Here is a 72,089-nt window from a genome sequence, read left to right as displayed (position 1 = left end):
TCACATAAAAGAATGAATGAAAGATATGCAAAAAAGTTACGATGATAAAGGGAACACCATTGTTAGCTGTTTGTTGGGTGAAAACGAGAAGCTCGTGCGACTTGGATGGAGGACGGATGGAGAGAGAGGGAATGACGGGGTTTTCGGTGGTGGGTGTTACTTAAAAATTTTAATAATTGTACTTTTTTGAAACTTTGAAGTTTTTGATTACTTTGATCTAAATTGGAATAGAATTAAGGAGTGGAATCAAGAGATGGCTGTGAGTATATCAGGATTGCCATCTACGTATATTAGAATTGCCACCTGTAACTGGACAAAATGGACAAAATCTATTTAGCAGATAAATACGAAAAGGCAAGATCTGTCCCCGTTACCTTATGAAAAGGATAGTTTGAAAACTTAAGAAAAAATGCAAGTCTCTTTTCGCCTGAATTTTACCATTAAAGTGTAATGTGCTGTGAAATATAATTTAGGTATTAGAAGTAAATCAATTTAATATGTGCGACCGCTTCCTTGTAGAGTTGTCATTTTAATATAATTTTATGCATTAATAGATTATCAAAATTGAAATAATATTGAACAAAGTCTGATCGAATGTAGTTAATCGGGCTTCATGATACTTTGAAAATGTAACCTTGGGGCTGTGGAAAATAATGAATTTACCTCCAAAGCAATGTGCCATGGTTGTTAATATCTGTCTTTTTTTGGCAGAAAAAGGCATTCAGACAGAACTATTTATTTTGTTCAGGGTCCCTTAGGTTTTAAATACTCAGGCAGCTGCTCCAACTGGTTCAAGAAAAAGGTTTTATTTTGGCAGCATTTTCTCATTAAGATTTCATTGTTTCAGTATCAATGCTAATTAAACTTTTAAATGTCCTAAATTAGTTCTGGGTGATACAGGGACCTGTTAAGTCGGTGACTGCATTTAATCAAAACAGTTAATCGTTCCACGAGGTGCAAGAGGATGAACAACAAAAAAAGTTATGTGATCACTTCAAAAGCGTTTGCCATTTTGAGATTTCTATATGCATTTCCTAGCGTAACTTTAAGATGAAATGGGCAAAATTTGAAGGTGTGCGGGGCAAGTGTTTTTTGCACAGAGAATGGTGGGTGCCTGTAATGCTTAGCGAAGAAACTTTGAGAAACAATAATGAGAGAAAGATAAATAGGCATTTTAAGAAAGTAGAGCCATGATGGACTCGTTAAAAGAAAATTGTGGATAGACACATAAAGCTGGAGTAACTCAGCAGGACAGGCAGCATCTCTGGAGAGAAGGAATGGGTGGCGTTTCGGGTCGAGACCTTTCTTCAGACTGAAGAAGGTTCTCGACCTGAAACAATACAATACAATACAATTCAATTTATTGTCATTTGGACCCCTTGAGGTCCAAACGAAATGTCGTTTCTGCAGCCATACATTACAAACAAATAGACCCAAGACACAACATAATTTACATAAACATCCATCACATTGCTGTGATGGAAGGCCAAAAAAACTTATCTCTCCACTGCACTCCCCCCCCCATGTCAGAGTCAAAGTCAAAGCCCCCGGCGGTCGATGGCGAATTGTCCCGCGGCCATTAAAGCCACGCCGGGTGATGCAAGGTCGCACACCGGGTTCTAGATGTTAGAGCCCCTGGCGTGCGCTCGCAGTCCCGCGGCCATTCCAAGCCGCGCGGGGCGGTGCTGTAAGGCCCCGCTCCAGGAGCTCTTCAACCCCGCAACTCGGGCGGGAGAAGTCGCAGCTGCAGAAGTCCCGAAAAGCGGTCTCCCTCCAGGGACCCGCGGGCTCCCGGTGCCGCCGTTCACCAGACCCGCAGTTGCAGCCACCTAATCGCTGGGGGTCGGGCCGCAGCAGCGTCCACCACAGCTCCACCCGCTCTGGACTCGGCCAGCTCCGCGACGGTGAGGTGAGTAGTCGGCACCACACCCCCCGGTCTTCCTGTTGGAGGCCGCTCCTCGTTGCAGCCCCAACGACAACGGAGACCCGACAAAGAAAAGGTCGGGTCTCCCGTGCAGGGAGAGATTTAAAAGTTACCCCCTCCCCCCCCACACCACCCCCACCCCCCCCCCCCCCCCACACACATACCCCAACAAAAAATAACAAAAACTACATAAAAACATAGACATAAAATAATAAAAACGCAGACGGACTGCAGAGGCCGCTGCTGACGAAAGTCGCGCCGCCCACCGAAAACGCCACCCATTCCTTCTCTCCAGAGATGCTGCCTGTCCCGCTGAGTTACTCCAGCTTTTTGTGTCTACAGTTTAAGCCAGCACCTGCAGTTCCTTCTGACACAAAAGCAAATTGTGCTTGTTTTCATTAATTTAGATTTTCAGAAGACATTCGATGGTCTCAGGAAAGATTAGTTAACAATATTGAGGCAGTAATAGCCTGAATTTAAAAAAAACTTTAAAAAAGCAGAGAGCTACAGAGCTTGTGATTGTTTCTTGGGTAATATTGTGTGTGTAATATTAGATATATGAATAGGAAAAGGTTAGAGAGCTATGGACAAAATGCAGGCAAATAGGACTAGTCCAATATGCCAACACGGAAACGCTGGTAGACCTGTTTCCATGCTGTACACCTCCAGGACTGTCTATTCTAATAGACAGTTGTGTTCCCCAGAAATTAATGCTCAGACCATTATATTCTTTGCACATCAATGATTTGATTGAAGGTACACAAAATTGCTGGGGAAACTCAGCGGGTGCAGCAGCATCTATGGAGCGAAGGAAATAGGCGACGTTTCGGGCCGAAACCCTTCTTCAGACTGATGGGGGGTGGGGAAAGAAAGAAGGAAAAGGGGAGGAGGAGGAGGAGCCCGAGGGCGGGGGGATGGGAGGGTGGGAGGAGACAGCTAGAGGGTTAAGGAAGGGGAGGAGACAGCACGGGCTAGCCAAATTGGGAGAATTCAATGTTAATGCCATAAGGACGCAAGGTCCCCAGACGGAATATGAGGTGCTGTTCCTCCAATTTCCGCTGTTGCTCACTCTGGCAATGGAGGAGACCCAGGACAGAGAGGTCAGATTGGGAATGGGAGGGGGAGTTGAAGTGCTGAGCCACCGGGAGGTCAGGTAGGTTATTGCGGACTGAGCGGAGGTGTTCGGCGAAACGATCGCCCAACCTACGCTTGGTCTCACCGATGTAAATCAGCTGACATCTAGAGCAGCGGATGCAGTAGATGAGGTTGGAGGAGATACAGGTGAACCTTTGTCGCACCTGGAACGACTGCTTGGGACCTTGAATGGAGTCGAGGGGGGAGGTGAAGGGACAGGTGTTGCATTTCTTGCGGTTGCAACGGAAAGTGCCCGGGGAGGGGGTGGTGCGGGAGGGAAGGGAAGAATTGACGAGGGAGTTGCGGAGGGAGCGGTCTTTGCGGAAGGCAGACATGGGGGGAGATGGGAAGATGTGGCGAGTGGCGGGGTCACGTTGGAGGTGGCGGAAATGGCGGAGGATTATGTGTTGTATTTGCCGGCTGGTGGGGTGAAAGGTGAGGACCAGAGGGACTCTGCCCTTGTTGCGTGTGTGGGGATGGGGAGAGAGAGCAGTGTTACGGGGTATGGATGAGACCCTGGTGTGAGCCTCATCTATGGTGGCGGAGGGGAATCCCCGTTCCCTGAAGAACGAGGACATTTCCGATGCCCTGGTATGGAATGTCTCATCCTGGGAACAGATGCGGCGTAGGCGGAGGAATTGGGAGTAGGGGATGGAGTCTTTACAGGGGGCAGGGTGGGAAGACGTGTAGTCCAGATAGCCATGTGAGTCAGTGTGTTTGTAATGTATGTCGGTCAGGAGTCTGTCCCCTGCGATGGAGATGGTGAGGTCAAGGAATGGTAGGGAAGTGTCGGAAATCGTCCAGGTGTATTGGAGTGCCGGATGGAAGTTGGTGGTGAAGTGGATGAAGTCAGTCAGTTGTGTGTGGGTGCAGGAGGTGGCACCAAAGCAGTCGTCAATGTAACGGAGGTAGAGGTCGGGGATGGGGCCCTGGTACGTCTCGAACAAGGATTGTTCAACTTGCCCGACAAAGAGGCAGGCGTAGCTGGGGCCCATGCGTGTGCCCATAGCTACGTCTTGTGTTTGGAGGAAATGGGAGGAGTCAAATGTAAAGTTATTGAGGGTGAGGACCAACTCCGCTAAGCGGAGGAGAGTGTCAGTGGCTGGGTATAGGTTGCTCCTCTGGTCGAGGAAGAACCGGAGGGCTCTGAGGCCATCCTGGTGGGGGATGGAGGTGTAGAGTGACCGGACATCCATGGTGAAGATGAGGGGGTGAGGGCCCAGAGAGTGGAATGCGTGGAGGCGGCGGAGAGTGTCTGAGGTGTCTAGAACATAGGTGGGGAGGGATTTGACCAAGGGGGATAGGATGGAGTCAAGGTATGTGGAGATGAGTTCGGTGGGGCACGAACACGCAGAGACAATGGGTCTGCCGGGAGAGCCGGGTTTGTGGATTTTGGGGAGAAGGTAAAAACGGGCCGTGCGGGGCTGGGGAACGATGAGTTTGGAGGCTTGGTCAGGTAGGGCGTGGGAATTGATAAAGTCGGTGATGGTGCTAGAAATGGTGGCCTGGTGCTCGTCAGTGGGGTCATGGTCCAAGGGTAAGTAGGACCATGATTTGATTGAGGCATGCAGGTAAAATTTTAAAATTTGCTGATGACACGAAAACTAGAAGCATTGTTACTAGTGTGGAGGTGACTAATAGATGTGAAGTGGACAGAATGACTGACAGGATCAGACAGATATATGGCAAAATTAGCCATTAATTGGGGATTTGACACTGGTCAAGCAACCGTACCAACTTAAAGATGTTCTCCTCCTCTCTCCGACGGATGTGCTGCAAGGCCCTCTCTCACTGCTCCCTCTCTGTGATCCCTGCTGCTCTTCTGCCCAGACTGAAGAATGGTCACATCCCACAAGGTCTTCTGTCCATTCCCTCCACAGATGCTATGTGGCCCATTGAGTTCCTCCAGCACTTTGTGTTTTGGGCACTAGCCAGGTTGGTTCACCTTTATTAACATAAATTACTCCAAGAACATATATATTTTTAATGTCCAGATTATTATTTCTAAAAGATTTCCTGCCACCAAAATTAAACTATAAGGCTTACAGTTGCCAAAATAGTTATTTACACTCCTTCTGAATAAGGTCATCACATCAGTTATTTTCCAATCCTTTGACATGTCTGCTGTATCCTGCGTGGATTAAAAGGTTATGACAAACGCCGCTACTATCTCTGGGCTGTTGATCCAGAAGCAAGAATCTCAATCCCACTATGGCAGTTGGACAACTTAATTACAATCACAATCACATATAGTGCAAGTGAAATTAATTTGCCAACAGCGGTACAATGAAAAAGAACACACAAAAACACAATAAAATGTTAACATAAACATCCACCACAGCATTCATCACTGTGGTAGAAGGCATAAAATTTGGCCAGTCCTCCTCCATTTCCCCCTGGTCGGGACCTCAACCCTCCGCAGCCGCCGCTGCGGGCGTCCAGATGAGTAGACAAGGTAAAAGTCCAGGTAAGTCCTGAATCAGTGCCTCCCCACCGGAGACCACGGCTTCAGGTTGGTGTAGGCCGCAGGCCGGCGGTCGGAGATTTAAAGTTCCCACCGTGCCGCAGCTGGAAGCACTGCAGACCACAGGGCCGGCGGACAGAGCTCCTCTCCAGGGGTCCCCGGCGAGTGATCCCGCTCCTGATGGTAAGTTCACACCGCGCCCGTGGTAGAAGTTGGCCGCGGGCCGGCGGTCGGAGCTCTTCTCCTCCCGGGTCCCCAACGAGGGATCCCAGGGACAGGACGCCGCGCCGGCTGGAGCTCTGCAGACCGCGGCTTCAGGCTGCCGCGGGCCAGTGAACGGAGTGCTCCCCTCCGGCTTGCCCCGGCGAGGGCTCGCCCGCTCCGCGACGAGACTCCACGCTGCGCCGCGACGAGAGTCCACGCTCCTCGATGTTAGGGCACGGGGGAGGCGACATGGAAAAAGTCGCCTCTCCGTGGAGGAGGCAACCAAAGCGGTTTCCCCCTTACCCCCCCCCCCACACCACCCCCCACACCACCCCCCACACCACCCCCCACACAAGACACGCAGAGACACACAGAGAAACCGCTTTGGTCACCTCCTCCACGGAGGAATTCAAGTAATTTCAAGTAACTAAATAAACCTGGAATTATAAAAATTGCTTTTAACAACAGGAACCATGAAACAACCAGCCTGCTATATAAACAATGTGTATGAAGGAACTGTAGATGCTGCTTTAAACCAAAGATAGACACAAGATGCTCGAATAACTCAGCGGGCCAGGCAGCATCTCTGGAGAGAAGGAATGGGTGACGTTTCAGGTCGAGACCCTTCTTCAGACTGACGTTAGGGGGGAGTTATATAAACTATATAAACACTTATATAAACAGTGTTATATAAGCTCTGTCCTTCCCAGCCATCCTTAGCTTGGTGCCCCGTAACGGACCCCTCCTTTAAAGACAATTAGAGATAGTCAATAAAAGCCAAAATTAGAGTCAGAGAGAATGGAAAAAAGGGCATGTGGCCAAACACATCCATGACCACCAGGTGGTCTAATTGAGCCAATCCCACTTTCCTGCACCCAACCCATGTTCCTCAAACCTTTCATATTCGTGTACCTGTCCAAGTGTCTCTCAAACGTCATAGTTGTACCAGCTTCTACCACTTCCTCTGGCAGGATGCACGATCCTCTGTCTGGAAAAAGTTGCCCCTCAATTCCCTTTTAAATCTTTTCCCTCTCACCTCACAGCTCTGCCTTCTAGTTTTAGACCACCCCCTACCATGGGGGAAAAGGCTGTGAGCATTCACCTCATCCATGCCCCTCTTAATCTTGTGCACCTCAATAAGGTCACTCCTCAGCCTCATGGTAACTCATTTGATGTATGCCGCTTACAATTTTGTAAACCTCTACAACGTCACCAGATTATCTGAGATATCCACATCCCATGAATAAATAAAACAAATATGACATTTAATACAAAGAATTAGAAGATGATTTTGCCAGAAGAGACATGGAGGAATAAAAGAGATTAAGTGAGATGCTTCTAAAGGGTGTGCAGGAACGGAGAAGATAGACACAAAGTGCTGGAGTAACTCAGCGGGACAGTATCTCTGGAGAGAAGGAATGGGTGACGTTTCGGGTCTAGACCCTTTTCCAGACCGAAGAAGAGTCTCAACCCAAAACTTCACCCAATCCTTCTCTCCAGAGATGCGGCCTGTCCCGCCGAGTCACTCCAGCATTTTTGTGTCTCTCTTCGGTGTAAATCAGAATCTGCAGTTCCTTCCTACACATTTCGTCTGCAGGAACAGAGAGCTCTGGATATATTTGCACATAAATCACTGAAAGTGGCAGGACCTGTTCAGAGTAGTTAATACAAAAGCAGGGAGTTTATATGACCCTTTTTAAAACAGTTCAGAAACAATTTTAGGGTTACATTCTTCTGTAATTTAGTGTTGCATCTTGCTATAATAGTACGCGTAGTCGAAGGTGGTCCTCTCACCAAACTCAGAACAACACTGACGCGGACACTCTGTGGACATGCATTTACTAAATAATAATTGACGGTATTGCATTAACATGGGGATATTGCATGCATTTCAAAAGTAAACAAAAACAAGATTTTTTTTCCCAGTAATTCGTCTTTTTATTACTGTATTTTTTTCCATTGTCACAATTTTGCTGCCATGCATTCATATATTCAAGTGTCATATATTCATATATTCATAGTCTACTTAAACGCTGTTCCAGTGATCGAAGATTGAACAAAGCACGAATCCCCAATGATATCATAACAACACGACTATTTTGCAGATAGTCATAGAGAAGTTCAAGTTCAAGGAGACGGCAGTTTCTAATGACACATTTGGTTTGCCAACCAGATTACGAGAGGAATTGTGTTGTCACTTCGTTCAAGGCTTGGATATTTATGAAAACTTTTATGATCAGTTCTAGAAACATTCCAATCATCTCCCATCCCCAAGACCCATATTTCCCATTAACATCTCTTCCCCCCCCCCACCCTCCCCCCTCCCCCCACCCTCCCCCCTCTCCCCCCCCCCCCCCCCCCCCCCCCCCCGCAACTCATATATTTCTTCTCTTTCTTCAGCTTTACATTTAACTCCTACTTTCCTTATCTGACACCATTTTGTTTCCATTTCACATCTAGCCTTTGTCACTTACTCCACCCATCTGCCAATCCCTCATCTGTATCCACCTATCACTTGCCATGCTTTCTCACCCTACTTCATCAGTCCGAAGAAGGGTCCCGACCAAAAACATCACCTATCCATTCCCTCCGTAGATGTTTCCTGACTTGTTGAGTTCCTCCAACAGTTTGTTATCTACAAGGAAGGGTGGGGACACAATATATATTTATATATATTTTTGAATTAAGTGTGTTTCATTGAGCTAATTTAAGTGCATTCAATTGTTTTTAATAATCTCTTATCAAATCGTTTTTTTTCATTTTACATTACTTTTAAATGCAAACATCCCTTGTTTGATATTTAACGGCCTTCAAATGTTAGAGAAAAGATGATTCCATGGTGAGGTTTTTCACTTCTGACTGGAAAGGCTCTATAGTTCCCTGGGTTTTGCCTATTATTGGGTTTGCATCTGTAGACTGACTAACAAAATAAAACAAGATTAGAAAGCAACCGAACAGCAATTTTCGGAGGATTTCTATTTAATAGAAGCTTTTTTAAAAATGTATTCCATTTCCAAGATGTGGGGATTGTGGACAAGGCCAGTATTTATTGCGCATCTCTAAAAGCTCTGGAGAAGTGGGGGTGAACTACCACCTCGATACATTGTGGTCCCTCTGGTAAAGGTGCTCCCATATTGGGTGTTGGGTATGGAGTTTGTGCCACAGTTTAAATCAAATGAGCACGTCACTCAACATAACCATAAATGAAATATTGCGGAAAAGACATAAGTAAATTCAACGGAATGAATCGATGTAACTTTTCTTTTGTGAAATGCAGCTTTAATCCTTTTAGTTTCCAGCAAGAACTAATTGTCTCTTCAATGGCAAACTAATAGATATTGTGAGCTTACAGCTTCATTCCATTTCTTTTTGTGTTATTTAAATATGTCACAGGCATCTTTTTCTGATGAGATTGTTCAAACTTCACCTCTTTGAAAAGAAGGTAATTTGGTTTTCCTCTCCAAACTTCAATAAGAAGTGTTTCAATAACTGAACTTGGTTACTGGCGTTCTGTCAAATTTCCTTGGTTGTTTTCGAATGCAAGCCATAGCAACACAACTTCCCTGGAGTGTGCCCTGCCATTCAAAAAGGTCATGGTTGATCACCTCAAGAACACTATCCCTTCAGATCTTCACACACAATGATTCTCAATGTTCAAAACCTTATCCATCTCAGCCTTGAAGCCACTCAGTGACCAAACACTACTGCACTCAGGAGGTGAGAAATGCAATGATACACAACCTTTTTCAAAAATATTTATTTTCCTCATCTTTATCCTAAAAAGCCAATCTATTATCCAATTTTAGTTTAGTTTAGAGATACAGCATGGCATGAGACCCTTTGGCCCACTGAGTCCACACCCATTACACTTATTCTATGTTTAGTTTAGTTTAAGGTCACATGTACCGAGGTACAGTGAAAGGCTTTTGTTGCGTGTTAACCAACATCTTTTGCGGAAAGACAATAAATGACTACAATCGAGCCATCCAAAGCGTACAGATACACGATAAAGGAAATATTGTGAATAACGTGAATATTTATCCCACTTTCGCATCCACTCCCTACACTCGAGGGACAATTTACAGATACAAATTATCTTACAAACACCCATGTTTTGGGGATGTGGAAGGAAACTGGAGCACCGTGACGAAACTCACTGGACCAGATTGATTATCCATCCAGAGGAAATGATCTCCACACCAACCTAGACTTTTGATAAAAGTCCTGCTGACAACTTAAAATGAGGCAAAAAAAATAAATTCTCAGAGGGTCTGGTGTTTGCTTCTTCAAAGGGTGTAAGAAACAAAGTCTCTGAACATTTGAAAGGAAGGGGATGATAGATGGGCAGTTATAGAGTCATGCAGATGGAAAAAGGTCCTTTGGCCAATTCGTCCATGCAAAACCAAGATGACCATCCAAGCTAATCTAATTTAGCCGCGTTTGACCTTCCCTGTCTATGTATCTGTCCAAATGTCTTTTAAATGTTGTCATTTTACATCCCTCAATTACTCATCTGGCAGCTTTTCCATATATCCAAAATCCTCTGTGAGGCAAATTTGCATAGAAATCTTCATCTTCCCCTCTCATCTTAAACCTTTTCCCTCAGTTCTTGATTCCCCTATCCTGGGAAATGACTGTGCATTCACCCCATCTATTCCACTCATAATTGTATGCATCTCTATACTGTGATGTATTTATGCATCACAGCCTCCTGTGCTCCAAGAAGTAAAGTCTTAGTCTGCCCATCCTCTCCCAATAGCTAAAGCCCTCGGGTCCTGGATGATTGGAGGAACTCAGCGGGTCAGGCAGCATTTGTGAAGTGAACGGACAGATGATGTTTCGGATCGGGACCCTCTTCAGTCTGTCCAATCCCTCCACAGATAGACACAAAAAGCTGGAGTAACTCAGCGGGACAGGCAGCATCTCCGGAGAGAAGGAATGGGTGACGTTTCAGGTTGAGACCCTTCTTCAGACTAGTTTTCTGGCACTCTCCCATTTGTATACAGTTCTTTGCCTATGTACCAGTTTCATCCACAACCCACACATTGTTAACCAGTATTTTTATTTTTATTTGTATTTTTATTTTGTATTTTTTATTTTTACTTCTACTATCTTGCACTATGACCAGACACTAAACTGCATTTCATTGTACCTATGCTCGTATTTGTGCAATGACAATAAAGTTGAATTGAATTGAATTGAATTTTCTTCGGCCAGTCTGAAGAAGGGTCTCGACGCGAAACATCACCCATTCCTTCTCTCCAGAAATGCTGCCTGTCCTGCTGAGTTACTCCAGCTTTTTGTGTCTATCTTCGTTTTAAACCAGGATCTGCAGTTCCTTCCTACACAATCCCTCCACAGATGCTGCCTGACCTGCTGAGTTCCTCTAGCACTTTGTTTTTTGCTCAAGATTCCAGCATCAGCAGATCATCCTGTCTTGATTCAAATTACACTGTATGACTGCAGGATTTAAAAACAATTTCAGCTAAAATCTTTTAAAATATATTTAGCCTCGAATATTCTCGCCTATGGTGCTCGGTCACAGATCACTGCAGCTGACTGAGAGTTGTTAACTTGTCTATCCTGAACACAATGCAGACCTGTTACTTGATCTTGCTGCAGCAGAGCTAACACTTATCTGGTCACTTGTCACCCTTGTGCCATGCGACTCATTCATTGCATTGCAACCTCATCAACCTCATTGCAACCAAATTAGTTAAAGTTTTCAAGAGAGCATTAGATTTAGCTCTTGGGGCTAAAGGAATCAATAATATGGAGAAAAAACAGGAATGGGGTACTGATATTAGATGATTAGCCCTGATCATATTGAACGGCGGTGCTGGCTCAAAGGGTCGAATGGCCTACTCCTGCACCTATTTTCTATGTTTCTATGTTTCTATGTTTCATCACCTCCATCCCAACCCCAAATTCCTGCTGTTGCTTCAAATCCCTTTTTTAAACTATTATTAAATCTGTCTCTACAGCTTTTTCTACAATCGTATTCCAGGTGGTAAGAATGCAATGCCTTTAAAATCAAGTGGCCCTTCTGGTTCATTGCTAATTACTATGAAGTTGCATCCTTTATTTATCAAGCATTACATGAGTGGCAGGTTTCTTCTTGTTTAGTCCAGTACCAACCTTCATGAAAGCTTCAAGGCATTGAAAACTTCAAATTGTTCCAAACTCTTTTAGTTTCCTCTAAATCTTGAAATCTTTCTTTTATTCTTGACACCATTGTAATAAATCTGCTCAGCACTCCCTCTGAGAACTTGGCATTCTTGTTAAAGAGTAGTAGATCGGGTAGACGCACAGAATCTCGTGCTCATAGTGGGGGAATTGAGTACTAGAGGACATTGGTATGAGGCGAGGTGGGAAAGAATGAATAGGAATCTGAAGGGTAACTTTTTCGCACAAAGGATGGTGGATGTATGGAACGTGCTGCCGGAGGAGGTAGTTGAGACAGGTACTATCGCAGCGTTGAAGAAACATTTAGACAGGTACATGGATAGGCCAGGTTTAGAGAGATATGGGCCAAACGCAGGTAAGTGTCCTAATCTTTCTAACACGAACATGATGACTGAACAAGTGCCAGTGTTTCCGTTACTTTCAGTATGAAATTCAAATGTTTGCTTACCTATTTATTTTGATAAAGCTTCATTTCCTTGACCGACTAAGAAAAAGTATAGCTTTGGGTCGGACACAATGTGGAGATGGTTTGACATGGTACAATTGCTGCAGTAATGTGTCGGTTTTAAAAATCTTTGCATTTTACCTCAGTTCACTAATGCCGTTAAACCTAGTCAATAGTAAGAACACTACATTAAAAACGAGAGACTTCAATTGGAAGTGAAGATCAGGTTGATTTTTTCTTCTTTAGCCAGAGGATGTTAAAATCAGCTTTAAGCTTCCACTTTCACGCAATTGAGATAGGTTAACTTGGCATAGGTTAGATATCAATCTTAGGGAACTGCTCACCAGTGTGACTCAGACTGAGGATAGTTGATTAAAGGTTATCAATCTATCCTCAAGAAGAGCTCCACAAATTAGTTTTACTCAAGACTTTAACCCAAAGTAAACTTGGCTCAATATAGCTCAATTTGGCTGCTCTAGAAAAACAACACCTCTTTCATATGTATCCTTACTTTAGGCTAACTTAGTATTCTGACTATGAAGCGTATACAACACATAATTTCATATTGTCCTTCCATTTAAAACATTGTAGTCACGTGATTTTGCAAGCCAACATTAATTAAGTGTATTTAAATCCTCAATCCTTTTCAATGTGAGTCTTAAATCTCTGAGGTTTTACAGATCACCTCCAAGAAAGATTGTGCCTTTTTCCATTGTCTGCTTCTAAAGTAGACGATGAGAATTCATTTTTCTCAGCTTGGCAGGTAAATTGCCATCCATTCGTGACCCTACAGGTTGTAGGGCATGTGGCAAATCTCCCGTCGATTGAGTGATGGATTCGGAAATGGCATTGAAGGCCTTCAGAGGGAGTCTTTCCTCAACACCAGCAATGTCGGCAATTGAACTTATCCTCTGCACTCTCAGAGGGAGATCGCCAGTGCTGCACGTTTTCTCTCCTATATCTGCAGTCATTCTCAGGACCTTCATCTGAATCTCTTCCTTGCAGGAACTCATTTTCTGCAGCTTGGCTGGCAGTCTGCTGCTCCTTTCCTCCAGGGTATTGATGCTATCCAGGGAGAAGATTCGCTCCTTCCTGTTCTTGCTGTTGCCGATGAAAGGGGTGGCGCTGTGCGATGTCAGGGAAAGATTCTCCTCTTGTTCCTTTATGCTGTACGGAGAAGTGGGGACCTCGAACGTGGAATGGAACTGGGAATAGTCCACACGGAAAAAGCCTTCTTCCAAGGACATGACCGGAAGGAACCTATGGCCCCAAAGAACTTCGTCTTCCGTGTATGATGTCCTTGCTTGACACGTCATTCCTGCAAAGCAGAATGACAGAGGTTTTAAAATGTTCCAAGCAGATTGGAATTTAACAAATGACCCTTTATTTATAAATACGAAAACATGTTAATGCTAGACACATTTGGACATCATGGCGGCACAAACAAGGAGGCAGATTATTATCTCAATGGTGTCAGATTAGGAAAAAGGGAAGTGCAACGAGACCTGGGTGTCCTTGTACACCAGTCACTGAAAGTAAACATGCAGGTACTGCAGGCAGTGAAGAAAGCTAACTTCATAATGAGAGGACCCGTGTATAGGAGTAAAGAGGTCCTTCTGCAGTTGTACAGGGCCCTGGTGAGACCACATCTGGAGTATTGTGTGCAGTTTTGGTCTCCTAATTTCAGGAAGGACATCCTTGCTATTGAGGCAGTGCAGCGTAGGTTCACGAGGTTAATCCCCGGGATGGCAGGACTGTCATATGAGGAAAGATTGGAACGACTGGGCTTGTATTCACTGGAATTTAGAAGGATGAGAGGGTATCTTATAGAAATGTATACGATAATACATTTATTTATACAATTTATTTACTTAATGTATTTATTAAATACAATTATAAACTGGACCAGCTAGATGCAGGAAAAATGTTCCCAATGTTGGGGGAGTCCAGAACCAGGGGCCACAGACTAAGAATCAAGGGGAGGACATTTAAAACTGAGATGAGAAAAAACATTTTTGCCCAGAGAGTTGTGAATTTGTAGAATTCAGTAGGCAGAAGGCAGTAGAGGCCAATTCACTGGATGAATTTTAAAGAGAGTTAGATAGAGGTCTAGGGGCTAGCGGAATCAAGGGATATGGGGAAAAGGCAGGCATGGATTACTGATTGTGGATGATCAGCCATGATCACAATGAATGGCGGTGCAGGCTCGAAGGGCCAAATGGCCTCCTTATGCACCTATTTTCTATGTTTCTATGTTTCTATAAATGCACAGTAAATTGGTACAGTTGACCCTAATGACTGAAACTGTCTCCTTATTGATCCCATTATAAAAATCAGACATGTTCATTACGTGACGGCACATAAATGGGTGACACAATGGTGCAACCGGTAGAGCTGCTACCTCACAGCCGTAGAGACCCAGGTTCGATCTTGACCTCAGGTGCTATCTGTGTGGAGTTTGCATGTTCTCCCAGTGACCGAATGCATTTCCTCCAGGTGCTCTAGTTTCCTCCTACATCCCAAAGACATGCGGGTTTGAAGGCTAATTGGCCTCTGTGAAATAGCGTGCAGGGAGTGCATGAGAATGTGGGATAACAGAACTAGTGTGAATAGGTGATCAATGGCCAGCATGAAGAGCTTGTTTCAATGCTGTATCTTTAAATCGATCAATCAATTACTGAGTACTGTTAATTCTGCCCCAATCACAGCCCCAATCAACTAATAAATGTATTATGTGTAAGAAAGAACTGCAGATGCTGGTTTAAATCGAAGGTAGACACAAAATCGAAGGAATGGGCCACGTTTCGGGTCGCGACCCTTCAGTTTGACACAAGATTTTAATTCGACACAAGACACCCAGGAGTTATCGAAAGATAAGATACTTTGGAAAAAACTTGGATTGTATTAACTCAAAATTCATTCAAAATTCTGAGCAGCTGTGTGAGAATAAACAGTGCACAGATGATTACCAGTGACTGATGAATCATATATTTAACTTCAGGATTAGTATAAGACGAATAAAGAAGAGATTAGAAGAAATCCATTCATACATAATTCTTAGAATATAGAATGCATTACTAAAGTTCATTGTAAATCAATTCAGTCACAACACTTAATAGGGAATTAGCTAAATACATGAAGCAGAAAGATATTAAAAGAGAGCAGAAAATAGCAGAAAATTGAGATTGTTTTTTCTGTCTATTCAAGTCCACTGTTTGATTCAAACAACCAGAGTGATGCTTATGCAACACTGCCAATTCTTGAGCAGAAAACATAGTGCTGGAAGAACTCAGCCGGTCAGGCAGCATCTGTGGAAGGAAATGGACAAATGGCAATTTTGTTCAGGACCCTTTAGACTGAAGAAGGGTCCAGACACAAAATGTTTGTTAATCAGACTGACGAAAGTCCCGAGCTGAAACATCGTCTGTCCATTTTCTTCCTTAGATCATTAGATCATAAGTCATAGGAGAAGAATTAGGCCATTTGCCCCATCGAGTCTGCTCCCCATTCAATCATGGATGAACAGTTTTGCCCTCTCAACCCCATTCTCCTGCCTTCTCCCAGTAACCTTTGACACCCCTACTAATCAACTAGATTCAGGGACAGTTTGTTCCCAGCCGTTACTAGGCAACTGAACCATCCTATCACCAACTACAGAGCGGCCCTGACCAACCATTATCTAAATGGAGACCCTTGGACAATCTTTAATCGGACTCTACTGGACTTTATCTTCACTAAACGTTATTTACTTTATCCTGGATAGCATATAACAAAAAAACCTGTTCACTCTACCTCAGTACACGTGAAAACAATAAACTAAACTAAACTAACCCATTGTCCTCCACTTTAAAAATATCCATTGACTTGGCCTCCACTGCCGTCTATGACAAGGAATTCTGTAGATTCGCCACCCCTGGCTAAATAAATCTGCACTGCCTGACATGCCCAGTTCCTCCAGCTGTTTGTCTTTTGCACAAGATACCGGCATCTGCAGTCTCTTGTGTTGCCATTTTACTGCCAATTCTTGATGCTTTATCACAATCGTACATTGTGAGATCGCAACCTTGGTGAGGTGTGCTGAAGGGCCAGATCTCATGGTGACAGAGAATGGTACAGAAGACCAATTTATCCCAATCATTCCTTTGTTCATTACATAATTACTTCTGTTCAAGCAAAGGATGAAAGGTACACCACTTAATGTTAAATGTTCCCTCTTAGAAAGCCATATCCATCATAGAAACTGCTGAAGATTAAATGGTAAATCTTTCTTGCCTGTGCTTGAGAAGGTTATGGTTTTGCGATGCACACCTGACATCTGGGCCCACGGTATACAACAGACATTCCACTGAGGTGATTAAGGAACATGGTTTTGATATAAACATTATGAATAAGGTGATGATTTGCTTGTATGAGAAGTAGACAACATAACCCAAAATCCAGTGGGACGTAATGATACAAGCCGGTTTCAAGGATTCAGATCAATGATGGAGAGAGAACACTTGGAGACAGAGAATATGAAATTTAAAATGAAACATTTATTAAAACAGTGTAATAGCAACAAAACAACCAAACAGTGAGCCTCGCGCCTATCTGTGGCATACTGGGGACTCCTTAACAATGGCCTGGCCTGGAGAGTTCGATGGTCTTGGTATCAATCCCCATCCCAGTTGGAGCCCTGTGAGCAGCATGCACTTATATACTCAATAAACCCTTCGCTTCTACCCAAATCTACAAACAACAGTCAACCACATTTTCTGAAACTGGCCATGGGAACAGGGGTTTTATAGTCAAGCTAACTCTCGGCTGTCACAAGGATTGAAGGTCTGCCTTGTTGTCTTACCACTTTTTGTCCTTGAGGCTGCATGATCTGAGACCTCATGATTTACCAGTTCCTTCATGTTGGTGAAACTGTTTCACCGAGCACCTATTTGTTTTTTTCTTAACCAGCCTGCTTGCTTGATGTGTGCTAAAAACAGGTAACTCCATTTCCGCTGAGAAGCCTGTTTTAACACTAGCATTACACATGTGCGATTGTACCCAAGATCACAGACCAGCTTCACATCACATACTTCACATCAAAGGTGTATGGAATCTGTGAAGTTAATATGGAGGTACAATTTGGCCTTACAGTGCCAAAGTCCTGGGTTCGATCCTGACTACACGTGCTGTCTGTACGGAGTTTGTACATTCTCCCTGTGACCACGTGGGTTTTCTCCGTGGGCTCTGGCTTCCTCCCACGCTCCAAAGACATACAGGCTTGTGTATTAATTGGCTTCTATAAATTGTCCCTAGCTTCAAGGATAGAACTAGTGTATGGGTGATCGTTGGTCGACGCAGACTCGGTGGGCCGAAGGACCTGTTTCCAGGGTATATTTCTAAAACTAAAACTAAATGATGTCATGAAACATAATTCCTTCTTTTTCCTAAAGAAGATGGTCATGGCAGTGTGCTAATAGTGAATCAAAACTTCTTTGGAATTGTACAATCAAGTAGATATCTGCAGATTATTTTTCCAACAGTGTTTGACACAGGGATCAGTGTACCTGGCAGGACATGCAAACACAACAGACGGTGTAGCAATGAATAAGCTCAGAAGGAAATCCTGGTAATATGGATTAAAGATGGAAACTTGAAAAATTCCACAGCAGATACTGTAGGTGTATGTGTATTTGATAAAAGGAAAAGATGAGTTGTGAACTAGACAAGAATCATTTGAGCCCTGAATACGACATAGGTTGCTGCCAGAGTTAAAGCAAGCAAGTGCAAGCAAAGTGTTGTATGTAATCTTAACAAATTTCTTATTCCTGTAAAACTCCATTGCTATATGTCCACAACTCCAGCATTGCACTGACCCAACATTTAAGCGTGCCAGATTTTGTGTAAGGGGTTGCTATAAAAATTGCTGAAATGCTAATACTACAGTTAAAATGAAAGACAGAAGGATCATCCAAAATTAATTCAAAATCCTGGTAATTAAGGCAGCCCCAACCTGCTCTGAAATTGTCATCCAAGCTAAATGTCTACAGGTTGATGTGACATTGCAGCAATATTCACATATCCGGCCACCACCTTTCCTTGCAATACTAATGTTCTTTTTAATTATATTCCTGCACACGACCCCTCTCTGAGACTTACTTTATTTAACAGTGCATCTTCTTTAAACCATGTCCCACTGCTCACTTCCTTCTGCTGAAGCAGAGGGGTGCTCTGCGGTACTTTATATCCCGCATCAGTGCAATTTGCTGTCACCAGCTGCCTCTCTGACAGATCGTGACAGGATTTATACCCCATGCGAGATGAAACACTCCACTAACACCAGTAAAATGGCAAACAACTAATGAAACCAGTCAGGTAAGAATTGGGACTTGGGGGGGGGGGGGGGGGGGGAGGAGATATACATAATAAAACTGTCAACAACAATCTCCTCATGTCATTTCCAACAAGAGGCATATTTGATTTTCATGGAGATACCAACAGAAGTCTAATTGCCAACACCATTATATAGGAAAGACTAGAAATTCTTATGTTCTTTTACCTTATAAGTGAATGATAGATGGCCACATAAAGGTATTAAATGAAGCAACAAAAATGCAAAGAAACGGCTTAATGTTAAGTCAAAAAGTAAATGTAGAACAAGGGACAGTGTTGCAGAATAATGTTTCAATATCATTGATGTCAGTAAATTTACCTAAATGTGCTTGTCACGCAGCCTTTAAAGAGGGATTGCAACATCGAATGTGAATTCTCTTGTGACTTATTCTAGAGATAAGCAGATACTGTCAAGAGGAGACCATTGGCTTATGTGGATTGATGACTTCGAAGGGCCATTTTAGAACCAGGTGAACAAATGTGAGAAATTTTACACAGTATAGAATTTCTCTGAGTTACATTGTTCAAGGTTTGCATATCATGAATCATGTAATCTTTCTGGTATAAATTAGCCTAAGGCTTTGATGAAATCCTGCGTGAAAAATGTTACAAAAAGAAAAGGGACATGGCTGATATCTTTTCTTTGTAAAAGCAGATTTATATACATTTGCTTCAACTCGTTACTTTGGCTACACACCATGATCAATACTACTTAAAATACAGGATATGAAACAATGGGAATATTACATAAAAAACAGGAAAATAACCTGGAAGTTTGGAGATCTTCAGTTTCACTACTGAGTGCTGGATTTACGGAAACATCCATATCCCAGCTTCACATTTCACCCCTCTTCTCTCCTTATCCAACATTCTTTTGTCTTCTTTTTATCTCTTACACTTATTCATCCATCTGCAAACCAACCCCGCTTTACCTGTATCCACCCTTTCATTTACCAGGCGTTGTCCTACCCCTACCTCTTTGCCAGCTCCCCCGCCCCCAACCCCCCTCACTACAATCAGTCTGAAGAAGAGTCCAGACCCAAAACATTGTCTATCCATACCCTCCACAGATGCTGCCTGAACTGTTGAGTTAATCCAGCACTTTGTCCTTTGTTCACTGTGAAATTAGTTTGGCCACCCTCATACTAGTTGCACGCCAAATCAGCTTAAAGGGCCCGTCCCACTTGGGTGTCATTTGCGCGTCATTTACGCGACATCCTAAAAATTGGGTGGCGCGTCGTGATGCGCGCATGGCGCGTGGTGAGGCGTGGTGGCCAAATCTTTTGGCTATTGAGTAAGTCCAGGCACGTAATTTCCTCTCACTCAGAGAAACTACTGATATCTGGTAAGGGAAATGAAATAAAGACCACACTAATACAGTATGCCATCGGCTTCTGATATTATCTTTAAATTACTTTGCTGCAGGAGAGCAGATGGAATTTCTCCTTATCTCTCGTGTTTCACTCTGCTTGATGCGATGAAACTAGAGTTCAAACAAGCAGAAAAACTCAACAATACACGAGCAGCAATAGAGTTATAGTGCCATGCAGTACAGAAGCAGGCTGTTTGGCCCAACTCATCCATGCTGACCAAAAGGCCCCAATCAAGCATGTCCCATTTGCCCGCATTTGGCCCACATCCCTCTAAATATTTCCCATTCATGTACCTGTATAATGCCGTTATTGTCCTTGCCTCAACTACTTCTGGCAACTCTTTCCATATGCCCACCACCCTCTGTGGGAAAAAGTTGCCCCACAGGTTCCTATTAAATCTTTCCCCTTTCACCTTATGCCTCGACCCCCTAGCTCCTGAATCCCCCAACCCTGTATTCTCCGTATCTATCTATATTACTAAAAGTCTGATCTTGACCGCTTTTGGCCCACTGTGCTGCGATTTCCGAGAGAACACCGCCACTTACGGCCGTCATTTTTGGCCACCTCGCTCAGAGCCCACGTCTGCCTTCCTGGACCAGAGGATTTTTCCCATTGATGAAAAATCAGAGAGATATTAATGTTTTTAAAACATTCACCATTCTCTCTGCTGCCCCTGCTGGAGGGAGGGGGAGCGACTATAAAACCAGGAAGTGGTGTGCCTCACTCAGTCTCTGCAAGATGGAGGTCACGTCTCTCTGAGCTCTGAATAACACTGAACACATGTCTGCTCAACTGTGATTGCCCTTAATGTGGTTTGAAAATGAAAATATGGTTGGTTTGAAGTAAAAAGGCACTGCCTGCAAATGGTTGTTTGGGGAGTTTGGGTTGAAGTAAAAAGGCACTCTCTCCTCCCCCCCCCCCCCTCTCCTCCCCCCCCCTCTCTCTCACCCTCACTCAGCACCCCCTCCCTCTCCCCCCTATCCCCCCCTCTCTCTCTCTCTCCCTCCTCCCCTCCATCCCCTCCCCCACCCTCACTCCCCTAAACCCCCTTCCCCTCCCCTAAACCCCCTTCCCCTCCACACCCCCTAACCTCTTCCCTCCACCCTTCCCCTCCCTCCCCTCCCCGCTCCCCCCCTCTCCTCCCTCCCCTCACCCCCTCTCAGCACCCCCTCTCTCTCCCCCTCACTCTCACCCTCTCTCTCCTCCCCTCCTCCCCCACATTCCCCCCCCCCCCCTCCCATCCACCCCCTCTCCCTCTTGCCCCTCTCTCTCTGTCTCTGTCTCTCTCTCTCTGTCTCTTCCCCTTCTCTCTCTGCCCTCACTCTCTACCCCCCCCCCCCTCCACCTCTCCAGATGTGACTGCAAGTTGGGGGCTATGCGTCAGTAGATAGGGTGGTTATGGGGTAAAAGGAGCAAATTAATAACATTAATATAATATCAAGGGGGGTAATTAGCGTGAGTGTGGAGGGGGGGATAGTTAGTGTGTGTGACGCTGCATGCCGCCTCCCCCCCCCCCCCACCCCCCCACAACCGCACGTTGGGGGAACAGACCCAACGGGTCTGCACTTGGTCTAGTTGTATTATAATTTTATACATCACTATGAGATCACCCCTCAGTGTTTTACACTCCAAAGAATTAATCCTAGCCTTTGCAACCTCTCCCTGCTGCTCAACCTTTCAAGTCTTGGTAATATTCCCATAAACCTTTCCAGTTTAAACACTTTCCAATTCATCCAAAATAAATTATTTGACTGCTTTCCATTTGCAACCAACATTTCATGTAACTAATTTTATCAGTTATGCTTCATATAGATGTACAGCGCATATTTTTTGATAGGAACATATGTTAGAGAAGAGGTCATATCGCCCACCAAATCACATCCTGGAGGGACGCTAATCTCCTTAACACATGATATAATTATGTTCTGAATAACCCAGTGGTTTTGTCTTTATTACATTACATGGTAGATTAATCCAACATACATCTCCCAGTAAGTGCAGAAGCTGTTTTTCCGGCTATCTGTTATGTATAAATATACTTGTCATAAATTTTATTTTTTGGTGTTTTGGAGATTAGAGTTACAGTGCGGAAAAAGGCCCAAAGGCCTACCAAGTCCGCACCGACCAGCGATCTCCACACATTAACACTGTCCCACACACACTAGGGACAATTTACAATTGTACCAAGCCGATTAGCCTACAAACCTGTATGTCTCTGGACTGTGGGAGGAAACCGGATCACCCAGAAAAAACCCACGCAGGTCATGGGAAGAGCATACAAACTCCATACAGACAGCACCCGTGCTCGGGATCGAAAACCGGGACTCTGGCGCTGTAAGGCAGTAACTCTAACACTGCGCCACTGTGCCTTCTATATTCTTTGATCCTAACCGCTTGAAGAACTTTGTTATACTGGATTATTTTATATCTGCTTGTTCATCTTCCGTATATTTAAACATCCTAAGACAATAAAGTTCATAAACATCTTTATATACAGTTTCTTTCTAACAGTCTTCTAACAGATATCAGATTTGTATTATTTTATATGACTTTAGTATATGACAACTTAATTCACCCCTCCTAAGTATTCATTTCTACTATTTAAATAGACCATAAATGTTGGACTTGTTGCTTTGTTTTTCTGATGAAAAGTACGAGTTAAGTGCAGTGCCTGTAAATCAACGACAATGCAAATTATGCACCAGTTAGGTGTTGGGAGATTTATTGAAACATTTGATTTGAAAGCTTCATGGCCATCTCCACTGCAGGTAAAATTTGTTAAAAGCCTAGCATCATTCCAGTCACATATCAGAATAAAAGCTCTCGTAACTACCTTATGGAGCTTTTCCGGATATCTCCCAATGTATGAGAAGTGAATCATATCTTTCTGGTGGAAATCAGCAAGGGGTAAAGCCCTGTTTGTGGACCAAATTGATAATTCTGTAACAATGGGTGCAGTCTATCCACAGTCTACAAATTCCACACTCGTGTACTTTTAAGTCTTTACAAGGTTTTTTGTCAAATGATAGTATTGTTTCGGTTCCTTCAGTCAATTGCACAGTATTAAAGCTGGCCAGTATCTGGGATCAGAGATTAATGGTCATATTAATTATAGACAAAAGACAATAGACATTAGGTGCAGGAGTTGGCCATTCAGCCCTTCATGCCAGTACTACCATTCACTGTGATCATGGCTGATCATCCACTATCAGTACCCCGTTCCTGCCTTCTCCCCATATCCCTTGACTCCGCATCCAGAGAATTGGCCTCCACTGCCTTCTGAGGCAGAGAATTCCACAGATTCACAACTCTCTATGTGAAAACATTTTTCCTCGTCTCCGTTCTAAATAGCTTACCTCCTTATTCTTAAACTGTGGTCCCTGGTTCTGGACTCCCCCAACATCGGGACATGTTTCCCGCTTCTAGCGTGTCCAAACCCTTAATAATCTTATATGTTTCAATAAGATCCTCTCTCATCTTTCTAAGTATACAAGCCCAGCCACTCCATTCTATCAACATATGATAGTCCCACCATCCCAGGAAATAACCTTGAGAACCTTCGCTGTACTCAATAGCACGAATGTCCTTCCTCAAATTTGTAGACCAAAACTGCACACAATACTCCAGGTGTGGTCTCTTTAGGGCCCTGTACATCTGCAGAAGGACCCCTTTGCTCCTATACTCAACTCCTCTTGTTATGAAGGCCAACATGCCATTCGCTTTCTTCACTGCCTGCTGTACCTGCAGTGACTGATGAACAAGGACCCCCCAGATCTCGTTGTACTTCCCCTTTTCCCAACTTGAAACCATTCTGATAATAATCTGCCTTCCTGTTTTTGCCACCATAATAGATAACCTCACATTTATCCACATTAAACTGCATCTGCCATGCATCTGCCCACTCAACCAACCTGTCCAGGTCACCCTGCATCCTCATAGCATCCTCCTCACAGTTCACATTGCTCTGCGTCATCTGCAAATTTGCTAATGTTACTTTTAATCCCTTCATCTAAATCATTAATATATATTGTAAATAGCTGCAGTCCCAGCACTGAGCCTTGCGGTACCCCACTAGTCACTGCCTGCCATTCTGAAACGTACCCATCAATCCCTACTCTTTGTTTCCTGTCTGCCAATCAATGCATGTCAGTACCCTACCCCCAATACCACATGCTCTAATTTTGCCTACTAATCTCCTATGTGGGACCTTATCAAATACTTTCTGAAAGTCCAGGTACACTACGTCCACTGGCTCTCCCTTGTCCATTTTCCTAGTTACATCCTCAAAAAATTCCAGAAGATTAGTCAAGCACGATTTCCCCTTTGGATATCCATGCTGACTCGGACCGATCCTGCTACAGCTATCCAAATGTGTCGCTATTTCATCTTTTATAATTGAAAGATACAGCATGGAAACAAGCCCTTCGGTCCACGCGGACCGACCGGACTTTGGACTTTGAATAATGGTGCCGCTCGCATGCGAAATATATGCAATGAGAATTTCACTATGCAACTAAAGCACTATTGACCATTATTGATAAAGTCCATGTCGACCATCAATCACCTATACACATTCATTCTCTGTTATCGCACTCTCGCCTCCTCCTTTACAAAGACCAATTAACCCGCAAACCTATATATGGTTCTGCACAGAGAAGTTACTAGATATTTAGCCTATCCCCCATGCTTGCTGATATACACGTCCCTAGTCAGGCAATTTTAAATTACTCACTCTCACTTTTAAATCCCTCTCTGGTCTTTCTTTATCTCCTCAATGTCTTTCAAGCCTACATCCTTCATTGATTCCTTCATTCCTTTAATTCCGGCTTAAGCAAAGATGTATTCCTTTGGGAAATAATAAACCATCTGAGAAGAATGAGCCCTCGGTGGCTTACTAAAGAAGTTAAAGACTGTTTAAACTTGAAAGCAAAGACATACCACATTGTAAAGATTAATGGTAGGCCAGAAGATTGGAATATTTTAGAAAAAGCAAAGGATTACTAAAATAGAAAAGAGGGAGAAAACACATTATGAGAATAAACTAAACTCAAAGAGGCAGCTGATATCATCAAAGACCAACACCTCCCTGCCCACGTTCTAATTTCTCCGCTTCTATTGGGATGAAGGGAGAGGTACCTGAAAATCGTGACCTTTAGGTTCAAGAACAGCTTCTTCCCAGTAACCCTCAGGCTCTTGAATCACCCTGCACAACACTAACCTATAACCCACTAAAGGGCCTGTCGCACTTGGGCGTCATTTGCGTGTAATTTACGCGTCATTATTTACATGTCACGACGCACGACGCATGGTGCGTGGTGACGTAGGCAGTAATGAGCAGTTGCCAGTGGCGCCCCAGGATTTTGGTATGTACAAAATCTTCGCACGCCATCTGCGTGACGTGCAAATGACGCCCAAGTGGGACAGTCCCTTAATACACCACAAAACTACGATGAAATGTGTCTTTGGCTGCACTACAGACTTCGGTTTTGCACTCTTATCACTATTGTTACAGCTATTAGTTTATTGTATTATTAATTATTATATATTTATCTCTCTGTTATTGCATTTATGGGCCTGATAAGCCACAGCCAATAAAGATTTAATTGTTCTGTGTTCTGAACATATGACAATTAAACACTCTTGACTTTTGACTCCTGAAGTATAAAAAACGTACATGAGTATGTAAAAAGGAAGAGCGTGGCTAAATGAAATGGTCTTGCTTTACAGAATGAGGGCGGGATTAAGAATGGGAAATGGATGCCACAGATTTCGAACATTTTCTTTATCTGTCTTCTGAAGATTCTAAAAGCAATCCAACAATCACAGAAAATTAGTGAGCAAAAGGGGAGCTCGAAAAAAGATGGAAGGATCTTACAATAATCTCGATCATTTGGGGATAAGTGCTCGGCAAACTAAGGAGACTGGGGGCGAACAAGTCCCCAAGCTGGCGTTCTGAGATGTTAAATGAAGAGGCTGCTGGGATGGCTGGTGTGTTTCCTAAATCGAGCTGTTGTTGGTCTCCTGCACATTGCACAAGTTTATCAACATGAGAAGATGGCCACGTGCACCAAGCTGAAGAGCTTGGACAATGTGCAGAAATGTGTCGAATTGCAAATGCCAGTTTAAACCTAAGATAGACACAAAAAGCTGGAGTAACTCTGCGGGACAGGCAGCATCTCTGGAGAGAAGGAATGGGTGACGTTTTGGGTTGAGACCCTTCTTCAGAAGCCTGAAGTTCCACACCAGCATGTTCAGGGATAGCTACTTTCCTGCAAGTAGCAAATTCTTGAAACCAACCTACACAACTCAAACCTCATCAATGGAAAGCCACAGCCCACTTCTTAACAGATTCCACACTAAAGCTGACAAAAAGCAGTGGGAGCCTATTCATTTTAAGGCACCACATTTCTAGACTAATGTCAAATCAGCATGAGTGATTATGGTCACTTGAGTAAATGACATAGAAAGTCAAAACAAGGAACGGCAGATGCTGGTTTACAAAAAAAGACACAAAGTGCTGGGGTAACTCAACGGGTGAGGCAAGATCCCTGAAGAACATCAGTAGGCGATGTTTTGTGTTAAGACCCTCCTTCAGACCTCCTGTAAGTGATCTGAGTTGTTTCAGATTAGGGGAGAAGGTAGGAGAATAGGGTTGAGCGAGAAAGATAGATCAGCTATGATTGAATGGTGGAGTAGACTTGATGGGTCAAATGGCCGAATTCAGCTCCTAGAAGTTATGAACCTCTCCAATTTCTGTGAAAACCTTGATTAACAAGATCCATGCTGTTACTATCAATTCTGATAGTAAACCAATTCTGATTTTTGCTCTGATTATTAAAAAAATCCAAATCAATAACCAAATCAATATTCCAACCTAAAACGTCACTTCTCTTATTTCCTCCCTAGATGCTGCCTGACCTGCTGAGTTCCTCCAGCGCTTTGATCATTGGCATTTCTGTCTATCAACAATCAGGGTATTTGTTCACTCATGAGAGCCAGCCATCACAACATGATGGGTGTCTCGGTTCTCTGTCCTCAGAAGCTTTTAGATTATCCAGATTAATTATTTTGTCCCAGTAAAGATGTTTAGATAGTCAGGGACTGTCTTGTCAGCTACAGTCTGTAGTTCAATGCAACATCTTGTCAGACTTAAATATCAAAGTGAGCAAAATATCATTGCAGCTATTGAGCTGGTAATGAATGACCTGCTGTTATCTTTGATCTTGAGCACAAAAACCTGATGTTCTCTGAGTTTGGGAGATTCTACTGATAGGGTTTCAAGAGAATGTTTGCTTCTCCTGATGAATAAAGACTTTTATATCAACCAGCTTCAGGTTCCAGGCAGACTGGTTTACAAGTCACAATGCTCCCAGAGACATGCAGGTTGATAGGTTAATATAAATTGCCCCTCGTATGCAAGTAAGTGGTGGAATCTGGGGCACTTGGAAAGGAAAATCAGAAAAATAGAAATGGGATTAGTCAAGAGTCGAGTGCTTTATTGTCATATGTCCAAGGTAGAACAATGAAATTCTTACTTGCAGCAACATAACAGAATATGTAAATATAGTACACTGTAAATAATATAATAAACGAGAGAGAGAGAACAAAAGTTCAGTGTGTGTATATATACACATACTCACAAATACACATATATATATATATATAGATCATTTATATACACACACACATGCATGTACGCACACAAAAAAACAATAATGGTGCAATAATAACAATAATAGTCTATGCAGTTCAGAGCTCATTTGAGGTTGTTGTGTTTAATAGACGAATGGCTGCAGGGAAGAAACTGTTCCTGAACCTGGACGTTATAGTTTTCAGGTTCCTGTATCTTCTTCCCGATGGCAGGAGTGAAACGAGTGTGTGGCCAGGGTGTTTCTGCCTTTCCGACAATCAGGAAAGCTATTTCATTTCCAGTGATGAATCCAACATTGATCTCTTCAAAGAGACCGTCCCATCTAAAGCCATTGACACCGCGTGTATGCAGAGACATGCAACAAACAATCACATCAGTACAGAATTAAAGCAAGCTTTGTCAAAATTTCCATCTGAATAAAATGATTAGCATCAGTCCAGCCCTTAACCCATGCAGTTGAAGTGTTGTGCTTCTTCAAAATGCTAAAATGGAACCACATTGTTAACTGAAGTGCTCGAAATTTGATTATTGAGAGTTCACTTATGAAAACTGACACGCGGATATTTTTGGAGGAAGCTGTCTGTCTAAATATGATGTCAACTACATACAGTGCTACTCATGCACAAAATATGCCCCTCTGATGCATGGCATGATTTTGCACAATCAAAGCAGCACAAGGCCAGAAACCTAATGCATGTGTAGGGTTAGAAAGGTAACGTTTGACTCTCTTATGAAAGTCAATATTAGACTTTGAAGATTGGAATGAGGAATGATGAGATTTGTCGGAAACCTCTCGTGTCATAATGGTGAATATTTGCCATTGAAAAGGAAGTGATAAAAGAGGAAGGGTACTTTCTCAGAGTCATAGAGCTCTTTATCACAGAACCAGGCCCTTTGGCCCTCCCAGTCCATGCTGACCAAGTTGCCATATTGGGCTACTCCCTTCCTATTCATACATCTGTCCAAATGTCTTTTAAAAGTTGTAATTGTATTCACTTCAATAGCTTCCTCTGGCAGGTCATTCCAGATATGAACTACCTCTGAGTTAAAAAGTCAACCCTAAGATCCCTCTTAAATCTCCTTTCTCACTTAAACCTATTCCTTCTAGTTTTGGAATCCTCTATCCTGGGAAAAAGACTGTAAATGTTCACTTTATCCATGCCCCTCGGGATTTTGTAGATCTCAAAAAGATTAACCCTCAGCCTCCAATGCTCCAAAGGGAAAAGGCCCAGTCTTTCAACCTCTCCAAGCCCAGATCTTCTTCTTGCGTATGGCATGCACAGCCTAAAGTTGTAGGACAACTTGGTCTATTTGATCTTATTTGATTGTGCACACCAGGTTGATTGCATTCGTTGAAACAGGGCGTACCACGTGAAGGTTGCAATCTCCCACCCCACAAGCCCAGATAAAGAAACATAAAAACATAGAAACATAGAAAAATAGTACCCCGTTCCTGCTTTTTCCCCCCATATTCTTTGATTCTATAGCCCTAAGAGCTAAATCTAACTCCCTCTTGAAAACATCCTGGTGAATCTCTTCTGCAGCCTTTCCAATTTAATGACATCCATCCTCTAGCTGGGCAACCAGAGCAGCACACAGTACTCCAAGTGTGGTCTCACCAACGACTTGTACAGTTTCTTCTTTTGATTTAGGGAAACAGTTTGATCTTATATTTGATGAGTGGAGATTCCTCACCCATAAACTGACGGAAATGCCTGGAAATGTTGCATGGTTTGAGCAAGAAGGAGGCAAAAAAGCAAGGGGTCCCTCCAAAACCTCCAGTGAAGGCACACTGCAAATGTACTGACCGATTGCATCGTGGCCTGGTTTGACAACTCAAACGCCTGTGGATGAAGGTGGCTACAGGATGTGGTGGGCATTGCCCGGTCCATCACAGATACTGACCTCCCCAGCATCGAAGGGATCTACAGGAGGCGGTGTCTCAGAAAGGCAGCCAATATCGACAAAGACCACACCATTCAGACTGTTTACTACTCCGATTTGTTGAAAACATAAAAACATTTCCTTTCTCTCGCACTGTCAAACCTCATTAAAAAGACGACCAAACAGATCATAAAGAAATGCTATTTTCTCTATTGCTTCGACACAAGAATTGAAAAATGGTCAGCCAACACTAAGCAGGAAATAGCTCATAAAAACCCCCCACTATCTACGTAGATTTTAATAAATGGATTTCAGTCCATTTTCTTGGAAATATAAGGGAGAAGATTATACTCTGATATAATCAGGCATTGATAAGAGATAATACTGCTGAGCAGAGTGCTTACCTCCTGCCTGTTAAAGGCAAACATTGGAATTATGTGGTTTCATACTAAGATTTCAGACTCCAATGTTCCCTCTGCCAGACACTTCAGTTTAGTTTAGTACAACGATACAGCATGGACACAGGTCCTTCTGCCCACCAAGTCCACGACAACCATCAATCACCCATTCACACTAGACCTATGTTTTCCCATTTTCTCATCCACAGCTGACACAATAGGGGCTCATTTACAGAGGCCAATTATCCACCTAATCTGAACATCTTTGGGATGTGGGAGGAAACATCAGGAAGGGAAAGCTGTGGATCCACAAAGCTGTCTTTGTGGACGAGAAGGTGTCAGAGAGAATGAATAACTTCAAGTTCTTGGGTGTGCTTTTGCTGAAGATTTGTCCTGGGCACAGCACATTGATGCAATCAAAAAGAAAGCTCATCGATGCCTCTACTTTTTTAGAAGGTTGAGGAGATTCGGTATATTACCCAATACCTATCGAAGTTCTACGGGTATACAGCAACGAGCATATTGACTGGTTGCAACGTGGCTTGGTTCGGCAATTCGAACACCGAGGAATGAAAGAGTCTACAGAAAGAGTGAGGCGTTGCCCAGTCCATCATGGGCACTGACCTCCCCACCATTGAAGGGATCTATAGGAGGCGTTGCATCAGAAAGGCTGCCAGTATCATCAAAGCCCACACCATCCTGGCCTCTCAATTTGCTCTGACCATCGGAAAGATGTTGCTAGAGCCTCCATTTTCAAGAACAGCTTCTTAATTGCAGTGTTCAATTATCAGGCTCTTGAACACTGCACAACATTAACCACAGCCTTACCTCAGCAACTATGATCTAATGTGGACTTTGTTTTGGTTGCACTACGGAATTAAGTTTTGCACTATTATGGTCTGGTTCTTAATGTATTAATTGTTATTTTATTATATTTAAATATTTGGTTGTTTGAACCTCAATTCTTATTGCATTGATGACTTTATCAAAAACAGTTGAGTTATATGGAAATCAGACTTTACTCATAATTTCAGACTACTGACTGTTTGCAATTTATACAGTTCTAAGCCTAAATTTTAAATTACTTGTACATAACTTGGAAGACTTTCTCTCTCAGTAAATTCTATAATCATGTTAGTTTCACCGCTGACAAATATCTCAACTAGGTTGGTATGTTGCGTTCCAACCGCTGACTGCAACCGATGCCACATAAACAACAAACCAAGTAGAGAATATAGACATGAGGAATTGCAGATGCTGTTTTGCATAAAAGGACACAAAGTGCTGGAGTAACTCAACGAGTCAGGCAGCATCTCTGGAGAACATGTATGGGTGACGTTTCTGGTCGGGACCCTCCTGAATGGTTCATGTTAGGCCTGGCAGCAATTTTTCCCTCAGTACTTTTGTGCGATTGAAATGTAATAAAAACATACATTGTGCTGATGAAATAAAGGATAGCAAGCAACCAGATTCTTCTGATTGACTTTTAAAGCAAAATGATGGATTGCTTTACTTGAAGGTTTTGCTGGGTTACTCATGTCTTTTCTCAAGAACAAGAGGATTATAACACTTTCTCATCCCCTTTTTACCTACGTATATCCATCCCTCTGGCTTTACATTTCACTTCCCCTTCATTCCTCAACTAACACTCTTTTGTCTTTGTTGGTCGCCCTTTGTCTGATTTTCAGCTCCAGCCTTTATCCACTCATTTGCTAATCAACCCCCTTACCTATATGCACCTAGCATTTGCCAGGCTTTGTCCTGTCTCTACCTCTCTTTCCCAGCTTTCTGTCCCCTACCACAATCACTCTGAAGAACGGTCCCTCCACAGATACTGCCTGACCGATTGAATTACTCCAGCACTTCAGGTCAGTTTAGTTTATTGTCACGTGTACCGAGGTACAGTGAAAAGCTTTTGTTGCATTCAGCAGAAAGACAATACATGATTACAATCGAGCCATTTACAGTGTATAGACGCATGATAAAGGAATAACATTTAGTGCAAGGTAAAAGCAACAAAGGCTGATCAAGGATAATCCGAGGGTCACCAATGAGGTAGGTAATAGTTCAGCACTGCTCTCTGGTTGTGGTAGGATGATTCAGTTGCCTGACAAGAGCTGGGAAGAAACTGTCCCTGAATCTGGAGGTGTGCGTTTTCACACTTCTATACCTTTTGCCTGATGGAAGAGGGGAGAAGAGGGAGTGGCCTGGGTGCGACTCATCCTTGACTATGCTGCTGGCCTTGCCGAGGCAGCGTGGGGTATAAATGGAGTGATTAGAAAGGAAGTCAGTTCGTGTGATGGTCTGGGCTGTATCCACAATTCGCTGTAATTTATTGCGGTCTTGGATGGAGCTGTTCCCAAACTAAGCAATGATTTGCTCAAGATTCCAGCTTGTTGCTTGTTTCACGTCCCCAGCACCTTTGTTTCACAGTCCCCAGTTCCTAATAAATCTTTTTATACACCTCTATAAGATCATCCCTCAGCCTCCTGTGCTCTAAGGAATAAAGCTGTAAATCTGTCCACTGTAGCTCAGGCCTGTGAGTCCTGGCAGCATCCTTGTAAACATTCTCTGCCCTCATTCAAGCTCATTTAAAAAGTAGGTCCAGTGACATTCCACAATGAAAAATCTTAATGAGTAAAAGGACACAGGAGGCAGTTGGAAGTATTATTGATTTTATACAAAGAGGAAATAAAATATGTTAACGACCTGCAGAAATAAACGGACTTACCAGTAGTCTCGACAATTCCTTCCAGTATCACCACAATCTCAAACTGATCACTTCGGAGAGATCGTTGGGATAGATCAAAGAAGGGGCTGGCAGGGGTTATTTCATGGCAAATAGTCAGAGGTGAAACAAGGAACAGCTGGTCGGCACCAGTGCCAAAGCCGACATCCAACTCACACTGATCCAGGGGTAAGAACTCTCCTTCTGGGGTCTGCCTGGACTGAACACATGAGAGATAAAACAATATTATTATTGGAACCAGTTCAATGTAACTTTCCTGCTTGATTATTAAATAGACCATCCCCTCTTTATACAATCATCATCATCATCGTTGAAAACATCAACGGGCACGGTGCCTTACAATGCTATGTACGACATTGATCGCAACTTCTACTAAAGTGTGAATGGCCGTTGGCTCGCTATGAGCTCATCCGCCCTTTCACAGGTCTTGGTTTTGGTCCTGCTGGGGGTTTACAGCCCCCTCCTCATCTGTCAAACCAGGTGGGGGAGACGGTTTAGTCGCCGACTCTCTGACCGCGTCAATCTACGGTTTCCACTTCTTCCTTTCTTTTTCCGGCCCCCCCCCCGACATTGGTCTGAAGAAGGGTCTTATCTCCATTATCTCCATTGATGCTGCCTGTCCCGCTGAGTTTTTCCAGCTTTTTCGTCTACCTTTGATTTTTCCAGCATCTGCAGTTCTTTCTTAAACATGTCAATCTGCATCTCATTTATTCACCTCCATGACTGTTTGTAGTTTTCAGAAAAGAAAATTGGTCAGTTGACTTTCATTTTAACATAGAAACATAGAAAATAGGCGCAGGAGTAGGCCATTCAGCGCCGCCATTCAATATGATCATGGCTGATCATCCAACCTCATTCCTGCTTTCTCCCCATATCCCTTGATTCCATTAACCCTAAGAGCTATATCGAACTATCTTGAAAACACCCTGCAAATTGCCCTCCACTGCCTTCTGTGGCAGAGAATTCTACAGATTCACAACCCTCTGGGTTTAAACTTGATAATTTGTTTGAGTTTTACAACTCCGTAATTTTTTTAATCTCCTCTTTCTTCAGAGATGCTGCCTGACCTGCCAAATTACTCCAATAGTTTGAAGTGAGAAGTAAGCATGGTTTAGTTCACAGATACAGTAGGTCCAATATTTAACTCACTTCTAGGCAGGAGAAGAGAGCATTCCTTGCAGGCTCCGGAAACAAGGCCCAAGAAACAAGGAACTGCAGTTGCTGGTTTACAAAAGAAGACACAGAGTGCTGGAGTAGCTCAGCGGGTCAGGCAGACTGAAGAAGGGTCCTGACATGAAACCTCATCTATCCATGTTCTTCAGAGATGCAGCCCGACCTGCTGAGCTACTTCAGCACTTTGTGTCTTCTTGGCATGTACCCAAGAACCAAGAAAGTGAGATTTAATGTTTCCTGGTATAATCTGATTAGGATTTTAGGAAACTAATTAGGATATACAAATGAAAATTATGCTTCCACTCTCATTTGGAACTTTTGATTCTAGAAGTGTAGTTAGTTAGTAAAACTAGGTTAGTAAAACTAATAAGGTCGAAATTAATGTCCTAGTTGTGTTATTGAATATATACAGGTGTTAACCAGCTAGATTAGTTAATACAGAAGAGTGATAATGGGGTAGAATAACCCAATGGTTATGAAGCTGGAGTGGTAAAACAGAGATGTATAAGTCAGTGTAGCAAGTATCTTTTTTTAACTGGGAATCCATCAATCTACTCTTAGAATGGCAGTTTTAGAATTTGAATTCAGTTTTAAAATATTGGTGTCAGTACACTTGGCACCAACCAGTCAATAAAACTATTGGTTTACTGTCAAAACCTATCTTTTTGAGGCCTGGCTTTAATATTAATATTAACTGCTGCTTGAAACAGAGCGGGGAGCATTTCAGTTGCATCAAACTCCTACCAGCTGGTTGATCAGGCAACCCACCTTCATTTTTAACCAGGGCCAGCCTAATGAAAGTGGCACCCTAAAGCTGATAGTGAAAGAAACTAGGCTTCCTGAGTTTAAATTTAGTTTTTTGATTTAGTTTTAGAGATACAGCATGGAAACAGGCCCTTCGGCCCAACGAGTCCGCACCGACCAGCGACCCCCTCACATTAACACTACCCTACACACACTAGGGAAATTTACATTTATACCAAGCCAATTAGCCTACAAACCTGCACGTCTTTGGAGTGTGGGAGGAAACTGAAGATCTCAGAGAAAATCCATGCAGGTCATGGGGAGGACATACAAACTCCGTACCGACAGCACCTGTAGTCAGGATCAAACCCGGGTCTCTGGCGTTGTACTGTAACTCTACCGCTGCACTACTGTGCAAAGCAAGATTTGGAAATAGCAGCATCGTAAATAATGAAAGTGTGAAACTAATCTCTGCGGATTTGAGGCAGAGGAGGAACCCTTCCTTGCCCGCTGTTCCATCAGTTGTCACCACCCTCTGCCCTCACTGATGGCCTGACGTTGCTCTTTACAGCCCAAACACTGGCTTATTACTCATGACATTAATTTGTCACTTTCCATTGTAGAAAATACCTTGAATAACAAACACGAAAAAAAGACCAATAAACCCAATCATCATTACATATCTTACTCATGGAAATGTGTTTCTTTTTGGGAACAGGATGTTCAAAGTGCCATCCTTAGGGTTTTAAAGAATCTGTAATTTAACTTGAGTAAAACACAAAGTGCTGGAGTAATTCAGCCGGTCAGGCAGCAGGGACGTATTGATTCCATACGATGTATTGAGTCCGGAACCTTTTTCAGACTCTGTTATCCATTTTCTCCACAGATGCTACCTGACCTGCTGAGTTGCACCACCACCTAGTATTTTGCTCAAGATTCCGGCATCTGCAGGTCCTTGTATCTCCAGCCATTTCACTTACTGACTTCAACACAAACTAAATATTTCCATTTTATATCCAGGAAGGAATGAGTTAAACCTTCAACCACCTACACCTTCCCCCCACCCCAGTATTTTCCAATGTCAAGTTAATTCATGGCCAACTTGCATCATGACACTAATTGCTTACATCCCTCAACTCCCCACATAACAAAATATGGCAAAAAGCAATATAATGCAATTGCTGGGAATCTGAAATAAAAGCAGAAAGTTTTGGAAATATGTTGCAGGTCAAGCAACATCTGCAGAGAGAGAAACAACGTGAATGTTTCATTGTAATGATCTTTCATTATGATGATCAAACTCTAGAGTTGTTAGCGATAAAGTACGTTTTAGAACATTGAGAAAGATGGGTGAGACAGGATACCAAGAACGTTGAATGAGTTAATGACAAATGGCAAAGGGGTGACAGCACAAGATGACAGAGATTCTCATGGAAACTTTATTTTGCCCTCTCTTGACAGATGCCACCTAACTTGCTGGGCAACATTTTCCATTTCCATATATACTAAACCAGGCTGAGGCTACAAGATCATTAGGGGCATGCAGAAAGTGAACACTCACAGTCTCTACAGAGTAGAGGATTCTCAAATGAGAGGGCATAGGCTAATGATGAGAGGAAGAAGATTTAAGAGGGACATCAGTGAGAACATTTTCCACTCAGAGGGTAATCCCTATCCGGAATGAGCTGCCAGAGGAAGCTATCGAAGCAGATACAATTGCGACTTTTAAAAGATCTGGACAGGTATATGGATAGGAAGGGTTTAGAGGGCTATGGTCCGAATGCAGGCAATTGGATATGCCCAATGTGCCAGTTTTGTTGCATGGACAAGGTGGGGTGAAGGGCCCATTTCTATACTGCACAGCTCTCTGACTAAACGACTCTCTCTGATATGAGCTAAGTCACTATGACTATGACTTTATAATTGAATGAAGCCTTGTAGAGGGTGCTCCAGATAGGATCTAATCAGAGCATTGCATAGATGTAGCAACCGAAGATAAATTACTGTAAATACATTTTCCACATTCATACCCTTTAATCAGTTCATTTTACTTCGGAGTCACGTGAGTAACTACGTGAAGAACCCCGCCACGACGCATGCGTGTCATATCGCTTCACGCTTGCGAAACGACAGGCGGGGGGGAGCGTTCCCCCGCAGCGGTAAGTTTGAAACCGCGACCTGCAGGTAAGAAATTTACTCTGCGGTAGTTTTGTTCCCCGCGCTGTTTTTTCACAGGGGGGGAAGCTGGACAAAATAGTGTCCACAAGTGCTGCGAGTGAAGCTGGCTGGGAAGGACCGCGAAGTTGCGGGAGCCAGCAGCAGCTGAAGGCACAAGCCCCGTAAGGGATCAGCTGTGCCGACATTTGGTCCCGCGCCGGCCAGAACACCACGGCCGGGCGGGAGACTATTCAAATGGGGCTGTCGACTTTTTGGACAAGTCAAAAACGGCAGGAGACGGGGTGGAACGACGTTCCCCCGTAGTGACAATTTTAACCTGGACCTGCAGGTAAGAGCTGCGGTCTTTTTGTGTTTTTACCATGCTGATTACAGGTGGAGAAACCAACGGGCTGCAACAAAGCTGGTGGGCTAGATGGGATCAACTGTGCCCGATGTCGCCTCCGCACCGGCCAGATCCACTCCACGGAAGGGCAGTAAGGACAAAGCTGGTGAGGGAGGACCGCGGAGCAGCGGGCAGCCAGCAGCAGCCAGCGGCACTTGGATCACCCATAGTGGGATCAGCTGTGCCCGATGTCGCCTCCGCACCGGCCAGATCCACGCGGCCGGGCGGTAAGGCTAGACACAAAAACAAACAAGGTCGTGGACTCAGAGGAGTCCAACTTTGAACAACCGCGGGCGGCCAGCGCCCGAGAGCGCTGGAGCCGGATGGAGCGGTGTGTTGGAGCATTTGCTCCAACGTGACAGACACCGGGAGTTGGAGTCGGGTCACTGTGGGCCCTATGATAAACCCACAGCAGTACCTCTTGAAGGGCTGCACAGTGCTTCTACCTCATCAGAGGGGAGCACTGCGGGTCAGTTCTGGGCTGACCTGGAAGAGGCGTCCATAGAAGGAAAGACAAGTGTGCAAGGGGTGCAGGAACAAGAGAACCTACTGGAACCCACTACAGCCAAAGACAGCACCCTACGCACCCACCAGCAGAACTGGTGAAAGCTCGAAGGCCCGGTACTCAAAACATGAGTCTTTTTTAGGCCATGTCCCAGGCCGGCCTTTTTGGAAAATGCGGGGACCTCCAACGCCAACCAAACCGAAAATCCAGACACCAGCGCAACAACAGCAGTGAAGAACCTACAAAAAGAAGTAAACCTGCCACTGGTAACTATGGAGGTAGGTGGGTCTGGTTCCCTACAAAATACAGGGAGCATGGAGGTTGGGTGGAGATTACACTCTTTTCTGAAGGCATGGAGCATGTTAACAACCGATACTTACATCTTAAGCAGTATCCAGGGATATACAATAGAGTTTATACACAAGTACAGCCCTCCAGTTCAACATATACTGAACCGAATGTTCGTGCCTTCTGATAAAGAAAAATCAAAAGCGCAAGCTGAACTGGAACGGCTTTACATAAAAGGTGTAATTGAGAAAACTCAACACGTTAGAATTCGTGTCCAATATATTTATCAAAAACAAAAAAGATGGTGGTTGTCGCATCATCATAGATCTGACAAAATGGATACCTTTGTTACTGCTAAACAATTAATTTCCAAAGGTTACTTCATGGCCAGCATCGATTTAAAAGATGCTTACTATTCAGTGCCTATACGAGGTGACCACAGATGTTACTTAAAATTCAACTGGATGGGACAACACTGGCAGTATAAAGCACTGCCAAATGGTTTATCATCATCCCCAGGCTGTTCACAAAAATTTTGAAACCAGCCCTAGCGTCTCTACGGAAACGTAAACACATGGTCATGGCATATTTAGATGACATACTCATTGTGGGCAAAACTTTGGAATTGGCCAAACAAACTGTAACAGCCACAAAACAGTTATTTGAAAAACTGGGATTTATTATCCATCCAGTTAAATCTAAACTAACGCCTTCCACTACTATGGACTATTTGGGGTTTCACCATTGACTCAGTTCACATGTCGGTGACTCTGCCTAAGGGAAAGGCTAGAGATTTAATAGAGGCTTGCAATGATCTCATTGACATCAGCAAACCATCTATCAGATTGGTAGCAAAAGTAATTGGCAAAATGGTGGCTGCCTTTCCAGCCACACAATTTGGACCTCTACATTACCTAAACTTACAGAGAGCAAAAATACAAGCACTCCAAATTAATGCAGGTCACTTTGACAGACCTATGAAACTACCAATCAAGCTAAAATGGAACTAAAATGGTGGATAGATAACATCTGGCTTTGTTCCAATCCAATCATTGTCAGTAATCCTTCCATGGTACTACAAACTGATGCCAGTGCACTTCGGTGGGGAGCCACCAATACCATCACCAGCTGTGGAGGTAGATGGACTGCTCAGGAGGCATCATTATTACTCACACTGGGCATAAACTACCTGGAAATGTTGGGTGCATTACATGGCCTAAAGTCATATTGTACGGGGTCATATCACCAGCATGTTAGATTACAGATAGACAATACCACCGTGGTAGCATACATTAACCACATGGGTGGAAACAAATCGACATCATGTGACAATCTGGCTAATACAATTTGGCAATGGTGTATCCAGAGAGATATTTGGATATCAGCCACTTACCTACCAGGAAGACTAAATTTAGTGGCAGACACCAGGTCACGCAAATTTAATAAAAACACCGAATGGATGTTGAATAAAAAAGTATTTGCTGATATTACAGCAAAATATGGAACACCAGATATCGATCTATTCGCATCCAGACTTAACCACCAGTTATCAAATTATGTTTCATGGGAACCAGACCATGGGGCAGTGGTGACAGATGCATTTTCGCTGCATTGGGGGGGGGGGGGGGGGGGGGGGGGGGGGGATTGTTTATTTACGCATTCCCTCCTTTCTGCCTCATCAATCGGGTATTAAGGAAAATACAACAAGACTCTGCGTCTGGTATTGGTAGTACCCGATTGGCCTACTCAACCATGGTTCCCAGTCGTATTAAACATGGTATTAGAACCATGTATCACCATCCCACATAGACCAGATTTATTGCTACATCCCGTAACAAGAGATAGCCACCCATGCCATAAACATTTGAACTTATTAATTTGTAGAGTTATAAAAACACCTCTTCTACAACTGGGACTGACGGACCGAACAGTGAACATGATCTCGGCGGCCCAAAGACAGTCAACCAAAAAACAGTATCTGGTCTATATCAGGAAGTGGGCGATGCACTGCCATAAAAACAACATCACCTACAGAGACATGAACATCCCGTCTGTTCTGGAATATCTGGCAGGCCTCCACTATGATGAGGGGCTCAGTTACAGTGCCATCAACTGCGCCAGAAGTGCCCTATCGACTTACATATGGCAGGGGACAGAGCGTTACTCTGTTGGGACTCACCCACTGGTAACAAAATTTATGAGGGGAATTTTTAATACTAATCCCCCAAGAACCAGGTACTCCCAAATATGGGTTGTAATTATTATCCTGAAGATGCTCAGGAATTGGTCTCCAGCAACAGCTCTGTCCCTACACAGACTGACATTAAAAACAGTCATGCTAATGGCATTGGTCACGGCACAGAGGGTACAGTCACTGCATAAACTAAGACTGGACAACATGACTTCCTCAACAGAAAATATTACGTTTCATATCTATGAGTTAGTAAGCAGAACAGACAGGGATCAGCAGGCCTCAATATACAATTTAGGTCATACCCAACAGATGACCGTCTGTGTATAGTAAGACATCTTACATTATACATGGAGAAAACGAAAATCCTAAGAGGCAATGAGAAGGCACTTTTTGGTCAGCCACTAGCAACCATACAAAAGAATGACGGTCCAGACCATCTCAAGATGGCTGAAACAGGTGCTAACACAGGCTGGGGTGGATACTAATATTTTAAATCTCATTCCACCAGGGCTGCAGCTACATCGGCAGCAATACAGTTGGATGTCCCAATGGACCAAATCCTCAAGGCAGCAGGATGGTCTGGGGGGAAAAAACATTCCAATTATTTTACAATAAACCAGTAATGAAACCTGGAACGTTTGCAGAAACAATTTTAAGTTCTGTAAATTAATTTAAACCCACAAAAAGGGGTTATAAATTCGTGTTAATAAATTTTATGATTTCAATGTCGAATTCATGTCCAAATTATGTTAACACAATTCCTCCTACAGTCATCAAGGCAGACGTGATGCATGGACTCGTTTCCACGGCATTAAATCACAGAGCTTTAAAATCTTCACGTAGTCACTCACGTGACTCCGAAGTAAAATAGTAAGATTAAACGAGAACTTATCAGTTTGAAGTTTGATTTGTATTTTATGAGGAGTTACGATGAGGGATTACGTGCCCTCCGCTCCCACCCTTGATCATATACTTAACTGGTATCTCTTCTCTAATCTTACTATGTTTAGTCATTATAGTTATCTGTGATTTCACACCGCTGCTTTGAAGAATGACACGCATGCGTCCTGGCGGGCTTCTTCTTCACGTAATCCCTCATCGTAACTCCTCATAAAATACAGATCAAACTTCAAACTGATAAGTTCTCGTTTAATCTTACTATTAAAGCTCACTTGCTTAATTTTGAAAGATCATTATTAAGATTGAATGGTGATTAGAATTGCAGTTAACATCCTTTCTGCCATCTTGGATAATGAACTGAAATTTATTTCCCACAAGAAAATCATGCAATAAAGGCTTTAAGATAAAATGTATAAAATTAAACAGCATCATAATTAATTATTTCTCAGCAAAATAGGTTTTGTTCTAAACTATAGTATTTTAAATTGGAATTTTAATGGATGAGCAGCTTCTGCAGTCAAATTAAATGTTCTAAATACCTAACGCAAACATAGTTACTGAATAAGTCAAATTGTCTCAAACATTAGACTTATTGGCATCTGTTATTGACGTCAACAAATTAGACTCTGTTGACTAGTTTCATGTAGTCCAGGTAAAGGGTAGAAACCTTCTGAGGAAGGGTCCTGACCCGAAACATCACCTGTCCAGGTTCTCCAAGGATGCTGCCTGACCATCCAGCACTTTGTGTCTATTTTTCCAAATTAATGGTGTCATTGTCAGGTTTACCCAGTCTTCTTTATGCCTCAAACAGGGATAAGTGACAAAACCAAGCTACAATATAATCATTTTGATATTGAGGTGAAGCCCATCCTCGAGCGGCAGCATTTTGAAACAGTAATCCATGCCTTTATTACATCTAGGCTGGATTACTGTAACGCACTCTACTCTGGAGTCGCACGAGCTTCATTGGCTCGTCTCCAGCTGGTTCAAAATGCTGCCGCTCGCCTGTTGACCGGAACTCGAAAGAGGGAGCACATTACACCAATTTTGGCCTCCCTTCACTGGCTCCCAGTGCACTTTCGAGTTCATTTTAAAATTCTTTTATTTGTTTTCAAATCGTTGAATGGGCTCGCCCCGCCTTACCTCTCTGAGCTGCTCCACCTATATGCTCCTGCCCGGTGCCTCAGGTCAGCTGATCAGCTGCTCCTTGAGGTGCCAAGGTCTAAGCGGAAGCTCAGTGGGGATAGAGCCTTATCTGTTGCTGCTCCGGCACTCTGGAACACCTTGCCGTTGCACATCAGACAGGCCCCCTCACTGTCCATCTTCAAATCCTCCCTAAAAACTCATTTTTATTCTCTGGCTTTCGACACTGGCTGAGGCATTGCTCCTGTTCTTAGTGCTTTTAATGTCTTTTAATTTTTACTGTTTTTAGTCCTTCGTTTTACGGTTTTTAATGGTTTGTAATAACTTTTTGTCCATGAGTTCTCATGTACAGCACTTTGTGGCAACTGTGGTTGTTTAAAGTGCTTTATAAATAAAGTTTATTATTATTATCATTATTATTATTGAGAGGCTGTTCATGTTGAAAAAGCCTTTCTGTGTTCAAAAGGATTCAACTACACCGTCTCAATTCATGTGACAGATAAAGATGCGCTGGGTTCCTGTTCTGCTGCTATTTACTGCCATTGTGATGAATTTACTTCGAACATCAATCGCTGAGTTGGAAACAGGCATGATGGGTGTCTGCACCACAGTAAAAAGATCATACTGTTACCAAAGTAAAGTCAATCACAAATGTGAAGAAAGAAGGTGAGAATATAAAAGAACCTGCAGCAATTTCACCCATTACAATGAAGTAAGCTCCTTCATAAAAATGTGGTGAGCTGCTGCATATAAAGTAGGTGCATTAAATCAAACTCAGTAATTTATAGCATTGACATGACTGACAGGCTAATTAATCATCTTTACACCCGTTGGGCATATCGTTCACTTGAAAGGTGAATGTTCAAAAGTTGCATACACTGAGGGTGCAACTCCTCAATAGTATATCGTCTACACGGTTACAGGTCCTTCAGCCCAACTTATTCATGCCAACCACTGTGCCCCATCTACACTCGTCCTGCCTGCCTGCGTTTGGCCCATAAACCTATACTATCCATGTACTTATCTTAATGCTTCTTAACCATTGCGATAGTACCTGCCTCAACTACCTCGTCCAGCAGCTCATTCCATACACACACCACCCTTTGTCCTTCTAAACCTTTCCTATCTATGTACCAATCCAAAATAGTTGAGTTGGATAGGCAATGCAGCATAAGTTTAGTTAAAGATCCTCTGTGGCAAGTGTCACTTGTATTGAGAGGGGCAGGGTGAGAACTATCAGTGTCACGTTTTCTAATATTTTTGCAGTTTCCCCGCTTGAAAGGGATTTGATTTATCTACCCCGAAATGATGAACTGGATTCACTCAGACCAAACACTTCTTTTCCACCTTTTATTTTCTCCTTCTTTTATTTTGGCAGATTAGTTTTTATCAGTTTAGGTCTTTATCAGTTTTGGTCTTTAACAGGTGAAAAACCGGCTGCCAATCGGGTCTGTAGAAAAATCAGTCCTGCTTGCCTTTTCTGGCTCTCGCGGCAGTCTTTTCGGACAGTCTTTTTGATTTACTGCTGGATTCACTGCTCGCAAGTTTCTTGTCTCTCCTTCACTGGCTTCTGGTGCTCTGTGCCCTTTTGACCCCCAGGCAGAACTCGGCAGGCTGGGGTTCCGCCCACTCTAATCACTGTCTCGTGATTTCAATTGTAGCATTTCTCTGCTCGCAAGTTTCTTGCATTTCAGTTTGACTTGACACCTCCCACTCGATCTTCCAATGGAACCACTTGGGAGATCGACGCTTTAAAGTCAAACTTTGAAGTCTAGGTTTGAACTTGGTCTTTATAGGCTACCAGTCGAACTGTTGTGGTGCTTGGGAAAGTTGTGCCCAATTGCGCAGCTCAAAAAAAATTGTATTTTAGAGCATTTTCTTGTTCTCTTATTGTAATGACTTCTGTCAAAGAGATGGCCTCCCACTTTGGATTGTTTAGGGCTTTCCACAAGATGATACCACTTCTCCACTTGAATTTGACTGTGTAGCTCAAAATACTTCTTTAAGCGTGAGGTGAACACTGCTCCGCACATATCTGCTTTAACAGCGTCTCCTCTGTGGTCCAAGGGAGTTAACTTGGCCTTGGATTCCACAAGTCTGACAATTGGGCCATGGTCTGAATCCCATCTCACGTACATCACTGCCCCGTAGGTGTGCTCACTTCTGTCAGAAAAGGTGATTCCCAAGGGTTCAGTTGCGGAGCAAGAGGGAGTCAGTGCCCTGACGAACTTGACTTTTCCAAGTTGTTCGTACTCTTCAAAGAGCTTAATTGCATCCTCCCTGAGTCCATCTGAGAGTGCCATGTCCCATGTGTCTCTGACCGAACAGCTTCCCTCTTTTGCTTCTTGGAAAGCTCTGCGTACTAGAATCTCTCCCTTTTGCTTAACAGGAGCCACTATGCCGATGGGGTCATATAGCCCTGCTACCTGGCTGAGAAGCTCTCTTCTTGTTTGGGGATTTGGCGTCTGAGTTTTGATTTGCTCTTGTAGAAGGCTTTGACCAAGCCGCATCCTTTTCTTTCTCTTGGAGAAATTGATTCCCACCATAACGTGGAGCATGTCCTCTTCAACAATGTAGCCCAGACCAAGTGCCTTGTTATCATCATCATGCATTTGGTTTGGTAGGATCATGCTTTTTGTTTTGCTTTTCTTTAAAGCATCACTGTCCTCCTTCCTCCCACTTTGGCCAGACAGAACCCAAGGCTTGAGCTCAAACCCACCAGCTTTTAGGATTTGTTCCACATTTGCTGTGATGATTCTCAACTGGTCGAGGCTGTTGTGAGATGTGAGGATGTCGTCAACATAGCTGTCTTTCTGGAGTACTTGCTGCTCATCCTTGAGGTGGGTAAAAGAAGGAAGATTAGCAGTCTCACGCATTGCCAACTGTGCAATGCACCCCGCAGGTTTGTCTCCGATGTTCACTCTTGTGATAGCATACTCTCCCAGCTCCTCGTCCTCGGAATCTCGCCAGAGGAATCTGTGTAGGTGTACTTCACGGTCCTCCAACCAGACTGAGTTATACATCTTCTTTATGTCTCCCAGAGCAGCATAGATTCCGCCTCTGAATCTGAGGAGGACGGCGCGAATTTGGTTGAGGACGTCTGGACCTTTCATCAGCAAATCATTTAAGCTGACACCATTGCACTTTTGGCTGCTGTTCCACACTAGTCTCACTGGGGTTGTGACAGAGTGGGGGTTTGGAGCAATAAGGTGACTCACATACCACACTGGTCCCTTCCAATTTGCAATCATGTCTTCGGACAATTTGATTGCAGCCTTTCAGTCCACCATGTCGTGCACCTGAGCTGTGTAGGCACTTTTCCATTCAGGTTCTCTGGATAGCTGCCTCTCCGTCCTGAGAAATGTGGCTTCCACTGTACTTTTATTATTTGGTAGAGAAGCTGGGTCTTCCAACCAAGGATAGCTAGCATGCCAATGTGGGTCTTTACTGTGACGGTCTCCTGTTACGTAGGTGAGGCCTTCCCTTACCACTTCGAGCTCTCTCTCTTCAGCAAGAGTCATTTCTTTTCCGCCTGGCTGGCAGTTTCCACAGCGGCAACCCCCGCACTTTGGCTCGCATGCTGCTCCAATGCTATCCCACTTCCACCAATCCAAGAAGTCCCGATTGGCGGTTGATGTGCGTGACTTCTGAACTTTGACGGCGACCTGTCCGTTTGGTGAAAGTTCCTCAGGGACTGGGGCAGTGAGCTCCTCATACTTTAAAGCAGCTGCTCTCATTGATCTTGCGAAGTGTGTTTTGGACATGTGGGCTGACATGGTAAGCTTCTCAACAGCTCAGGATGACAACCTCCAACAGTCTTTCCCAGTGGTCCATCCCACAGAATGAGATCTCCAACAGTTCTAATCCTCTGAGGCGCTAGCTGACCTTCTCTATGGCTTATGAGCAAATGTATCTCTTTTGGTCTCACAAGTTCCTCAAGTGGGACGTCTGGAAAGAACTTTTGCAGCTGCTGTGGTGTCACATGTTTGTGAACATCTGCGATGCTGTCCAATCCATAACAAACTAACTGGTGCGACTTGAGTGTGCCCTTGGGAGTCTTCACTCGGATCTTTAGAAGGTAGCGCATTGTCTCTACGTGGACCTTCATCCCCCCAACTCCATGGACGATAAGCGTGATGTCTTCACTCCTAAGGTTCAGTCTACTCGCAGCCTTGTGAGTTATGTAGTTGGTATCTGAAGCCAAGTCAATTAATGTCCCAACCTTTTGTCCAGCATTTGCTATGACCTCCAAAAGCATCATAATCACTGGATGCTCTTGCAGTCCACCTTCCTTTAGGAGGCTTGGCTGATGCTTTGCAGTGTTGAAGGCTCTTGATGCAGTGTTGGAGAACACATCTCGGCATTGTTTTGCCAATTCTGGTGGAAGTTTGCTGAAAAACTCCTCTTGGTCCACTGTATATTTCTTCTTGCTTTTATCTTCCTCTGGACCAAATTTACTCCTTCTCTGATCCACACTGCTTTTCCTCATCTCATAATTGGGGCACAGATAAAAATGATGCTCAGGAATCTGTTCATCCTTGCAGATTTGATTTTTACACAGATATGCAGGTTTGCAGTATGAACCATCATCATGAACTTCAAGACACTTTTTGCATGCTCCCAACTTCTTTACTGCAGCTCTTTTCTCTGTCAGCTTTAGCCCTCGAAACTGCTTGCAGAAGTACAGCTTCCTTTTATGCTTTACGTCACCACAGACTACACAACTTGTGTGGTCATTTTCTGACTTGGTAGACTTGGTTCTGGCATGTCTTGGTTCAGTCCGAGTTTCCTTTCTACTCGGCTCCTCGTCCCTCAGTTGCTCGAGCTGTTCGTATATGCTCTCCTGCTCTTTGAGAAATGACAAGAGACTGTCAAACCGTTTCTCTGGTGCCACACCATTCCTCTTGTCAGCTACATAAACCAGCCATTCCTTCTTAAGGGTTTCTGGAAGCTTGGTTTCAATTGATTTTGTCATCAGTGGATTTTTAATAGCGCCTGTGTCTCCGAGATCGCTCAAGTCATTAAGCGCCTTTTCCACAGCTTGAATTAATTCCACTATTTTACGTGGCTGATGTCCTCTGACAGGTGGGATTCTCTGAAGCTCCTCCACTATCTCAATAGCAATAGCTGTTTGATTTCCAAACCGGTTCTCTAGGACACGAAAGATATCATCTGCAGTGTTATAACTTGTGAGGCGGAGGTCTCTTGTAATTTTGTCCTCCAGACTGTCCAGCAATTGAACCTTATTCACCTCATTTGATCCAGTGGGTTCACCTTGCTTTTGCAGTGCTTCCCAATCCTTCCTCCATCTATAAAAGTCACGCTTGTTTCCAGTAAACTTAGGAAGGGCCGTGGGCCTCAGTCTGATGGCTGGTGAAGGATAATTGAAAGCATTCGCCGCTTGTGCTAATCCTTCAGCGTCCTTCTTTATTCTTGCCTGTATGAAGTCAGCCTTCCTGGAAACCAGCTTGGGGACGAGAAGCTCGAGTGTTCTTAGGTGTTTCTGGAAGCTCTCTTGCTCATCCAGAGGGACCCAACGTTTCCACCGACTATACGTCTCCTTTGCAGTCTTTACCAGTGTCTGCAGGTGGTTAAGCATGAATTCATATGCTTCTTGGTTGCTATTTGATGGTGCGGTGGCAGCAGCAAGTTCACATGCACCATCTGCTGTCTGTAGTGAGGTGGATAATTCAACATTTCCAAACTTTGCCCATAGAGTGTCCTGGATGAGCCCTTTGACCTCTTTTAGTTTCGACTCACACTCCTTTGCAGTCTTTGCCAGGTCGGCTTTTTGCTGTTCAGTTAACACAGTTTCTTCTTCTGCGTCCAGCTCCGCCTCCAGCTCTGCAATGAGTCCAGCCTCCACATCGTCATTGGCTTCCATGACTTTTTCGGCCTCCTGCATGAGTTTGTTGAACTTGTTCCTGAGCTCCTCTTCAGACATTTCTTCATGGTTCCTAATGATGCTGTTAACAAGACGAGAGAATGCCCGTTTTGCTGTTGTCCTCTTCAGCTTGAGCTGCTCAGCTGACTTTCCAGCAACTTCATCAGCCATGTTTTATCTTGACTTAACTGTCTTTTTTCCAGGTTTCCAGACCTCCTGACCCCGCCCGGTTTTTCACTGTTAAGTCTTCTACTGTTTCCAGATCTCCTGGTCACAGCGGTTTTTCACTGTCAAGTTTTCTAATATTTTTGCAGTTTCCCCGCTTGAAAGGGATTTGATTTATCTACCCCGAAATGATGAACTGGATTCACTCAGACCAAACACTTCTTTTCCACCTTTTATTTTCTCCTTCTTTTATTTTGGCAGATTAGTTTTTATCAGTTTAGGTCTTTATCAGTTTTGGTCTTTAACAGGTGAAAAACCGGCTGCCAATCGGGTCTGTAGAAAAATCAGTCCTGCTTGCCTTTTCTGGCTCTCGCGGCAGTCTTTTCGGACAGTCTTTTTGATTTACTGCTGGATTCACTGCTCGCAAGTTTCTTGTCTCTCCTTCACTGGCTTCTGGTGCTCTGTGCCCTTTTGACCCCCAGGCAGAACTCGGCAGGCTGGGGTTCCGCCCACTCTAATCACTGTCTCGTGATTTCAATTGTAGCATTTCTCTGCTCGCAAGTTTCTTGCATTTCAGTTTGACTTGACAATCAGAGTGTGGTGGAGAGGACATTCGTAGTCTATGATTGGGGTAACAGCATGCTAATTGGTAGGGGTTAGAAGTTGGGACCATTATTGGAGCCCCCAAGAGATTGCTGGATCAGGGGGTGAAAGTCAAAGGCTGGGATTTTTCTTGGAGTTTCCTGAGTACAGAGTCATATAGTTATGCAGCGCTGAAACAGGCTTTTCAGCCCAACTTGCCCACTCTGACCAACAAGCTCCATCTACATTAGTCCCACTGGCCCATATCCCTCTAAATCTATTCTATCCAAGAACCTATCTAAATGCTCCTTAAATGTTGCCTCAACTACCTCCTCTGGCAGCTCATTCCATACAGCTACAACCCTTGTTAAAAAAAGTTACCCCTCAGGTTCCTATTTCATCTTTCTCCCCCCCCCCTCACTTTAAACCTACTGGTTCTCGATTCTCCTACCCTGGGCAAAAAACTGTGCGTTTCTCAGGTCTATTCTTCTCATGATTTTGGATATCTCTAGAATATCACCCCCTCATCCTCCTGCGCCCCAAGGAATAGAGTTCTAGCCTGCTTAAACTCTCCCTATAGCTCAGGCACTAGAGTCCTGGTAACATCCTCTTAAATCTTCTAAAATATTGAGAGAGGCATCAGAGAGAGAGTGGAGGATTCCTGTAACAATAGCACTTGGAAAGACCTTGGAGGGATGAAAGCTAACCAGGGCATACATGAGAAAGGTCCCGATCCAGCTTTGCTTTGAGTAGACCTTGTTCTCCAAGGAGTGGCCAATGGTGCTCCACAAGGGCCGTGGCATGGGCAATGATATAATCACATCAGGTGCATAAGGGTGACCCGTACCAGGAAGAGCCTGGCCAACTTCATAAGTGATGCAGGAAAGTCCTAGAAATGGTCCTCATCAGAATTCTCTTCGGATATAAAATGCTATCTAATTACATAGTGCTAAAACATAGCAATGTGCCATTGAACCCCTCAGCAATTCTACTTTGTGTATATAATTATGCATTTTAAAATTGAATGCAAGGGGTCTAACCCTTCAATGCAATGCTAATACCCTTCACACTTCTGAGACTTAGTCCCCCCCCCCCCCCCCCCCCCCCCCCCCCCCCCAACTGTTCTCGCAGCCAAACCCAACACCTATAGTCCCAGTTTGGACAGCTTGCAACCCAGAGGTATGAATATACAATACAATACAATACAATTCAATTTATTGTCATTTGGACCCCTTGAGGTCCAAACGAAATGTCGTTTCTGCAGCCATACATTACAAACAAATAGACCCAAGACACAACATAATTTACATAAACATCCATCACATTGCTGTGATGGAAGGCCAAAAAAACTTATCTCTCCACTGCACTCTCCCCCCCGATGTCAGAGTCAAAGTCAAAGTCAAAGCCCCCGGCGGGCGATGGCGAATTGTCCCGCGGCCATTAAAGCCACGCCGGGTGATGCAAGGTCGCACACCGGGTTCTTGATGTTAGAGCCCCCGGCGCGCGCTCGCAGTCCCGCAGCCATTCCAAGCCGCATGGGGCGATGGTGTCAGGCCCCGCTCCAGGAGCTCTTCAACCCCGCAACTCGGGCGGGAGAAGTCGCCGCTGCGGAAGCCCTGAAAAGCGGTCTCCCTCCAGGGACCCGCGGGCTCCCGGTGCCGCCCGCCAAACCCGCAGTTGCAGCCTCCGAAACTCCGGTGGTCGGGTCGCAGCAGCGTCCACCCCCCACACCACCCCCACCCCCCCACACACATACCCCAACAAAAATAACAAAAACTACATAAAAACATAAGATATAAAATAATAAAAACGCAGACGGACTGCAGAGGCCGCTGCTGACGAAAGTCGCGCCGCCCACCGATTGATTTATCTAACTACAAGTAACCCTCTCTCTCCTTCCCTCCCCCACCTAAGTTATCGTTCTAGTTTCACTGTCGTCCTGTTGAGTTTCACTGGCCGTATAACTCGTTATCACCTAGCCCACAGCCAACAATGGACCATTGTGGGCTCCACCTTTCCCTGATCATTGTTACTTTTTGCAAGTATTTCATCCATTTGTTCTATATCTTTCTAAATCACTATCTACATATCTCTCATTTCCCTTTACCCTGACTCTCAGTCTGAAGAAGGGTCTCGACCCGAAACGCCACCTCTTCGTTTTCTTCAGAGATGATGCCTGACCCACTGAGTTAGTCCAGCTTTTTGTGTCTACCTTCAGTTTAAACCAGCATCTGCCGTTCCTTCCAACACCTAGAGTCTCAGTCAGGTACCGGTTGGATCGACGTGCTCTCGGATTACCACATAAAGATAAAGGAACACTATGTCTACATGAGGGCTCTCACAGTCATATCCCCTTCTGCAGTCCGCCTGCTACCAATGACCAAAGCAAGGTCTGTTTGTAGACAAGATCACTGGATCTTTCAACTACTGTGGTTTCAACCCCTTCCAAAATGCCACAAGAAATATCTGCAAAGTTAACCAAGTCTGAGATTTACAATTGCATTAAGCAGTAGGCTGGATTGGAAGCAAGCATTGAGTCCTCATTAATGACCCAATTGGTATTTGAAGCAGCTATAAGGGATACAGTGAAATAGCCCAATACAATTTTATTGTTAGACTTTTGCCTTTTGCACTTAATGTTTGCTTTTAATAAACCCAAAACCAAGGAAAGTATTGAAAACTTTGCAAGAGAAAGACAGATTCAACTACATTCAGATCTTATCGCAAACCACCAGAATCTTAATATCTTGGGCTAGGTTCCCTGTTGCAGCCAAGGTACTTCAAGAAGGGACAGATGAAAAGTTTAGTTTAGTTTAGTTTAGAGATACAGCATGGTAACAGGCCCTTTGGCCCACTGAGCCCACACCAACCAGCGATCCCCGCACATTAACACTACCCTACACACACCAGGGACAATTCACATTTATACCAAGCCAATTAACCTACAAAACTGTACATCTTTGGAGTGTGGGTGGAAACCATAGATCTCGGGGAAAACCCACACGGTCACAGGGAGAAAGTACAAACTCCATACAGACAGCACCCATAGTCGGGATTGAACCCGGGTCTCTGGCACAGTAAGGCAGCAACTCTATCGCTGTGCCACCGTGCCACAAAAGATGTGAATGTATACAAGGATGTTTGCAGCCTTTCATTTTTCCAAGCTTTCCACTATTATTAAATTATATCCCGAAGTGCTGTGATGATAATAAAGTAGGAAGTGCAGAAAGCAATTTGCCCCCCAGTGAATAGCTAGATTTAATGACCAGATAATTTGTTTTAATTATGTCAACTGGCAGATAATTATTGGCTCGAACATGAGGGACAATAGCCCTGCTGTGCTTCAATATAGTGCCATGAGAAGTTGTGCATTGACTTGGGGGGGGCTATCCATCCTTGGTTTAACATTTCATCTGAATGTAGGCACCCTTAGAAGTAGTGTGCAGTCTCTCAACAATTCACCACAGCGTCTGCGCAGGTTTTTGTGCTTAAAGGGCCTGTCCCACTTGGGCGTCATTTGCGCGTCATTTACGCGACATCATTTACGCGTCACAACGCATGCCGTTCATTATGCGCGCATGGCGTGTGGTGAGGCGTGGAGGCGTAGGCAGTGATGCGCGGTTGCGCGTGGCACCCCAGGATTTTGGGATTCATAAAATCTTCATTCGCCACCTGCGTGACGCGCAAATGACGCCCCAGTGGGACAGGCCCTTAAGTCTCTGTGGCAATCCTTGCACCCCAGAATGTTCTCGCTTACAGACAATAGTGCAACAGCAGCAAACCGCAGCCAAGAAAAGGTACCCATTTACTACTGGGGGGGCAGCACAGTGGCACTACCTGTAGCAGCCACTGACTTGCAGTGAGGGGACCTGGTTTTGATCCTGACCTCAGGTGCTGACTGTGTGGTGATGGCATGCTCTTTCTGTGACTGCGTGGGTTTTTTCCAGGTGCTCTGGTTTCCCCTCACATCGCGAAGACACAAAGGTCGGTAGGTTCATTGGCTGCTTTAAAATTGTCCTTTTTATGTAGGTGAGTGGTAGAATCCAGGGAGAATTCTTGACAATATGAAGAGAATAAAGATGGATTAGATGAGTGTGGGATAAGTGTGAATGTATGGTCAGCGTGGACTCAGTGAACCAAAGGGTTGTTTAGTTTCCTTGCTGTATCTCTCTATGAATAAATGATCAAGTAACCCCTGGCCTGTAAAGAGTGGATGTGAAAGTGGGATAACATAGAATCCATGTGAACAGTTGGGTGGCATGGTGGTGCAGCGATAGAGTTGCTGCCTTACAGCGCCAGAGACCCGGGTTCGACCCTGTCTACGGAGCTTGTACGTTCTCCCCGTGACCTGCCTGGGTTTCTCCGGGATCTCCCGTTTCCTCCAAAGACGTGTTAATTGGCTTGCTAAAATTATAAATTGTCCCTAGTGTGTGTATAGGATAGTGTGTGGGGTTTGCTGGTCAGCGTGGACTCGGTGGGCCGAAGAAGTTGTTTCCACGCTGCATCTCTAAACTAAACTGAACTATAATTAATGGTGAAGGATGGTTGGAGTGAACTTGATGGGCTGAAGGGTCTTTTTCCATGCTGTATCTTTCAATCAATCTTTTAATCAAATCCCCCTCGCATCCTCTGACAACCGGTCTCAGAGCGGCACGATCTGATTCATGGGAGTAAATGATTTATCCATCTCCTGTGTATTTGGTTCATTTGGCGGTGTAGATCAAAAGACAAGAAAAATTAGTACATGCTTGGTAATATTGGAGAGATGAGAGTGCCTGATTCCAATGGGACATCGTAAGGCACATTCTATCAAAGATCACACAAACACTTCACTGAGACTGCACTTGCCTCTGTAGTGCACTGTCAAATAGCAGTCAATCTGAAGCCTTTTCCCATTTCAGATAATGATGTCATTGGTGTCAAAGTACGAACAATGTATTGTTTCATGGTGCAAGCAATAAAAACAGAAGTATTAGCATTTGAACTAAGATTTGAAGGAATCTGTGTTGCTATAGCTACTGAGTGATTGTTCCATACAGTGCTGCAGAATTAATCACTATTCAATGATGAACATGCATAAAAAGTAATAGAGATCTCAGTGAAACCTCCAGTAGCATTTAAGAAAACTATTAAAATGCAGGAGGCTGAGGGGTAATCCATAGTTGTAGAAAATCATGGGCGGAATAGATAGGGTGAATGCAAAGAGTTATAATCTCCAGGATAGGGAAATCAAGAACCAGTGGGCTTAAAGAGAGAGTTAGATTTAGCTCTTAGAGCTAAGGGAATCAAGGGATATAGGGAAAAAGCCAGAATTGGGTACTGATTTTGGATGATCAGCCATGGTCATATTGAATGAGGAAAGATTTAATATGAACCTGAGGAGCAACTTTTTCACCCAGAGGGTGGTGAGTATATGGAACGAGCTTGTTGTTGCAGATATGATATCAACAATTAAAATACATTTGGATGGGTACATGGAGAGGAGAGATATAAGCAAACACAAGCAATGGGTCTCGCTGAGATGGGGTATTTTGGTCAGCATCGAAGAGTCCGGCTGAAATGCCTGTTTCGGTGCTGTGTGATTCTGTGATTCAGTGCAACGATCCTTTTGTTATCAGTGCACCACTGCGTGCCATCTTTTGAATTAAATAAGTGGTATGTTACATCAGGGATACAAAACAAAATAAGATGCAGGACACACAAATAGCACTTTAAACGGTGTTTAAAATTATACAGCTGGATATTCCATGTTGTTGCTCTCAGATTTGCAACCTTTTATTCACGTTGAAATTGGTCATTACAGGAAAATAAAGCAATTTCGGCCTTTGATCACATTGAATCGAAGGGCCGAATGGCCTACTCCTGGCTCGAAGGGCCGAATGGCCTACTCCTACACCTATTGTCTATTGCCCCTTGAGAATGTGATGTTGATGTGCATTCTTAAACTGTTACAGTCTTTCTGAAGAAGGCACTTCTACAGTGTTTTTGGTGTGAGCTCAGGATTATAGAATGGAGAACACAGAACAACATAGCACAGAATCTACCAGACGTGACCCCTATCCCTCCAATCCCTATCCCTCCAATATCCATGTGCCCATCTCAGTGCCTCTTAAATGCCACTGTTGAATCTGCCTCCACCGCCATCAATGGCAGCGGGTTCCAGGCACCCACCACTCTCTGTGTAAAAAAAACTTGTCCCGCACATCTCCTTTAAACATTACCACTCTTAGAGCGGTGATGTGGCATCATGCAGTCAGATCGCATCTTCCTGGGTAGTGGTCATCTTCTTTGGTGTTCATTCATCCAGGCAAGTGGGTCCATCAAGCACCAAACTTGTGCCTTGGGGAAGATGCAAAGTCTTTGGGGAGTCAGGAAATGTTGGAGAAGCAAAAATAGAGTCACGAGAAAATGCAGATGCTGGAATCCTAACTAAAACACAGCATCGAGGAAGGGAATGCACAGACGCCATTTCGGGTCGGAACCCATCTTCAGACTCCGACTGTTCTTTTATCCACAGTGTTAGGGGTGTCCCCAGGATGTTATGGTGAGTGACTCATTGTTTCTGCCACTGGTGGCGGTTACTGACAGGAGGAGGTCAGAGTCTCGTTTGGAGGATTTGGACATTACTCACATTTCTGCGGCATAAATATTTATTGTCACAAATCGGGGACGGAGTACATTTCGTGCTTTCTCCAGGCAGACACAGCAGCTTGGTTAACTCAGGGAATTGTCTCGATTATCTGGAGCAATGGCACTCCAGCTTTCAGCAAGAGATGGGCAACTGTTATCTTCATAAAGTTTGATGACCCACAGAACACTGTGAGACTACTGCATATGTGTGTATGATTAGATCTATGCAGAAATTAAAGTGTATAATGATTTCTCTTAGGTTGAAATTCATGGTCATACAGCATGGAATTAGGCCCTTTGTCCTTACTTGTCCATGCCCATCCAGATGCCTGATCTAAGATAGCCTCATTTACCTATGTTTTGCTCATATCCTACTAAACCTTTCTTATCCTTGTCCTGTCCAAAGGTCTTTTACTTTTACTTTACTTTAGACATACAGTGTGGAAACAGGCCCTTCAGCCCGCTGAGTCCGCTCTGACCAACGATCACCTCGTGAACTAACACTGTCCGACACACAAGGGACAATTTACAATTTTTCTGAAACCAATTAACCTACAAACCTGTACGTCTTTGGAGTGTGGGCGGAAACCGGAGTACCCGGAGAAAACCCACGCGGCAGTGGGTTTATGTTGTAAATCTTCTAAGCAGCCTTTCCAGCTTAATGGCACCTTTGCTATAGCTGGGTGACAACAACTGAACACAATTCTGTAAGTGCGACCTCGCCAACATCTTGTACAACTGTAAAATAATGTCCCGTCTTCTAAACTTAGTTCCCTGGCTGATAAAGATCAGCATGCCTAAAGCCTTCTTCATTACCCTATCACTCTTTAACACCAGGTTTTGGGAACTATGTACTTGCTGTTCTGGATTCCTCTGCTCTACAACACTTCCCAAGGCCTACTCTTCACTGTGAGGTCGGAAGTAGATCTACACAGGACCATGTGTTTTGATCCTGACTTCCCAAAATACAACATCTCACACACATAAACTCGATTGACTTGAGGATTAGTAGAGGGAGCTGCTTAAAGGTTGGCATGGACATGGTGGGCCAGTCGACCTGCTTCTGTACTGAATGGCTTTATGATTCGTTGATTCAATGAGACACAGCTCTGTAAACAGCGTACAGTTTAATTCGGCCATGTGTCAAGACTTTAATAGCTTCAACTAGATTAACTCCATGAATCACAAAGCAAAATGATTTTCCATCTCACACAAAAGTAATCTGAAGTGATATGTGGCACAAAGACATTGTTGTACACAGGCCTTCAAATGCAACATCTAAAGTCTTTCAATTTTAAAAAGACATGACAACAATGCTGGGATTTGAATCAATTGGATCTGATGCATGGAAATGAGCTTCCACCACAACACTACAAACAGAAGACTTCTGCCACTTTAGGAAAGGAGAGCAGAGAAACTGTGGCGGACTGGGTCTAAAAATATTGGTTGCCAGGAGACAAAGGGGGCCCACCCACAACTACAATGCTATCATTTAACAGGGGCCCACTTGCCATCACTTGCTATCACTTCATCAGGGGCCCACTTGCCATCGGGCAAGCTGACACCCTGGCCAGTCCGCCACTGCAGAGAAAGATCACGAGAGAATTTACAAGGATGTTGCCAGGAATAGTGGGTCTGAGCTATAGGGAGAGGATGTGTAGGCTAGGAATATTCCTTGGAGAACAGGAAGATGAGGGGTGATCTTAGAGAGGTATATAAAATCATGAGAGGAGTAGATCAGGTAGATGCACAGAGCCTCTTGCCCAGGATAGATGGATCAAGGACCAGAGGACATAGGTTTAAGGTGAAGGGGAAAAGATTTAATATGATTCTGAGGAGTAACGTTTTTACACAAGGGTCAGTGGGTGTATGGAACAAGCTGCCAGAAGAGGTAGTTGAGGCTGGAACAATCGCAACATTTAAGAAACAGTTAGACAGGTACATGGATGGGACAGGTTTGGAGCGATATGGACCAAACGTAGGAAGGTGAGACTAGTGTGGCTGGGACATGTTGGCCTGTGTGGGCAAGTTGGGGCGAAGGGCCTGTTTAAACGCTGTATCTATGAGTCTATGAGAACATTGAGGATATTGGCACAGATGGAGCAGTATGGTGGTGCAGCAGTAGAGTTGCCAGAGACCAGGGCTCGATACTGACTACAGGTGCTGTCTGTACGTAGTTTATACGTTCTCGCTGTGACCTGTGTGGATTTTCTGCAGGTGCTCCAGTTTACTCCCACACTCCAAAAATGTACAGGATCACGTGCAGATGAGATTAGCTGTCTCAATGACATCTATTATAAACCCACTGACTCCCATAGCTATCTAGACTACACTTTTTCTCCCACCCTGCTTCCTGTAAAGACTCTATACCCTACTCCCAATTCTTCCGTCTGCGCCGCAACAAAAGGTATTGTATTGTATTGTATTGTATTGTATTGTATTGTATTGTATTGTATTGTATTGTATTGTATTGTATTGTATTGTATTGTATTGTATTGTATCTGCGCCCAAGATGAGGTGTTCCATACTAGGTCATCGGAGGTGTTCTCATTCTTTAGGGAACGGGGGTTCCCTCTTCCATTATAGATGAAGCTCTCACTAGGGTCTCCTCGATCGGCTCTGCTCTAGCTCCCCCTCCCCCTATTCGTAACACGGACAGAGTCGCCTTTGTCCTCACCTTCCACCCCATCATCCGTCGCATACAGCACATAATCCTCCAACATTTTCACCACCTCCAATGGGATCCAACTACTAGCCACATCTTCCCATCTCCACCCCTTTCCGCTTTCCATATCTTTCCACCCATACCAACCCCTCCCCCGAGGAGGAGGAGGAGCCATCTTGGGGAACGGCTGCTAACCAGCAGCCGTCCGTTTAATTCACTTTTTTTTTGCAGTTTTAGTGAGTCCTGTGCCTTGTTTGTGGGAGAGATAGTCTTTTTAATGTGGGGGGTAGGGGGTAACTATATTTCTAGGTCCCTACCTGGTCGGTGAGGCAGCTTTTTCTCCGGGCTGCCCGTCGACCTGTCCTCGTGGCCTACCAGCGGGCGTGGAGCGCCGTTTCCTGGCGGGGACCGCCCAGCACCTCGGCTTCGGTGGCGGCACAGCGCTGGAGCGCTAACGCGGAGCGGAGCGGGCGATACCTTGCCTGGGTCGCCGCGCTGGATCGACGCGCTGGAGCTCTGGTGAGATGTGACTGCCGAGATCAACACCTCCGGGCTGCGGGTCTGCGGAGCGGAGCGGGCGGCGCCGACTCTAACATCGGGAGCCAGGGAGCTCCAAACCGGCGCGGCCTTGTCGGCTTCGGAAGCCGCGGTCTCCAGTTAGGAAGCGGCCGTTCCAGGTGGCCCAGCCGCTGAAAGGACTCTCCCGACGCCGGGGCAACAGCACCCGGCCAGAACGGCCAGGAACATCGGGCCTCCGTAGAGGCAATAGCGGAGGCCTCAATAGGCCTGACTTTGGGAGAACTGGGAATGGGGATTGGACATTGTGCCTTCCCCCACAGTGGTAACCATTGTGGGGGGATGATTTTTTTGTGTGTAAGTGAATATGTTAGTCTGTGTCCAAGATGGCTGTCGGAAGGGAGAGTGTACGTTGGCGCGGTTTAGCTACCGCTGCTCTCTCTTCACATTGTGTTTTTGATTTTTTGTCTTTGGAGCGATTTCTGTCTTTAATTTGTGTATTGGTGATGTCCTTATTATTTATTTTACTCCGACTATATGTTTTATCTCTCTTGTTAATTTCTGTAAGGTGTCCTTGAGACTTTGAAAGGCGCCCGCAAATAAAATGTATTATTATTATTATTACTTTCTGCTGCAACCATAGAAGATGCTACACATATCCCTATACTTCCTCCCTTGAGTCCATCCAAGGACTCTGACAGTCTTTTCAGGTGAGGCAGAGGTTCACTTGCACCTCCTCCAACCTCATCTACTGTATCAGCTGTTCAAGCTGTGGACTCCTGTATATCGACGAATCCAAGTGCAGGCACAGCGATCATTTCGCTGAACAGCTCCCTCAGTCCGCCTAAACCTACCTGATCTCCCGGTTGCTCAACACATTAACTCCCCCTCCCATTCCCACACTGACCTTTGTGTCCTGGGCCTCCTCCATTGTCAGAGTGAGGCCCAGCGCAAATTGGAGGAACAGCAGCTCATATTTCGCTTGGGTAGCTTACACCCCAGCGATATGAACATTGACTTCTCTAACTTCAAGTAACCCTTGCTTTCCCTCTCTCTCCATCCCCTCCCCCTTCCCAGTTCTCCGACTGGTTTTTTTGTCTCCGACTACATTTTATCTCTGTACCGCCCACTCCCCTGACATCAGTCTGAAGAAGGGTCTCGACCCGAAACGTCACACATTCCTTTTCACCAGAGAAGCTGCCTGTCTCTCTGAGCTACTCCTGCATTTTGTATCTGAGATTGGTTTAACATTATGTTTAGCACAGACACTACACTGTCAGGCAAAGTGCCTGTTCCTGTCTATGTTCTAAGTTTTTAATATAGAACTGCGTAAAAGCCCTGATATTCTTTCACAATTAAGTAATTTTCCAACTTTTTCAGTGCCCTGACATACGAGATATATTGAAATGACAATTGTTGATAAGTATATTAGTTGGGCTATGCCTGATAATAGTTCAGAAATTAAATATGTATATACATTAATGCAAAGTTAGAAAATAATTTACCATTTCCAAGCAAATGTAAATAGTTTAGCCAACAGGCATGATGTATTTATTAACAATATGTTATTCCTATGTTCTGTGTTCTGTAACAGTAGTGTTTTAGATAGACCAGCCCATAAACAAACCTATACCCTTCATTTGCATAGGTAAGGAACCAAACCTTTTCTTTCAGGACTGTCACAGAGATCACGGGGTGGGAGATTACAGCATGGTACGGCAGCTGCACCATGGCAGACAGGGAGAGGCTTCAGAGGGTAACTAGGACAGCACAGAAGATCATTGGTTGCCCTCTCCCCTCCCTGATGGATATTTATACATCCCGTTGCCTTAGCAGGGCAAAGAATATCATCAAGGACAGCTCCCATCCTGCGTTTGGACTGTTCGACCTGCTGCCCTCTGGAAGGCGCTATAGGTGCATCAAAACTAGGACAAATAGACTCAGGAACAGTTGTTTTCCGAAAGTCATAACTACTCTTAACTCACACATGCACTGACTTCACAGCCCAACACCCGGACTTCCATCTACTCCATCCACGTACTGAAATTTGGAACTGTAATATGTATTGTAATTGTAATTTTTAATATTTTTAAAATAATTTTTAATATTTTAATATAACTTTAAAAATACTACCTATTCATCCTTCACCATTTTGCCTTTATAGATATGTATATAGCGCCGCAGAATTGTGCACCTATCCCCCCCCCCTTGTTTTGTTTTCTGTTTCTTGTTTTTTGTACTAAATTATATGTATGCACTGAGTACGAGATGCTTTTAATCTCATTGTACATGTATAGTGACAATAAATGGCATATCTATCTATATCTATCTATATCTATTGCAACCTTCACGTGGTCTGCCCTGTTTCCACGAATGCAATCAACCGCGCAATCAAATAAGATCAAATAGAACAAGTTGTCCTACAACTTTAGGCCGTGCATGCCATATGCAAGAAGAAGAAGACAGAGATCATAAGATCAGACATTGGAGCAGAATTAGGCCATTCAGCCCTTGGAGCCTGCTCCACCATTCAATCATGGCTGATCTATTTTTCCCTCCAAACCCCATTCACCTTGTCTTCTCTTCATAACCTGTGACATCTTTACTAATCAAGAACCTACCAATCTCCACTTTAAATATTACCCAATAACTCGGCCTCCACTGCCCTCTGTGGCAATGAATTCCACAGATTCACCACCCTCTGCTAAATAAATTCCTCTTCATCTCCATTGTGAAGGTATGTCCTTTTATTTTGAGGCTGTGGAGCTCTAGACAACAGCATAAGCAAAGTCCAGTCCTACATCTTTCAGGCCTCATGTGCTCCTTGCAATTGCCTCTCACGGCAGCAACTACACATCAGTAATCCAGTCACACTCAAGTTTAAATTCCAAACTGAGACCACATCAGATGAATGTAAAAGTATCCATCCCAATACTGAAGAACAACAGTGGCCCAGTCAATCTTTTTCCTTGTAGCTATCTTAATGGATCATTTATTTAATTTATTTATTTCAGAAGTTTAAGCGTGCACTCCGGCAGCTGTGCCTGACTACATTAGAACAATGACTGAACTTCATTGTCTGTGAAATGCTTAAAGGAGGTCCTTGGGCCTTCAAAAGCACAACATAAATGTCTCCAGGGAGCAGTTTGCCTTTGGATACTGGTGTGCAAGTGATCTGGTGGCTGGATGCAGGTGCAAGTTCATGAGATTTGGATAATTGAATGTCAGGAGCTGAGAAACATCCACAGCCAGTACACTTTCATGTGCTTAGAATCAGCAATCTAAGGCAAATTCCTCTCTGCTTCTTTGGATAGTATATACCCTTTATCATGTATCTGCACACTCCGGATGGCTTGACAGTAATCATGTACATTTTTGCTGACTAATTAGCACACAACATAAAAGCTTTTCACTGTACCTCAGTACACATGACAATATTAAACTAAGTGAAACAAAACTAGTATCAAGCATCTTGAGTGCAGGAAAATGCAGAGTACCTATTACATTTCACTCCTGCCTTGTACCTGATAAATAATTGCAAAGCCTTAGGTGTTGGGATGTGATTTTGTTTCTGGTATCATTCTGTGGCAAATTAGCAAACAGCAGATTTTGAAACTTCCAATTATTTTACGGCAAAGTGCTGTCTAAATTAATTATAGGAGAAGTAATTCCAGTAAATCTTTTCAAATACAAAGAAAATCACCAGGTTTCAAACTTCTCATTATCGCTAACACAAAGCATCCTGACTTTGAAATACACTGGCAATTCTTCACTGAGTCTACATTCGGAAGCTCCCCAACAGCCTTCACTAAAACGACTTTGATTGTTTAATTGAAATTGATTGAAAGATATAGCTTAGAAACAGACCCTTTGGCCCAACGAGTCCACACCGACCGTCGATCATACGTTCACTCTATTTCTATGTTATCCCGCTTTCGCATTCACTCGCTACACATGAGGAGAATTTACAGGACCTACAAACCCGTGCGTCTTTGGGATGTAGGAGAAACCGGAGCACCCGGACGAAACCCAGTTGGTCACAGGGAGAACGTGCAACCCCCACACACACCAATTGAGGTCTGGATCAAATCTGTGTCTCTGGCACTGTGAAGCAGCAGTTCTACCATTCGTTCAAAAAGGTAGTTCAACACAACTAATCAAAGATGGACACTTAATACTAGCCTTCCTGGTAACTTCCATATCCTGAAAATAAGCCAATAAACTATCCCTAAATTTAGTGTGTATTGGAATATTTTTGAACTTGTAAGAAAGATTATAGTGCCACCAGAGAATAGATAGTGAGTTGAAGGTTCCTGTCTAGGAACCGAGGATCACAGTGTTAAAATAAAGGGTTGAGTAATTGTTGAGGAGAATATTCTTCGCTCAGAGGTTGGTGAATTCACTGCGTAAGGTATTCTAGAAAGAGTTTAATAGCTTTGTAGATATTAAGGGATCAATTCAGTCTGAAGAAGGGTCTTGACCCGAAACGTCACCCATTCCTTCTCTCCAGAGATGCTGCCTGTCCCACTGAGTTACTCCAGCATTTTGTGTTTATCTTTGATTTAAACCAGCATCTGCAGTTCCTTCCTACACATTAAGGGAATTAAAGATCATGGGGTTATAGTCCTAGAGTCATACAGCTTGGAAACAAGCCCATCGGCCCATTTTGCCCACACCGGCCAACATATCGCAGCTACACTAGTCCAACCTGCCTACGTTTGGTCCATATCCCTCCAAACCTGCCCTATCCATGTACCTGTCTAACAGTTTCTTAAACGTTGGGATACTCCCAGCTTCAACTACCTCCTCTGGCAGCTTGTTCCATACACCCACCACTCTGTGTGAAAAAGTTACCCCTCTGATTCCTACGAAATCTTTCCCCCTTCACTTAACCCTATGTCTTCTGGTCCTCAATTCACCTACTCTGGGCAAGAGAGTCTGTGCATCTACCCAATCTATTCCTCTCATGATTTTATACACCTCTATAAGATCAGCCCACATTCTCCTGCACTCCAAGAGTCCCAGCCTACTCAACCTCTCCCTATAGCTCACACCCTCTCGTCCTGGCAACACCCCCATGAAACAGGGTAGAACAGGAAAATGACACTGAGGTAAAAAGATTATCTTATAGAATCTCAGTGTCACAGAGGACTGGATGCTCTTCTCCACTTCAGTTTATTCCTATGAAAGACAGGTTGTGACTATCTGAAGTTAAAGGAAAGTGGTTACGATTTGTAGTCAATTCATTCATTTGAAAAGGAGAAAGGATGTTAGTTTGAAATCAAAGCTTCCCTGACATTGCATGGTAGTCTTGGAGACAGATTGTAAGAAATAGATCCTTGCCCGCATTGTGTTCCCTTCAGCAGAGTGCATTGCATGTACAATGGGACGTGCATACGGAGAAGGGGAAATGGTTCAATTCATGAGGCAATTAGAAATAAATAGGAAATGCCACTTTTGATTAGTGGACAGAAATGTCAATTCAAGCTTTGAAAAGGTTAAAGAGTTTAAATTATCTTGCCAATAAAAAGCATGGAATCTCATGGCTCAAAATGCAGGATCAATTCTAAGATAACTGATCATGAATTATGGTAATAAACTATTTTTTTTACTTTTCCTGACATTTCCTTTCAAAAACAGTTTTGATAAAAAAATAACCAGTTTCCATGACCTCTACTAGATTTGTATCTATGTCTTATTCCAACAATTTATTTTATGTTAATAAATGGATGCAGAAGCTTTAAATGCAAGTCTTTCTGACCTATAAATGAAATGGTTCCATTTAACATAATTTTGATTTTTTTTTTTTAATTAAATTAAAAATCTATTAGATGCATATTACAAAATAAGTCTGAGACAAAATATATGATTATCACAAACTATTTCAAACGTTTCCATAGAGATAGGCACGAATTAATTTCAAAACAATTAGTAATTGTTTTTTGTGTTGAATTTCAAAACAATTAGTAATTGTTTATTGCGCCTGCATTGGTTTCTATTGGTTTTTATTCATGCAAACATAAAAAGAAATCGAGACATGAAACTATCTTTTATGCCCACTGCACATTGGATTAGCTACACATCTTTAGAACAAACTGGCTTTGCAAATAGATTTCAAAATCATATACATTTTATTATAAAACGATTTTCAGCAAAATTGAGACTAGAAATCCTAGGTTGTAACAAACTGTACACTAAATCCTCAGTTCTATTTAAGTCATATAATTATCGTTTTCCATAATGTGTTAGACTGACAGTGCAATGTAAACATTAATTAAACATTTGTCCTTTATTTACCATTTATCATGATCTGTATTTAAGTTTAAGGATAGTTCACAGAGTGAGAGGGAGTCACAAACAAGCAACTACAAGATAAAGGACCGCTCTTTTAAAGATGAGGTCCGTGGAGGTTTATTCTCTCCACAGGTTGTGAATCCCTGGAATTCTCTGCCCTCGAAGATGGTGGAAGCCGGATCATTAGATGTATTTCAAGCGGAGAAAGATAAATATTGGAAAGATCAAGTAATTGAGGTTTTGGGGGAACTGACGCGCAATGGGCCGGCATTAATCAGCCATGAATGTCAGGGCAAGCTTGAGGGGTCTATTCGGCTGGCATCAATCAGCCATGATCGTAATGAATGTCTGGACAGGCCTGAAGGGTCTGGTCCACTCTTCCTTACATATCTTCTTGTGATAGCTTTATTTTCTCTCCCCCAAGTTGCCTTTGGCACTTTCTTACTTTACCATTTTCACATTTGCTAATATTTGAAAATGTAATTAAATTGCCTGACACAGTAATGAACTACAAGCATCCTTCTGAATTCACTATTGATTTTGGTGATTGGAAGGTGCTCAGTTTTCTGTTAGTGCAGTAGTTATCTTCACACCTTCGAGCTGTACAAAACAGGACTTCCACATGACTGAGTCAGCCGGGTAAATGGAAATCAAATAATAACACGGATGCTAAAGCTCTGATACAAAAAAACAGAAAATGCTGGAAAAACTCAGTGGGTCAAAAAGGGACAGTCAATGTCTTGGATGTGTGAGCCTTCACAAGTTCATAAATTCATAAATTATAGCAACAGAATTAGGCCATTTGGCCCATCAAGTCTACTCCGCCATTCAATCTATCTTTCCCCCTCAACCCAATTCTCATGCCTTCTCCCCATTGCCCCTGATACCTTCATCAGAAGTGATAATTCTGACAAATGTTCAGACCCTTTCTGCAGATCATGCCTGACTTGCTGAGTTTTTCCTACATTTTCTCTTTTTATATCACCCGATGTTACGCTGAATGTGGTGGCCCATAAACTGCCCAGTAATTTCACCAGATCCACTGGATGCCTGGCAGTGCTCACTGGGAAAAAGGGAGTGACACAGATTAACTTGTTTTCAACTTCAGCTAAAATGTAGAACTTCCATCTGTACCTTACAAGGGGTAAATTATTGAGCTCAGCTTTGGGGAGAGAGGGGGGGTGGGGGTGGTGGTGGACTGGTTGAAAGGCAGAAATCTCCACAGGTCGGATGTCCCTGCTACTACATTGATACTAGTTTATTGTTGTCATGTGTACTGAGATGCAGTGAAAAGCTTTTGTTTGTGTGCTTTCCATTAAAAATCGTACTATACATGAGTACAATGTAATCACACGCAAGTACAACAAATAGCGCAAAAAGAAAAATATCAGAATGCAGAAAATAATGTTACAGTGTTATAGTTTTACAGTTACGGAGGAAAGGTCCTAGGTCTGCAATGAGGTAGTTTGGAAGTTTGGGATTAGGTCCAAGTTTATGGGTGGTTCTTTCAGTAATCTGAACACGGTGGGGAAGAAGCTGTTCAAGCTTATGTCTCTTGATGGGAGACAGGAGGTTAAGAGTCAAGAGTCAAGAGTGTGTTATTCTCATATGTCCCAGATAGAACAATGGAATTCTAAAGGGCCCGTCCCACTGTATAAGGCAATTCAAGAGTTCTCCCGAGTTCCTTCCTGATTCGAGCTCGTGTAATGGACGTAGCGGGTACGTAGGGCTCGTACGAGTAAATAAAAACAATTTTTTTCGACACGAGTATATTTTTACTCGTGGACATTTTTCAGTGTTGATAAAATGTCACGAGTTTACCGGATTTCCCGAGTACCTACCGTCACTCGTACGAGCCGCTACGTGACATCCACGAGCTCCTACGTACCCGCTACGTACATTACACGAGCTCGAATCAGGGGAGAACTCGGGAGAACTCTTGAATTGCCTCGTACAGTGGAACAGGCCCTTTACTTGCAGCAGCACGACAGAATATGAAAACATAGAACACTGTAAACAATATAATAAATGAGAAAGAGAAAAAAAAGTTCAGTGTATGTATAGATACCCATACTCACAAATACACATATATGTAGATTATATATATACACATGCACACATACGTATACACACCAAAAACAACAATAATAGTGCAATAATAACAATAATAGTCTATGTAGTTCAGAGCTTATTTGAGTCATAGAGTGATACATTGTGCAAACAGGCCCTTCGGCCCAACTTGCCCACACCGGCCAACAATACCCCAGCTACACTAGTCCCACCTGCCTGCGCTTGGTACATATCCCTCCAAACCTGTCCTATCCATGTACCGGTCTAACTGTTTCTTAAACAATGGAATAGTCCCAGCCTCAACTACCTCATCTGGCAGCTTGTTCCATACACCCACACCCCTTTGTGTGAAAAAGTTACCCCTTGGATTCCTATTAAATCTATTCCCCCTCATCCTTGATCCTACAGTATGTCCTCTGGTCCTCGATTCACCTACTCTGGGCAAGAGACTACCCGATCTATTCCTCTCATGAATTTGTACACCTCTACAAGATCACCCCTCATCCTCCTGCACTCCATGTTGTAGTGGTAAGGGAATGACTGGAATGAAAAAGGTCCTTGGTAATGTTGGCTGCTTTCCCGAGGCAGCGTGGAGCTGATGATGTGGAGTCTAGTCTCTATTCTACCTGTCGGGTATCAGATCAGCCTCAAGTCAATAGCTGTGCTCTAGTCTCCAGAGTTGAATAGCCAATGGTTTAAATCTAATTCAGGCCTTCTATTTCAATTGATATTTCACAGCAGCTCTGAAGACATTGCACTGTTGGGAGTATGATCATTTATACATGAAGCATTAATCAATATTCTGCCCACCCTTTTCAGCGGGATACATAAAGCTCTCCTGGTGAAGGTCCTCAAATTAATCCATCGACATGACCTTATTTTGTGATTGACCTCATTACTGCTGGTAGGGCCTTATAACATCCATTCCCTGACATGTTACACTATAACAGTGATTGCATTTCAAGAACATTACATTGACTGTCAAAGGCATTAGTGTCCAGTAGCTACATCATATATGCAAACGTACACGGGTTTGACATCATGTTTATCTAGTGACTCATAAACCCCAATTCTCCAAAGGTCCCCCCATCATTTTTTAATGGATGGGAGAAATAACCCACACACTTTATCACCACCTTCCTCCCGTTGCCCTTCATCAGATACTCGTGTTCCCACTAGCCATGTAACTGCCAAAAGTTGTGACCCAATTAGCGCCTGCGTTTGACTGGGCCCTGGCAGTACCTGGCAGTGTGGGCGTCTCCCACTCAGTTGCTCGGGATTCCATTCGACAAATTCTGGGGCAATGTCTTCATAAATAATGATTCAAGTTCTGCATCGACAATGTGCAGTGCACAGCAGTGTAATATTATGAAGGTGGTACAGTTTCATTATTGTGCTCACAGAGTAGTGTTTGGGCAGGAAAGAGAAATCACAAATTAGTTTTGGTAGATTAATTGAAAGATCCAGCATGGAAACTCAGGACTTTCATATGAAGAAAGACTGGATAGACTCGGCTTGTACTCGCTAGAATTTAGAAGATTGAGGGGGGATCTTATAGAAACTTACAAAATTCTTAGGGGGTTGGACAGGCTAGATGCAGGAAGATTGTTCCCCGATGTTGGGGAAGTCCAGGACAAGGGGTCACAGTTTAAGAATAAAGGGGAAATCCTATAGGACCGAGATGAGAAAAACATTTTTCACACAGAGAGTGGTGAGTCTCTGGAACTCTCTGCCACAGAAGGTAGTTGAGGCCAGTTCATTGGCTATATTTAAAAGGGAGTTAGATGTGGCCCTTGTGGCTAAAGGGATCAGGGGGTATGGAGAGAAGGCAGGTACAGGATACTGAGTTGGATGATCAGCCATGATCATATTGAATGGCGGTGCAGGCTCGAAGGGCCGAATGGCCTACTCCTGCACCTATTTTCTACGTTTCTATGTTTCTATGAAACTGGCCCTTCGGCCCACTGAGTCCAAACCCCCACTGAGTCCAAACCCCCACTGAGTCCAAACCCCCACTGAGTCCAAACCCCCACTGAGTCCATACCCCCACTGAGTCCAAACCCCCACTGAGTCCAAACCCCCACTGAGTCCAAACCCCCACTGAGTCCAAACCCCCACTGAGTCCAAACCCCCACTGAGTCCAAACCCCCACTGAGTCCAAACCCCCACTGAGTCCAAACCCCCACTGAGTCCAAACCCCCACTGAGTCCAAACCCCCACTGAGTCCAAACCCCCACTGAGTCCAAACCCCCACTGAGTCCAAACCCCCACTGAGTCCAAACCCCCACTGAGTCCAAACCCCCACTGAGTCCAAACCCCCACTGAGTCCAAACCCCCACTGAGTTCAAACCCCCACTGAGTCCAAACCCCCACTGAGTCCAAACCCCCACTGAGTCCAAACCCCCACTGAGTCCAAACCCCCACTGAGTCCAAACCCCCACTGAGTCCATACCTGTTCACACTGGCACTATGTTGTCCCACTATTGCATCCACTCCCTACACACTGGTGGCAATTTACAGGGGCCAATTAACCTCCAAATCTGAGACGTGGGAAGAAACCGCAGCACCCGAAGGAAACCCAAGCGGTCAGAGAGAGAATGTTCAAACTCGATACAGACAGTACCTGAGGTCAGGATCGAACCTAGGTCCCTGGTGCTGTGGGGCACCAGTCGCTGTGTATTAATGATAACACACTTATTCTGGCACTCTGCCCCATCATTTTGCTATCTATGCAGAGATCCGAAACCACTGCAAATGCTTGTAGTATTTGAACATATCCTGAAGCAGTCTATTCATGAAAGAATCACTTGAAGTAGCCGTACTCTGTTAACTCTTCTGTTGCTGAATTGCCCTGGGAACAATACTGCTCTTCCTTGAGCCTCATTTTATTTTCCACTCAGCAAATTAAATTTGCAACCATCTGCATTGCCGAGGACAATAACATCTTGCAATTAAAAAAAAGGTTTGTTTTAATGAACTACTTCAGTCCAACACTATCTGCAGAGTCAAATCTAGTTAGAGAGCCTGGTTTGGCTTAAACACATTTACCGGGAAAATTAGTTAATGTTTGACAGAGCTTACCTTTATCACTTTGCATCTCATCTGAGCAGAGACCATATGGCTGTTTCTAAGGTTCCCTACTCGAAACATCAGGCACATTTTGCCGTCGCGCTGGGAGATGACTACGCTGCGGCTGAACATCAAAGTCTCTGCCCTTTTCTTTGGCTGGGACATTTTCATGAACATGCACCCGATCAGAAAGGCATCCACAATGGAGCCAAGCAAGGACTGGAACAAGAAGAGGAGGATGCCCTCGGGGCATTTCTCGGTGATGTATCTGAAGCCGTAACCAATGGTGGCTTCTGTTTCTATGAAGAAAAGAAAAGCGGATGGAAAGTTGTAGACATTGGCCACACACGGAGTGTAGTTCTCACCGTGGGTCTGATCTATGTCTCCACGGATGTAGGCTATGATCCACCACATTGAAGCCATCACTAGCCAGGCTATCGTGTAAGTCATAATGAAAATTAAGAGGTTCCATCGCCACTTCAGATCCACTAAAGTTGTGAACAAATCAGAAATGTACCTACTTGTCTCTCCGACTAAGTTCCCATGCTGCACGTTACAACGACCGTTCTTGTCAACAAACCTTTGTCTTTTCTTTTTTATGGGAGCGTTGTAGGTGGAACCCCTGGAAGTATTGACAACTTGGTAGTCTTCACCGAATTTCCGACGGAGCGCAGACATCCTTTCAGCTGTGCCCTGAGACCATTAATCCTCGTCCAGTGTTGCTTTATCCTTGATGCAGCCTCAGTCTTTGTGCAATGACACCGGTCTCCTTTCAAATCTGGAAGTTGGAAAGGCACTAAATGACATTGTTTAGTTGCTAGGTAGCTTAGGATTCTCTCTTTGAGGGATGTTTTCCCCGTTGCTAGGGAGTTTAACGTTTCGAGACAGCGAAGGGAAGTAGGGACTCTCCTCGATTCAGCTGCTCTGTGATGATCAGAAAAGGTTAGAAGCTCGGGAGCATGTGCAGCTTTGTAACAGGAATGCTGTTGTGGTCTTGGAGACTCCCTGAGAACTGTTACCCAGCATCACGGTGCTTGTAGAGATGGGAGCTGTACACGGCAGTGGGCTGGCCAATTGCAGCACACTGCTGCCTTACAATCTTCCCCTCGGGGAAGTGATAAACAGAATGAGCAAACAACAGTGAGAAAGAGAGGCAGACAAATAAAAAAAGATAAAGTGATGTACAAATGAGACTGGCAGGACTGTGAAACAAAAAGAAACACCAAGGCACAGACAGAAGTAATTTCAGTGAGGATCACACATCATTTTAACAATACAAAGTTTAAGCATTCAAGACCATTGTTTAATAGGATTTTACATTTGCCATGAAAGAATTTCACTGAGACTTGTCAGATATGACAATAAAATATTCCATTCCTTTTCCATTTTTCTTTAAAGTACGTTCTATTGTACCAGAAAAAAAAATCATTGTGACAGTAAAAATAAAAAGTTATTCCAACTTGAATAACGACAATGTTTAAATGTGGGGGAGTATCTTTATAATGTTAAAATGCTAATAAATAATAAAATAAAATATATCAAGGAAAATCAGTTTGTATATTATAAAAGCCGTATCCTTTGCAAAGCTGCAATTTGTCAAGGATTGCAATGAATATGTGAATGAGATATGATGCTGCCCCCTACTGATAAAAGTCACTGTAAAATCAAACAAAACCAGAGCCTTGAAATCTTCTGCCAGAACCGAGCGGGCTGCTTTGATAATTTTCTCTCATGGTTTCAGAAGATCTTTGAAAATTGAATAATGCCTTGAGCAAAAAAGCAGTGAGGAAATTCACACATAGACCATAAGGATGGTGTGATGCAGCTGCTGTAACATGCAGGGTAACTGGCAAATTCTAATCTAAGTTTAATTGCAGACCATGTCGATTTTTCCACCCCTTTACTTTTTTAAACATAATCCAATCT

General features: G+C 43.8%; 1 protein-coding gene across 1 annotated transcript; it reads right to left on the bottom strand.

The window, feature by feature from the left end:
* Positions 1 to 12,231: 12,231 nt before the first annotated feature.
* Positions 12,232 to 71,162, bottom strand: LOC116982016 (G protein-activated inward rectifier potassium channel 1-like). The gene is made up of 3 exons (XM_033035283.1): positions 70,176 to 71,162; positions 32,764 to 32,980; positions 12,232 to 13,675 (listed from the first exon to the last, which is right to left on the bottom strand). The coding sequence occupies exons 1-3, from the start codon at positions 70,839 to 70,841 to the stop codon at positions 13,080 to 13,082; spliced, it is 1,479 nt and encodes a 492-aa protein (XP_032891174.1). The 5' UTR covers positions 70,842 to 71,162; the 3' UTR covers positions 12,232 to 13,079.
* Positions 71,163 to 72,089: the final 927 nt, after the last annotated feature.

Source organism: Amblyraja radiata, chromosome 16, assembly GCF_010909765.2.
Source record: "Amblyraja radiata isolate CabotCenter1 chromosome 16, sAmbRad1.1.pri, whole genome shotgun sequence".
Lineage (NCBI taxonomy): Eukaryota > Metazoa > Chordata > Chondrichthyes > Rajiformes > Rajidae > Amblyraja > Amblyraja radiata.
The sequence above is the reverse complement of the archived record's forward strand: the minus strand, read 5'-3'. Positions and strand labels throughout refer to the sequence as shown.

Coding starts and splice junctions, on each gene's coding strand:
- LOC116982016 (XM_033035283.1), bottom strand. CDS start 70,841: ATGTCTGCGCTCCGTCGGAAATTCGGTGAAGACTACCAAGTTGTCAAT. Junction 32,981..70,175: donor TGAGATGCAAAGTGATAAAG/GTAAGCTCTGTC, acceptor TCATGTGTTCAG/TCCAGGCAGACCCCAGAAGG. Junction 13,676..32,763: donor AGGAATTGTCGAGACTACTG/GTAAGTCCGTTT, acceptor TCTGCTTTGCAG/GAATGACGTGTCAAGCAAGG.